This window comes from Ornithodoros turicata, unplaced genomic scaffold, assembly GCF_037126465.1.
Source record: "Ornithodoros turicata isolate Travis unplaced genomic scaffold, ASM3712646v1 ctg00000917.1, whole genome shotgun sequence".
Taxonomy (NCBI): Eukaryota; Metazoa; Arthropoda; class Arachnida; order Ixodida; family Argasidae; genus Ornithodoros; species Ornithodoros turicata.
The window spans coordinates 376,585-439,394 of record NW_026999419.1 but is presented as its reverse complement, the minus strand read 5'-3'; the positions used below and the strand labels follow the sequence as shown (position 1 = coordinate 439,394).

At 44.5% G+C, this 62,810-nt stretch overlaps 1 protein-coding gene across 1 annotated transcript; it reads right to left on the bottom strand.

The window, feature by feature from the left end:
- Positions 1–2,527: 2,527 nt before the first annotated feature.
- Positions 2,528–37,457, bottom strand: LOC135375712 (galactosylceramide sulfotransferase-like). The gene is made up of 4 exons (XM_064608366.1): positions 37,323–37,457; positions 35,351–35,573; positions 28,263–28,469; positions 2,528–3,242 (listed from the first exon to the last, which is right to left on the bottom strand). Exons 1-4 carry the CDS (start codon positions 37,430–37,432, stop codon positions 2,640–2,642), a joined length of 1,143 nt encoding a protein of 380 aa, XP_064464436.1. The 5' UTR covers positions 37,433–37,457; the 3' UTR covers positions 2,528–2,639.
- Positions 37,458–62,810: the final 25,353 nt, after the last annotated feature.

The following is a 62,810-nucleotide window of genomic DNA, read 5'->3' as shown; positions in this document are numbered from 1 at the left end:
CAAACACGCTCCAGTGCATAAGCTGTAAGAGAACATAGGCTATTATCTTGCCTATCAAACATCACATGAGTTCATAACTTCATCAGTATAAAAAGGGCATCAGGTGGGGACATGCCAATGTCTTCAACAAAGTCTTCTCTTCAGAGGCATCCCTATCATTGACTCCGCAGGCATGCGAAGAAAAATTTTAGACCTCTTCTGTGCACATCCATCTTTGTAATGCTTTCTCTATTTCTCGTTATAAATTTCGTTATGTTTCCCTCATACCCAGTCCAATTGCAGTCATTGGTGCGGGCTCAGTGCTTTTGCAGACCGTTACCATTTCACTGTAGCTCACATCTTTCCAAGTTCAATCAGGAGATGATCTACATCCTCTGCCAACAAAAGATAATATGGTCATGGCTAAGTGTCTTCTCTCTCTTTATATCAAAACATGATCCCTCATGGCTGTCATGGATGTTGATAGCGTGCCGGGTCAAACCAAGACAAATTATCTCGAAGTTAGTATACACTGTTTCCTGAATGACAGATTTAGATTGTGGCGAACAGCTAGTGTGAAAATGGAATGGCACACCCAGCTGATCATCACAACAGCGGAAAGACGAACATGAAAGGGAATCCCATCCAGCACATCCAAAGGACGCAGAAATCGCGAGGAAGTCGCATTTCTTCGGATATCCCGCAGGTCAACGGTAAGACAAGTTTGCGTACTTCTTGTTACCGAAGGAAGTAATGCAGGTTTATCGTGTGAATTGTATTACATACAACATTTACGAGTCACTCTTTACGTTAGAGGCGTTTCATAGTGCAGTGCGTTGCCGTAACCTGTGCGTTTTGGATATGCCGCAAATTAAATTATATGTGTCGTTATGCTATAGTTGCCCCTCATGCATGTCGCAGCCGCTCACTGTGATCTACGAACGTTTGTGGCAAGTGTGTTTTGGTGTTCAAGTACGAAATCAACATCGGTTGTCCATTCATAACAGTGATTTTCGTTCAGAGTTACGCATCATCAATACATTTTTTTATTTTTCAGTGCTCCTGCAGCCCTCGGCAACAACGTCACGCCTGGCCCAGCTGTTTTCGAAAACTGTACACCTTTACATTGGGTGTACTACACTGGCTTAATTTTGAACTGCTCTTCGGTGTCAAAGCACCTAAAGCTTCAGTGAAGCCTGTTACAAGACGTGAAAAGGAATATACTGTAACTTTTTCTGAACAGTTCGAGAGGACAAATAAACTTGCTTTATCAACCGTCATCGCTTTTTGTTTCTCTGCTTTGGAACAACACTTGCGTTACTCTACAGCAAGCGCGCAAGAAAAACAGACGAAGCTGGGATTGGGGGGAGGGGGTACGAGAAGAGAGAGACGAAAAATCCGAGGAGAGAACTGGAAGGAGGTTGAGAAAGGAGGTCACTGTGCGAATGCGCAATTGACCATACCTTATTTCCCGTGCTGCTGTGAGTGGCTCCTGGAGATCACGTGGTTTGGGCGCCCGCCATTTTCCCTGAATCATTGCGGATATGGGAGCTTCCGGCGGATGTAGTAGCCGCGCCACGTATTCTTAGTTTCGCTTCTGTCTTGCATGCACTCATATCCTGCAGTTAGGAAACCTCTTATTGACGTGCGTTTGAAGGGTGAACCTGCTTACGAGTTTCCCGTTGCAGCCATGCAATAGTAAAACGAGAGAGATAAGATCTCTCCCACCGGAAGTATTAGGGATATGACTAAATATAACGCGCAGGTCCGATCACTACCACTTTCATTTTTTAGACCAGTGCAGTGTTTCAGTGCTGCGTTGCCGTAACTTGTCGCAGGTGTCACATGACTTGACTAACGCGATAACGCAAAAGATTGCGAGAACGCTCGTAAGAGACCAACAATGAGTTGGTGTTGCGGAGCGAACAAACATAAATATTGGACGTGCTCAGCCTATGTGATTCTAGCACCATGTGAAAGCAGTGGGCAAATTACACTGTATATACTTTCTCACCAGTAAGCTAGCCTAGCCATTTGCTTTAACAGTTTCGCTTATATTTGGCGCAGTAACTGCACTATATCAGGGCAAAAAGTGACTAGTAAGAAATTCTTCGCAGTAATCTATATTCAATTGTGTATTATACTATTCTGATATATTCGAATTTTCAGCACCGCTTTGTCGATGTTTGCGAATATTGTTAAAAATCCTTGTCTGAATTTTAGCATTACACGTAAGCTACTTCAACGGATTGCAGCACATGGCAATCGTTATGACGTCACTCTTTCGAAGGTTTATTAAAATAAAGTGTATATGACTGCGCATGATGTATCTGCTCCAGAGGACCATTTTGTTGTTCCAAAACGTTTTTTTTTCTTTTTTTTCTGTTTTTCCTGCTCCAGAAGGCTATCCAAATGGTTTGGGCTAATCACATGCATCACTGTATACAGCCCACATGTGTGCACTAGCTGTGTGTTGCTTGCACTACACTTTTGTTTTGAATTATTTAGTTTAGTTCTGATATGTCCGTGCACACAACGAGCAAGTTAATCTAGTATCAAATATATCTATTCGTTTACACGAAATCCAATACATTATATTTGAGCAGACATATTACACAATAGCTGCGTACGGCTTCCCTTACACTATTATGAACGCAACGTTAAGAATAGAACAGTCCTGTCGCCATTCTGGCTCGACGCGCCTGAATATCTCGAACCTCCCGCACGAACTTGAACTCGTCGTACGTCAACCATCGGCACAATTCCTCGTCGCGTCGTTCAGGCTTCACCACCTGCACAATCACATGCACGTCAAGGTCGTGGTCCACACAACGCGAGTACCAGTACTTCGTTGCATTCTGCAGATGTTCCACGTACCACTGCATACGTTTTCTACCGAACTTATTCACTTCCCTGTCGAGCTTGTCGCTGAAAAAAGTGTACAACTGCATGTCGATGTGGTTGAGCTTTTCGAGACCCCATCGAGTTGCATTAGACAGTTGTGCACGCTTCGATAGAGCGTTCTTGCGGAAGGCTATGATGCTTGTAAATGGGAGGCACAGTTTGTTACGAAGAAGGATGAGGGACTCCTCGAGGCGTTCTGTAATCATGACCAGTTCGAACGTCTTGTTGACATGATGGATGAGTTCATCGACGGCGGCGCTGTTGTCGAATTTCTCTAGGCCGAGGTCGAAGGCGATTTGGTTGAAGCCCAGCAAAGCAGAGTATCGGTTATGGCGAAGATCTTCCGTCAGCGTAGGCGTCTGGAACAGAGACAACCGTTAAGTATAGACCTGCGTTCCCATTCAGTTTTCATGTTAGTTAACTTTGGTACCTTTAAAGGGCATTCAAGTCCAAACATTTATGTTCGCAGAATGAAAAACGGTGTTACCTTGAATCAAAGGACGCGACGCATGAATCACGTTCCTTTTGTGTCGGTGTCAAGGTAAGGACTTCTTTCATTCCGCGGTGAGTAATGTCTGCACTATGCCGTGTATTCACGCGAGTGACATCCTCAGGGAAGATTATAGTGGAAGAAAAAGTGAGAACATTGCTCACAGAGCCGTAACCTAGCCTCTGTTCGAAGTGTCAGCGGCTCTCGTCCAAATCATCACAAGGCATTTAACATACTGTCACCACATCGGTGAATCTTCGCTGTGTCGACTTTCACGTATGCCTTCTGTATGTATGACTTCAGCAGCAGTACACATACGAGTTGCATATACTAATCCCCTGTTGTGTTACAGACAACAAACCTGTGTCCTGTATCTCTGAGCTATCGGAACTACCTCTTTGATAACCAGCAGGATGCCATGATCTGATTTGACACCGGAACATGGTCCTTTCCGCCCTCTATCTGAGGAAACTTCCGTATAAAAGGCGCAGCTGCTCTCGGCATCATCTTCATTTCAGAGGCAGTGCACATACGAGTTGCATACAGGGTGTTCCAGAAAACGTGTCATTGAATTATAATTAAAAAAAAACTACACCACCTAAATCATGTGGTCAAAGGCATTTGTTCTTACTAGGTTTTTGCCACCTCCTGATGTGAATGTCGTGTAACGTAAGTTTAATTATGTAAAATTTTGCGAACTGAAGTCGGAAATTTGCCAAGTAAAGGTCACTTTTTTACCGCACCAATGTGAAGAGCGTGTCTAATTTACTCAAATTAATGGTAATTGACAGGTATATTCAGGGGCTATCTCATCAGAAAAAATAGCCGAACATCATGCTCTGCGGAGCTAGCGCGCGACAAATTTTTCATCGGAATCCTTGTCAGTCCGACGAAAGGAGATTGGAAACCCCGCCCACACCTACAACGCAGAAAGGGATAACACAGGTATGGCTTATCGCGTCCGACTTTCGCTGGGATCGCACTTTCCCTCTCCCAATTTCAAGAACTGTTACTTTTTCTACTATCACTCTGTGGGTGGGCTTGGAACCTCCTTTCGTCGGACTGGGATAGATTGCGCTCCAAAAGTCGTGGCGCGTTATGGTACGGTGCTACGAAAAGCATGATGTTCGGCTATTTTTTCCGATGGCATAGCTCGTGAATATCACTGTCAATTATCATGAACTTGGGTGAATTCGGCACGCTCTTCATATTGGTGGGGTAAAAAAGTGACCTTTACTTGGCAAATTTTCGAGTTCAGTTCACAAATATTTACATAATTAAACTTACGATACATGACATTCACATCAGGAGTTGACAAAAACCTAGTAAGAACAAATGCCGTTGGCCGCATGATTCTAGGTGGCGTAGTTTTTCTTATTGTAATTCAAGGACACGTTTTCTGGGACACCCTGTATACTAATCGCCTGAGAGAACTGATGTTCTGAGGCTGGAACACTAATCGCCTGTTGTGTTAGTGAGCGAGTTTGTTTATTCAACATAGTCCTGTATTCATACAGGACTGCCGCTGTTGTGCCTATATTTTGTTGCTTCATATAGCAATAATCCGCTGAACATGTCGAAAGAGTTCAAAGAACTTGTCAAGGTTATCGATGATTTGAAGCGCGAATTACGAGCAGATAAATCGATCACTGAAGGATGCCACCCAGAACTGTCAAGATGCTATAAATGAATGTAAAAATGATATCAAGGAATTGAAAGTTCTACGTAGCGATGTAAACCATCTAAAACAGGAATGCATCGAATTGGAATTATGTGTTGCGAACCTACAGCAAGAAGTTAACGCCCTGGCACAATATCAGAGACTCAATAATTTGGAAATCAGGGGCGTCCCAAAGGAGGCTTCCGATCCTGTTAACATTGTCAAGAAAATAGCAGACAAAGTGGGCGTAGAACTTCAACTGACTGATATTGATATATGCCACCGAGTCCCTACACGGGGACGACATCAAGAAAACATAATTGTCCGCATGCTTTCTCGTACAGAAAGAAATGAGCTGCTCCAAAAGGCCAGGAAACATAGACTAACTTGTTCATCAGCAGCAGTTGCGCGCAAGAAAAGAACTGGAAGTATCTTTGGACAAACAAAGGCAAAATATATGCCAGAAAATCTGACGACGCCCCAGTTCTTCAAGTTAAAACAAAAGAAGATATTCTTCTCATGTCATAGGGCGAGATTTATTGTCAGAGAAGATTACAGCCCGTATAGTGCTTCTGCTAGACCTGAGTCGTCTACATTCTGCCTTTTCGTTTTTTCACATAAACCTACGCAGCATAAATAAACATTATGATCGAGTTGTTGACTTTAATTGCTTCTTTAGGAAAGAGAGTAACATTTTTTGGCCTTTCTGATACTTTGTTAAATAACGAGACTGAAGGATATTACCAGTGATGGCCAGTAGTTAAACTACTAGGGCCTGGTTTCACCAACGCCGATTAACACTTGAACCGAGATCAACGGTCCTTTAACTTGAATTTAACGCTTAACTGTGCTTCACAAAAGGGAGTTATTGTTACTGAAACATTCATCACGTCACCAACTAACGTTTGCAAAAAAGAATTGAGCGTTAACTTCAAGTTTTAGCAACGCTTGATCTCGGTTCAAAGTTAACCAGCGTTGGTGAAACCGAGCCTAGTTAAACTACCTGATTGTAGTTAAAAAGTAGTTATCAACATCTTGCAGAAACGTAGTGGCAACTACTAGTTAAACAACTATTTCGAGTAGTTAACTACAGTAGTTAGGTTACTGGGAGGGGGGGAAGGCGCCAACTACTTCCGATTTTGCCGCAAGCTTTACGGCACGATTGTGCTGCCGACATTTACCTTGAGCTACTTGTTTGATGAGAACGGAGGTACAGAGCAATTGTGCCGTGCACGTGTACGAAATCTTCCCTTTTAATGCTTGTCTAGCGAAGCCTCATTTGTTGCGAAATAATTCTGTAACTTAGTTTATCACGTAGGCGCAGAAAGAATCCCGCCGCAAGCTTTGCATTTGACAATCGTAGCGGCCTGCGTGATACCGTGGTTACCGTCCTGGTGTGCACATAACCGCGTAGGATGGCTACGTGATCGATCATCGTGGCTAAGCGAAAATATTTTACGGTCCACAGTGGCGCAATTGACAGCCACCACAATATTTGTGCGTGGCGCATTGATCTGTGACGAAGGAGCCTGAGTGTAAATCTTGTACATGGTCTGTCGTATGTTGTACGTACCTTTATAGCGGAAGCTTTCACTTCATAGAAAATATTTCCGCAACAAGCTATTTTGTCAGCGCATAATATTCAAGAGACAGGCAGTGGATTTTACGACAGTATGTGAATTAAGCGACGTAGACATAACAGTATATTTTAAATATCATTATCAATGCTTGTGATTCATATTTAGGTGTCTAACGACACTACTAAGATTGGTGTTGATGGACAACGTTGAGTAGTTATAGATGTAGTTAAAATACATTGCAGTAGTTAAAGAAGTAGTTTTAACTACTACCCTGAAAAGTAGTTGAACTACTACCCTGAAAAGTAGTTGAACTACTAGTTAAACTACTCTTTTGCAAAGTAGTTAGTAGTTATAGTTAAACTACTGTAGAAGTAGTTACTGGCCATCACTGGATATTACTCATCTTGTGGATATGACCATGAATTTTCCAATCGTACACTAGGTATTCATGGCGGAGTAGGTCTTCTAATTGACTCCTCTGTACCGTATCAGTTGAGGAACGATCTTTCTTTAAGTGGCGACCTTTGTGAATCTGTTTGTTGAGATTTCACATACTCATTTCAAGAGATACTTCCTCCTTCACAAAGGTAAAAATGTCATTGTGGGTGTTATATATAGGTCACCTACGAATGACATTAGGGAATTCATAGAAAAGTTTGATACTTTTTTGAGTGACAGTTTGCGAAAACATTATGTCATAATCATGGGTGATATAAATATTAATATATATGAATATATACTGAACGTTAATTCATCAAGTGACTATCTACATACTTTGCTCGCGAATGGCTTTGATCAATGGATCCAGTTGCCCACTCGTGGTGGCCACACTGGTACTCTAATAGACGACTGTGTAAGAAATCTCAATGGTGATGAATTTCTTGCTGGTGTTATCCCATGTGACATTACAGATCACGATATTATCTTTGTGAATGAAAATAAGCCGAATCACGTGAAAACAACATCAGAGCGACAGGTTAGGATTTCTGACTATCAGATAGCAGAGAAATTCTTAAGTGAAATAAATTGGGATTTTGTAGATGCCAACATGTCAGCCACCGAAAAGTTTACAAGATTTTATCAGATACTTGTCAACAGTTTAGATAAAGCATGTAGGATCGTTTCTCGATCTAAGTGGCAGTCCATACGTGAACCCTGGATTACTGCACACTCTTAAAAATGAACTTCACCGCATAGCACGCTCTTAGCCAACCATTATCTCGAATGATATCGTTATCTGCCCTGATTTGTTGAAAACGGGGGGCGTACGCCATTTCTGTGACACTTATGCTGTTCATAATTGTCACAGAAAAGGCGTACGCCCCGTGATTTCAACAAATCAGGGCAGATAACGATATCATTCGAGATAATGGTTGGCTAGGAGCGTGCTATGAGGTGAAGTTCATTTTTAAGAGTGTAGGGAAAACAAAGCCCACCAGTGAAATATCAACGTTAAGAGACGATACGGTTGCAAAGTGATAAGTAATGTATTGAACAAATATTTCTTATGTTCCGCTTCTACACAATCAATTGGAGAGGAGAAAGTCAGCATGAAATATTACCACCTCGGAACTCGCATACGTGTTTTCTCTCACCCTTTTGGCCTCAGGAGGTTGACGTTGAATCAGTTCTACAGGGACTGAATAACACAAGTGCAGTTGGATACGATAATATAAGTATAGAATTCCTAAAAAGGACTGTAACAGTCATATCTTATCCTCTGTCATCAATTATCAACGCGCTGTTTAGTGAAGGGACGTTCCCAGACGAGCTGAAGATTTCCAAAATTGTTCCTGTTTACAAAAGAGGTAATCGACTACTCCCGGAAACGATTATTATTAACCAGACTAGAGGATTTTTTTGAGAAACACATTCTTTTATCTGATTATCAGTTCGGATTCCTGAAAAATAAGTCGACAAAACTAGCAGTACTCTCAATTTGTGAACTTCTGAAAAGTAATATTGAAACAAAACTATTAACTATGGGGATATTTGTGGATTTGCGGAAGGCGTTTGATGTTTTAAGCCACTCAATATTATGTAAGAAACTTGAACGCTACGGTATGAGAGGTGAAGCCCTCAACCTGCTCACTAATTATTTACAGAATCGAAAAGAGTTTGTGCAAGTTGCTGGCAGCTCCTCTTCTCTAGGTAATGTTTCCACAGGCGTTCCGCAAGGATCAATTCTGGGGCCTTTCTTATTTATAGTTTATATAAACGACTTGGTAGAATTTCCTGATGTGCCGACAGTTTTATATGCTGATGACCCTTCATTATTTCTTCAAAGTTGTAATATTGTGGATTTGTTTGAGAAGGGGAACAATATATTAACGCAACTGAGTGCTTGGCTTAACTATAATAAGTTGTAAGTGAGCTCATCTAAGTCATCGTACATTATATTTAGGCCACCGCAGGTCCCCACAATTACATATACTCAGGATGTGGTTCTTGGTTCTGACATCATTCACAGACGCTCATCGGTTAAAATATTAGGGGTTCTACTCGATGAGCACTTGCAGTGGCATGAACATATTTCTAACATCTGTAAAAAAATATATTCTGGCACTTATGCAATAGCCAAGTTAAAATGTCTTTTCACCTTGCATACTCTTAGAGCAATCTACATGTCATTCATCCAAAGCTATATTTCTTACGGCATAGAAAGTTTCGCCTTAACATACGAATCTACAATAAAATCGTTGCATGTTGCGCGGTGGAAAGCACTACGTACTATGTTATCACTGCGGAACCACGACAGCGTTACATTTCCATTTACACTTATGAATATCCCTACAGTCTCAGAACTATTTGGTTCCAGGTTATGTGCAATTGTATATAAGTTGACACATAAACTATGTAACGTGCCGTTCATAACCTTGACTAAACGTGAAGTTACAGCCTCAATACGAAGTTATGGGCCATATACACTTTGTCTACCAAAAATACGTACAAACTCTGGATATTTTTCTTTTCACTACTTTGTAGTTAAACTAAGAAATTTATTCCAAGAGCCTATTCAGGGTTCTAAGTCACTATTTATATTTACAAAAGAACTAAGAAATTATTTCAAATCTCAAAGTTGGTGAGTTGTAAAACCACACGAAATTAGTGTTCTTATTATTACAGCATATCTAGCTCTTGTAGTAAAGCTTGAGATATGTGCGAAGTAGTATATGGTCTGGTCATATAGTCGGGGGGTTTAGTTACGAACATAGCCACCAGGGCCAACTTCGCGTCTGCGCTGACTTCACTCGCAGAATTTTTCCCGCGCGCGGCGCGTGGGCGGAGGGTTGTCCGCGTGCTTACCGGCGGGCGGAGGGCTGCGTGGGCGCTTATCGTTGCGCATTCTTCAGTCTGGGCCGACTTCTTTCGCCATTTTTCCGCCTGGGCCGTCTGCACTAAATTTTTTTCCGCTACGACAGGTGCGTGGTGGGCGGTTTACATGCAAGTATAGACATGCAAAGGATAGCCATACACAAAAGTACAAATGAAAATATATTTATTAATGCCAACAGTGCAGGGAATTATGTTGTGACTTTGTGTGAAGGAGAAAAACCCAGCCAAAAAACCTGATTAAGAAGAAACACAATATGATACACGTAACAAATATTATAATTATTACAGCTACGATGCAATAGCATCGAAGAGGTATCACTCATCAAACACAGTATTTTTTATTAATGGTAATCATACACACAAGTTTTTAATCAATCAGAATTAAAATAGAGTAGCACATTTAATCAAACAAGATATTCTTAATCAATACGACTACAATCAAATTACAAGTTTTGCTATAAAATGCATGAGACACCATCATTGCAATAGTAGAGGTTTAATTACAAGTTCTGACAGATGTAAGTAATTTTGGGCACAATAGAGAAGCAAAGTTGATTATTTCAACATGACACAAATTTAATTAACCAGTTTATTATGAAGTGAATAGCGCAGACATAAGGAAATAATTCGAATCAACACAACACAATCAATAGCTAGCACTGATAGAGAACCAAACCGACGTATCCTTCAACATGTATGGAATGGAATAGCACATTTAATCAAAGAAGATATTCTTAATCAATATGATTACAATCAAAATTACAAGTTGTATTATAAAAAGTCTAATAATCCTATACGTAAGAACCATCATTGCAACAGTGGAGTTTTAATTATGAGTTCTGATAGATGTAAGTAATTTCGAGCACAATAGGGAAGCTAAGTTGAATATTCTAACATGACACAAATGTAATTAATCAGTTTCTTATGAAGTGAACAGCGCAGACATAAGGAAATGATTCGGATCAACACAACACAATCAATAACTAGCACTAATAGAGAACCAAACCGGCGTATCCTCTCAACATGCATGGAAGATAATAGCGAAACATTACTCTATCAAAACGAGAAACGGACGTGACTTTTAATCAAAAAGACGTTCTTAATCAATATGATGACAATCAAAATTTCAACTTTTATTATAACAAGTCTGAGTCACGATCACTATTATTGCAACCCTAATAATTTCCTCATTAGCATGTTTCCTATTAAGTGTTTTAAGCCATTTCAAGCACAACAGGTAATCTAAGTTGCATATATCTTGTTCCAACATGGCACAGCTTTAAATTATTCAATTTCCTATCACGTGAATAGCGCACACGTAAGGAAATCATGAGAAACAACACGATCAACAGATAGCATTAATAGAGAGCCAAACCTGCGCATCATCCAACGCGTAAACAACATATACAGGCAGGAAAATAATAGCGAAACAATCTATCAAAACGAGAAATATTACAAATACTGTGACTAGCACAGGCCTAGTGCCGAAGAACAGAGGAACACTCTAAGCGGCACGTTCTCCAACACGTCAATAGAGGAGAATAATCCATCATTTTAACTATCATAAAATCATCCTCGTGACTTAATCTAATTGAACACTATACAATTTTCATTCTAACAGACACTACAAGCCTTACTTTGTTTTATGAATCCAACACACAAAATAGATATGTTAAAAATGAACTTCACCGCATAGCACGCTCCTAGCCAACAACCATCTCGAATGATATCATTGTCTACCCTGATTTGTTGAAGACGGGAGGCGTACGCCTGTTTTGTGACAGTTATGAACATTTCGAGCGCAATACCAAATCTAAGTTTCATATATTTTGTTCCAATATTACACAACTTTTAATTAATCAATTTCTTATTAAGTGAATAGCATAGACGTAAGGAAATGATGAGAAGCAACACAATCAACACCTAGCATTAATAGAGAGCCAAACCTGCACATCATCCAACACGTAAACAACAGATACTTGCAAGAATATAATAGCGAAACAATCTATCAAAACGAGAAATATTGCAAATTTAATACTGTGACTAGCACAGACTTAACGCTGAAGAACAGAGGAACGCTCTAACCGGCGCCACGTAAACAACAACAAAGGAAAATCATCTATCATTGAACCATTATAAAATCATCTTAGTGACTTAATCTAATGGAACACTATACAATTTTCATTCTAACAAACGCTACAAGCCTCACATTGATGGAGGCATCCAACACACAGGCACGGTACAATGTGAGAGGCTTTCGGTTTTCCTTCAAAGCCTGGAGACATTGTCTCTCTATCTAGACGACCAAAGCGAAGCAACTGCGCATGCTTTATCACTCCAAGGGTTGTGGGTAAAGCACTATTTCTTCTTTCAGCAAACAGGACGCTCTCAAGGTCAGATAAGATAGTACGAAGGCGATATATTTTATTGTACAATTATGGCAAATAGACGTTGGTATTATTCGCCGGGAACACTATCTTTTCACATTCTTTCATTGAAATGGAAGTTTTTCTTCAAGGTGGATGACAAGTCGACTAAGTTTGTACAGAGGCGATATTTTTTATTGAACACGTAGAGAAAGTCCAAATTATTCAATGATAGAAACAATACTCAATCAAAAACGAGAACCAAATTTAATTACATAAACTTTTTGCAATATCTTGCAACAGAAAGTTCTGGATAGACTAACCACATAGAAACAACATATGTGAAATGGAACTCAAAAATATGAGGCATTCCCAACTTAGAGATTATTTTTAATAATGTCAATCGAGTGAACAATTGGAGCAAATACAAGACAATAATTATTTCAGGCAGTCACTTTCTAAGCAAGCGAGAAACATTTAAAAGTTTTCCTATAGAGGAAGTCAACAGACACAATTAATACATCATGTATACATAATTCCAAACTTACAGAATATCAATCGGGTGAATACCTGAAACAAAGTCAATTCAGACAGATCATTTCTAAGCAAGCAGTGTGAATACCCCACCGAATCAGTACAGAAACTTGCCTTTTTCAATGAATAAGCAGGATCAACTAGCGGATTCAAGCGATAAAGTGAGTGATGCAAGCCGACGACCCCAACACCAGCATCAAGTTAGGGAAGGGAGCTTTCTAGTGCGGTCTTGTACATGGAATCATTGAAAGCACACGTTTTTTTTTACTCACCACATCTTTGTCTTAATCAATTTCCAGAATTTTCACGGCAACACGAGCGGGATATTAATAACATTCTAATTCAGATAGCATAACAAATTTGTAAAGAACAAAATGAGCATAGATATGCTTTTAATTAAGTGTAGAGGCACACTTGAAAACAGAACAGACAATTGCTCTACATTGAAGAGATGGACGGATTTTGTACTCGCTACCATAAGTCATGGGAGGACATGGTTAAAAGCTGATTCGAAAAAGATGAGCCGCGAAATGATTCTATTATCAGAGCATTTCAATACGTCCTAGACATGGTCGTATTCGGAGATATGGTACAAATTACAGAATTGAAGGTGCAAGAATTTGTATGCAGAGTCTACAATATTTATAAAAATATTTGCACGTCAACATCGGAAGGGCGGTCTATATCGTACGATTCATTACGGATTTGTTGAAATGACACCTAACTATTGACATGGAAAGTACATAAAAAATCTTATCACATGATAAGTTCCACTACCACGGCTACGCAATTATTTTCTTCTACCAGTTATTGCAACGATGTCGAATGAGCAGAAGTTCAATATTGCTGTACAATGTCTGATGTATCATCACTTATTGAAACTCAATGACTACATCAACTGCGGTGGACCACCGGACGATTTTCATCTAATGCACTCTTGTACGCCATTCAAGAATCTTCATACAAAGAAAGGAAACATCAATAAGAGATTGCCCAAGTTTGTGGAAACTAAGTGCAAGTTACTGAAGCGATACAAATGCGGCGACAACGTATCGATTGTATTAATCAACGCTGGATTCAAGCGACCGATAATAAGACATCGTTATGTAATACATTCCGAATTCTTCAATCAAGACAACAAACGAAAACTTCAGAGTTTGGAATAGAACAGTTGTACTTTATCGAAAGTGTATAACTGAAATAATAAATGTAACTTCTTTGTCATCTTTATAATGAATTCTATGCATCGCAACGAAAACAGATTGTTACAATGATTGCTAAGGAAACGAATATTCCACACTGAGTGCAAGAATTCTCATATGGAATCAGAGCTGACCATCAAATAGGTTTTACCCGACTACACTCTGTACAATTTCCACATCCGAAGTATACAATTGACGGAGAAGGATCAGTCATTGAAATTAAGAGGCGTGATACGAGTGCGTGCATATTTCTCAAACAGTTGGACTAGCTCTCTTATTCATGAGCAAACGACAAATGTATAATTGAAAGTATGTCTATAACATCTTTCGACAATATATGTTGAAAGGAATCTATTATCAAATGCCGCGATGCAAATGGAGGATTTCACAAGCATGACGTGCGGGCAGAGTCTACATTTCTAATCACTTAATCCTCGTAACACACGGCACACAAATGCATATGAGATAAATTCTAAGTGGCAATCAGATTTTGCGAGAAGCGAATCACACAACAGTCATCTGAAATGTTTAACCAATATACAATGGAAGGCATGCAATCTTCATTATAATAAACAGATATTCCTTTTGTAAACTTAATCATTATAAGCAGCACAGGTCACACATAAACGTAGATCCAATTCACAAAATGTACCCTAGGTTTCTCGTAACCATACTGAGAAACTATCACCCTATTCTTAGTGTCATAGGATACGGGCACTACGAATGGAAAGGGCATACATTAATTTGATAAGTTTTTAGCTCATAATGAGGTAAAACGGAAACACCACACTAAATATCATTTTCTTGTTTAAATTTTCAAAGTCAAAACTCTACACTCTTTCTTACATTTTTTAAAGATATAGATTTAAAAGTTGTGTTTATAGTCGCACATACTATACAAAATATTTGATTGTGGCTTAAATGCTAACATTTATTAAATTAAATTCACTTCGAGGAGAGTGTTGCAATTTACTATCAGAGTTGTAGAATGTGTAATTTCACAATACGCAAGCTTTAGCTCGCTCACTTCGACAAGCACTCTTTCGCGATGACAAATAATTTCAATCGAATGTTTGATATTTTCTATATACACTACAACGTAATGTGGATTCTCTATGCCATGGAGGTTAATAATTACGAATATTTTTCGAATGAAACTTACTTAAAACTCGAAGAAAGGATCATCCCCGTCGATGAACCCGTTTCCGGAAAAAGCAACACGCTCGCGTGAGGTACCACGTTAACGCGTTGTTAATCTATATCTTTAAAATATGTAAGGAAGAGTGTACAGTTTTGACTTCCCCTGAAAATTTAAACAAGAAAATGATGTTTAGCGTGGTGTTCGCGTTTTACTTCATTATGAGCTAAAAACTTATCAAACTAAAGTATGCCCTTTCCATTCGTAGTGCCCGTATGCTATGGCACTAAGAATAGGGTGATAGTTTCTCAGTATGGTTACGGGAAACCTAGGATACATTTTGTGTGACCTGTGCTGCTTATAATGATTAAGTTTACAAAAGGAATATCTGCTTATTATAATGAAGATTGCATGCCTTCAATTGTATATTGGTTAAAAATTTCAGATGACTGTTGTGTGATTCGCTTCTCGCGAAATCTGATTGCCACTTAGAATTTATCGCATATGCATTTGTGTGCCGTGTGTTACGAGGATTACGTGATTAGAAATGTAGACTCTGCCCGCACGTCATGCTTGTGAAATCCTCCATTTGCATCGCGGCATTTGATAATAGATTCCTTTCAACATATATTGTCGAAAGATGTTATAGACATACTTTCACTTATACATTTGTCGTTTGCTCATGAATAAGAGAGCTAGTCCAACTGTTTGAGAAATATGCACGCACTCGTATAACGCCTCTTAATTTCAATGACTGATCCTTCTCCGTCAATTCTATACTTCGGATGTCGAAATTGTACAGAGTGTAGGCGGGTAAAACCAATTTGATGGTCAGCTCTGATTCCATATGAGAATTCTTGCACTCAATGTGGAATATTCGTTTCCTTAGCAATCATTGTAACAACCTGTTTTCGTTGCGATGAGTAGAATTCATTATAGAGATGACAAAGAAGTTATATTTATTATTTCAGTTATACACTTTCGATAAAGTACAATTGTTATATTCCAAACTCTGAAGTTTTCGTTTGTTGTCTTGATTGATGAATTCGGAATGTATTACATAACGATGTCTTATTATCGGTCGCTTGAATCCAGCGTTGATTAATACAATCGATACGTTGTCGCCGCATTTGTATCGCTTCAGTAACTTGCACTTAGTTTCCACAAACTTTGGCAATCTCTTATTGATGTTTCCTTTCTTTGTATGAAGATTCTTGAATGGCGTACAAGAGTGTATTAGATGAAAATCGTCCGGTGGTCCACCGCAGTTGATGTAGTCATTGAGTTTCAATAAGTGATGATACATCAGACGTTGTACAACAATATTGAACTTTTGCTCATTCGACATCGTTGCAAGAACTGGTAGAAGAAAATAATTGCGTAGCCGTGGTAGTGGAACTTATCATGTGATAAGATTTTTTATGTACTTTCCATGTCAATAGTTAGGTGTCATTTCAACAAATCCGTAATGAATCGTGCGATATAGACCGCTTGTATATGATAATTTGATCTCACTGCTTTCTTGATGAATGCAATGCCCATTGCAATGATTACAATTACATCTGGTCTAGTGTATTTCAATTCTTCGTTAGCAAACCTCAAAAACGTCAGTCCCAGTGGCCCTTCCGATGTTGACGTGCAAATATTTTTATAAATATTGTAGATTCTGCATACAAATTCTTGCACCTTCAATTCTGTAATTTGTACCATATCTCCGAATACGACCATGTCTAGGACGTACTGAAATGCTGTGATAATAGAATCATTTCGCGGCTCGGCTCATCTTTTTCGAATCAGTTTTTTACCATGTCCTCCCATGATTTATGGTAGCGAGTACAAAATCCGTCCATCTCTTCAATGTAGAGCAATTGTCTGTTCTGTTTTCAAGTGTGCCTCTACACTTAATTAAAAGCATATCTATGCTCATTTTGTTCTTTAAAAATTTGTTATGGTATCTGAATTAGACTGTTATTAATATCCCGCTCGTGTTGCCGTGAAAATTCTGGAAATTGATTTAGAAAAAGATGTGATGAGTAAAAAAAAACGTGTGCTTTCAATGATTCCATGTACAAGACCGCACTAGAAAGCTCCCTTCCCTAATTTGATGCTGGTGTTGGGGTCGTAGGCTTGCATCACTCACTTTATCGCTTGAATCCGCTAGTTGATCCTGCTTATTCATTGAAAAAGGCAAGTTTCTGTACTGATTCCGTGGTGTATTCACACTGCTTGCTTAGAAATGATTTGTCTGAATTGACTTTGTTTCAGGTATTCACCCGATTGATATTCTGTGAGTTTGGAATTATGTATACATGATGTATTAATTGTGTCTGTTGACTTCCTCTATAGGAAAACTTTAAAATATTTCTCGCTTGCTTAGAAAGTGACTGCCTGAAATAATTATTGTCTTGTATTTGTTTCAATTGGTCACTCGATTGACATTATTAAAAATAATCTCTAAGTTGGGAATGCCTCATATTATACTCTTGCAAGTATCTGTTGTTTACGTGTTGGATGATGTGCAGGTTTGGCTCTCTATTAATGCTAGGTGTTGATTGTGTTGTTTCTCATTATTTCCTTACGTCTATGCTATTCACTTAATAAGAAATTGATTAATTAAAAGTTGTGTAATATTGGAACAAAACATATGAAACTTAGATTTGGTATTGCGCTCGAAATGTTCATAACTGCCACAAAACAGGCGTACGCCTCCCGTCTTCAACAAATCAGAGCAGACAATATCATTCGAGATGGTTGTTGGCTAGGAGCGTGCTATGCGGTGAAGTTCATTGTTAACATATCTTTTTTCTGTGTTGGATTCATAAAACAAAGTAAGGTTTGTAGTGTCTGTTAGAATCAAAATTGTATAGTGTTCAATTAGATTAAGTCACGAGGATGATTTTATGATAGTTAAAATGATAGATTATTCTATTGTTTACGTGTTGGAGAACGTGCCGCTTAGAGTGTTACTCTGTTCTTCAGCGCTAAGCCTGTGCTAGTCACAGTATTAAATTTGTAATGTTTCTCGTTTTGATAGATTGTTTCGCTATTATTTTCCTGCCTGTATCTGTTGTTTACGTGTTGGATGATGCGCAGGTTTTGCTCTCTATTAATGCTATCTGTTGATCGTTTTGTTTCTCATTATACTTCTGCATATGTCGCCACTTACTATCAGGGTTTACAAATGCTTTTTCCTCCTTTCCGCTAGTCAGATCTCAATTTCAAAGCCAAGTTCCAAAACTAAATCCCAGGTGTCGCTGCTGTACCTGACTTCCGTATATAACCCGCTCTCCTATACCCCATTCGTCTTTCCTCTTTGGCTAGTCAGTCTTGATATCAGCCTCTTGCGCGCGATTTACTTTCGAAAGTTCTTTGTCCTTTGTTAGCTTAACAAAGTACGTTTGGTTCTGTGTCTCCGGTTCTTCCAACCCAACCTACAGTTTGGGTCGTAGCCGTTGTCGTACGTTCTTGAACTCCCCGTGGTAGGTTCCCCCTTTTCTTCCAGTTTTTTTGTTTTGTTTTTGTTTGTTTTGTGGGTTGCTTCCTCCGCCTGATCATAACTCACACTGACCTGTCTTAGAGCTGGAAGGACCCTCTCGGGGTCGGAATATCACTTTTCAGGGTCGGAAGGCCCGACGCTGGGTCGGAAGACCAATTTGCGGGGCCGGAGGGCCCGACTCATGGTTGGAAGACCAATTGCGGGACCGGAAGGCCAATCTCGGGTTGGAAGACCAATTTACGGGTCGAAATGTGACGTGCTCGCAGCTGGTTCGGGCATGATAGCCTTCCCAACAGCGGGAGCATTGTCTGAATGGGCGATTTATCCTTGTTCCACCTTCCTTAGGGCAGTACACAGCATCAACCAGCAGCTCTTGCGCCTAATCCTTCAGGGCCACTTATCCCGCTCCTGTTTCTTCGCAGGTGCGATGTCTTCCCCTTCCCCGCTAAGCTCCCGCCGCGATCCTAACCTATGTGCCGTGGTCGAGTCGCTTGCAGCAACGGTCGCGTCCTTGGAAGTTCGACTTCCACCTGTGCCAGCTCAAGTATTTGTCGTGCCGGCCGTTCCAGTAGCAGTCCCTCCCCACATGTCCCGGAAGCGACGCCAGCCCAGTCTAGCATTCCTCTCCTGCCGCTTGGAAACGAACAGGATAAGGAGTACATGCAGAAGTGGGAATCTCATCCAGCCGACTGGTTAGCAGGCCTGGCTAGCTCCGGCCCACAGGGCCTGTCTCCTGCAATCTCTCAGTTCGTGCAGGCCCTTTGGGGGCCTGAGGGAAGGGTTGAGCGTTGCCCCAAGGCTCTACATGACTTCCCTCGCCTCAGGCTCCCCTGGCTCGGGCTCGTGGTGCCAGACATGAACCCTGAACTGAAGGCCCTAGCCCGTGAGCTTACCAGGGACCACGGGTCCATTACGAACCGGTACCAATGCCTGCGGGACGCGCAAACAGCCTTGGTGTCGGCGTTGGGCCCATTAGTGGCTCTTCTGGAGGTTTGCTCGGCCGTTGGACCGGACCAGAATGGGGTGCCAGGGGAAGCTTGCCTGGAGCAACAGCAGGGCCCATACAGGAGGACGGTCGACAACCACTTGGTAGCTACCATATCTCACCTTGGTAGGCTGTCGCCTGTCTGGGTGTAGAACGCAGGGAGGGCATCCTCAGCCGCATTGTCCCCGAGCTCCGCCCGCTGGTGTCCTCGGATCTGCACTTAGAGGGCTTCACCCTGCTATTTGAACAAGGTCTGCTGGAGCAGATAAGGACTCGCAATGAGGCAGTCAGGGTCCTCCGCGAAGCACGGCAGTCCACCTCAGCAGCATCCTTGGGCGAACCAGCCGTGAAACGCAGTCGGCCGGCCCAGTCTGCACCTGGCACGTCCCGCCGCCCCTACCAGCCCTTTTCATGGAGGCCCTTCTCTGGTGGACCACAGGGAGGGGCTCCACGAGGCCCCAGAGGTAAGTCATCCACTATCACCCTTGCCAGCCGGCAGGCTAGGTTCCTGCAGGAGGACTTGGCTAAATCTCACACGGGATGCTTGGGTTCTCAAAGCTGTAGCAGGGTACCAACTCGAATTCGCGTGCACCCCCCGCGGCATGTTCAGGCCTCGCGCTCTCACGCTCATTTACCCACACCAGCCGGGAGGCTCGTTGTAGAGGAGTTGCTACACAAAGGAGCGATTTCAGTCACGCATGCTCACAAAGCGCTCTTCCTGTCCCCTTTCTTCCTGATCCCATAAAAGGACTCCCAACTGCGACGAATCCTAAATTTAATGCAGCTAAATATCTACATTTCCCACGAGCACTTCAAGATGGAGGGTTGCGATACAGTAAAGGAGTGGTTCCTGCAGAACGACTTCTTGGCGCGCATCTGAAGGATGCCTACATCTCTGTTCCAATAGCAGCGCAGGATCGTCCTTGGCTTTGCTTCCTCTATCAGGGAACTTGTTACCATTGGAATGTCCTCCCGTTCGGGCTGAGGTCAGTACCGAGGGTCTTCACCAAGATAATGAGACCGGTCGTGGCCTTTCTGAGATCGCAAGGGATACGTCTTGTGATTTTCCTGGACGACATTCTAATCATGGACCAGTCCTCCTCCAATCTCGAGTCCACGCACACAGTCGGTTGTTCACCTGCTCCACTCCCTGGGGTTCATTGTGAACCTTTCAAAGTCCCACCACATCCCATCCCAGCAGCTAGTATCTTTCTAGGCTTCGAGGTTCGCACGTCCTCGTTGTCTGTCTGCCTTCCCAAAGAGAAGGGGCTAGCCATCAAGCAGTTTCTGGACTCCCTGGGCCAACAGAGGGTTCGTGCTCAAGTTCTCACAAAGGCGATTGGTCATTTGAACGCGACATCCCTCGCAATTCTAGAAGCTCCTCTTCATCTGAGGTCCCTCCAGTTGCTCCTTATCCAGGCTCTGAGAGTGGGTTCCTACTAGACCATAGTTACGCTTTCGGCAGAGGTCATGCGGGACTTGGTGTGGTGGCACAATATCCTCCCTCTGTGCCCCAGACGGAGCTTGCGCAGGAATCCAGTAGTCCAAGTTATTCAGACCGACAGCTCTCTCTAAGGCTGCTGAGCCTGCTCACAGACCCATGTGACCGGGCATCAGTGGTCTTGCGAACAGTCCTTGCTCCACATAAATGAGTTGGAGTCAGTAGCAGCCTTCCTGGGCCTCAGAGCTCTGGGGAGGGTTACAGCTTCGGGCTGCATTCTCCTCCCGTTAGACAACAAAGCAGCTGTAGCAGCCATCACTCGGATGGGGAGTGCCCGTTCCCCTCGTCTCAACAAGGTAGCACTTCAGCCTTCAGGTAGCGACCTTGGTGCCTACATCGGGGGATGACTGTGAGAGCTCAGCACGTACCCGGCAATCAAAACCTGGTGGCAGACCAGGCATCTTGTTTTCGCTTCACCAGCAGCAGCTGGAAGCTTTATTCCTCAGTTTTTCGGAAGATAAACCGCCTGTGAGGCCCGATCTCGACGGACCTTTTTGCAGATCTATCGAACTACCAGGTGCCTTATTACTTCAGCTGGAAGCCCGACCCGAGGGCTGCGGGAATAGATGCGTTCAGCCTGGACTGGTCAGGGACCAGCCTTTATGCCTTCCCTCCTTTCAGTCTGGTGAATCGATGCCTCCTGAGGATGTGCACGTTTCGGAGCTCTCTTATCCTGGTAGCGCCAATTTGGCCGGCTCAAGAGTGGTACCCCACTCTCCTTCGACTGGCTTGAAAGGAACCTCAGGCTATCCAAACTCTCCCAGACCTGTTGGTGAACGCCAGGGGTCTCAAACACCCCCAATGAATCACGGTTTGCACCTAGCAGTGTGAAATCTGTCGAGCAATGCAGAGTTAGTCCTACCCTTTAAGAAGACGCTGCCAACCTCTTGGCAGCATCAAGACGAAAGGGTACTAGGCTGGCATATGACTCCTGCTGGGGGAAGTGGAGTAGGTGGTGTGGTGAACGGTCGGTTGATCCGTTTTCTCCCCCTTTAACTCAAGTCCTAAACTTTCTGGCTTATCTGCACTTTGCTGAACACCTGGCATTCAGGACAATCTGCAGCTCTCGTTCAGCACTGTCCCAGACGGTTGGTGTCTGTGACGGGTTCCCTCTGGGTGAGCACCCTTCAGTTTCCAGATTGCTTAAAGGGGTTTTCCACCTCAATCCTCCTTCTTCCAGATACTCGTCCACCTGGTCAGTCGAGAATGTCCCTTCCTTCCTTTCATCTTTGGGCGATAATGACTCACTGCCCGTTCATCTCCTGACCTACAAACTGGCCATGTTGTTTGCTCTGGCTACAGCCTGCCAGTCAGCAGATCTTGTGTTATTTTCTTTAAAAGGCATTCAGCGCCGGGATTCTGGCAGGGAACTGCCTCTGGCTGGCCTTAGGAAAACTTCTCACATGTCTTCGCCCTGGCCATCAGTCTTCGCCTCTGCTCTTTCTCAGGTCCCTCTTCTCTGCCCGGTTCGGTCACTTGAGTCTTACATTGCTCGCACCCTTCCTTACCGGGCTGGCCACTCGCAAATCCTTCTAACTACCCAGAAACCCTTCCAACCAGCTTCCTGGGATACCGTACCTAATTGGCGGAAGCGTACTCTGGATCTTGCTGGGGTTGACACTCCTGTTTTCAAGGCCGACTCCGCAAGAGGAGCAGCCACCTCAAAGGCCCAGGGAAAGGGGGTCCCAATTGCAGAAATATTGGAAGTGGCAGACTGGTCTTCCGACACCACTTTCAACCATTTTTACAGGCGTGACTCGCGCGCAAGAACACACTTTGGGGTGCAAGTACTCAGCTAGTCGTGCCGCCCTCACAGCTTTGAAGAAGCATTTGTAAACCCTGATAGTAAGTGGCGACATATGCAGAAGTATAATTACCAGTTCTAACGAACGGTACTTACCTGAAGTTAGAGCTGGAATTATACGATGTATAGGGAGACACTTACTATCAGGTTGTCTACACCCGCCCGTTTCTTACCCCCACCCGTGCTCCTCCCCCATTCAATCTGTTTTTTATGTCTCTTTCCCTGCAGGACGGGGCAGATACGAGGGCAGCCTGGCTATTTCATGCCAACAGCGATGCACAGTTTGGATAAATATTCTTCTTAGCACTCGAATCCCTCTCGTTCCTGTCTCCTCTCTACTGACCTAGCTTATCAGAAAGAAGAGTGGGGTAAAGGAGAGCGGGTTATATACGGAAGTCAGGGACAGCAGCGACACCTGGGGTTTAGTTTTGGAACTTGGCTTTGAAATTGAGATCTGATTAGTGGAAAGGAAGAAAAAGCATCTGTAAACCCTGATAGTAAGTGTCTCCCTATACATCGTATAATTCCAGCTCTAACTTCAGGTAAGTACCGTTCGTTAGAACGGGTAATTATTTCCTTACGTCTGCGCTATTCACTTAACACGAAATTCATTAATTAAAAGCTGTGCCATTTTGGAACAAAATATATGCAACTTAGAATCCCCATTGTGCTTGAAATTGCTTAAAACACTTAATAAGAAACATGATAATGAAGAAATTATTAATGTTGCAATAATAGTGATCACCACTCAGACTTGTTATAATAAAACTTGTAATTTTGATTGTAATCGTATCGATTAAGAATATCTTCTTTGATTAAATGTAGTGCACTTTGTTATAGATTTTATTTCCTCTTGTGTTCGTGTCGTTCTTGTCGTCGTGTCGTTCGTGTCCCATGGTCTTCCAGGCTCTCTGCTGTTCACAATTAATTACATACATCTATTGGCACTTGTAACTGAAATTAAAATCCCGCTATTGCAATGACGGTGGTCACATCTCAGACTTTTTATAATGAAACTTGAAATTTTGATTTTTATCACATTGATTAAGAATGTCTTTTTGATTAAAAGCAGACTTGTGCGTAATGAGTTACTAGTAATTGTGTTACTTGTAATCAATTACATTTTTGAGTAATTTTTCGAGTAATCAGTTACTTTACTGTCAATGTAATTTTTCGAGCAATCAATTACTTTTCTGAGTAATTGATTACTTTTCCAGCAGAGATTAACTTATCTTTCAGATGTTCTGCCCCAAGTCAAGCCCCTCATGCCATCAGCCCTTGTTGGTACTTCTACTATAGCTCTACTACAGATCTACTTGTTCTAGGCGTTTTTGTTTTTGTGTTATTTGAGCTATACTGCTGTTGGACCTTTTTATTTTTTATTTTTATTTTCTGAGGCACACAAAGACGGGTTTAATCTGCGTAAATGCAGAGTAACGACCGGGGTAACGCGTTACTTTTTCTACTCGTTACTCAATTACATTCGGAGTCGAGTAATTGGTAACGATAATCCATTTCCGAGTGACGGGCACGAGTCTGATTAAAAGTCACGTTCGTTTCTTGTTTTGATAGAGCAATGTTTCGCTATTATTTTCCATACATGTTGGAGTATACGTCGGTTTGGTTCTCTATTAGTGCTAGCTATTGATTGTGTTGTGTTGATTAGAATTATTTCCTTATGTCTGCGCTGTTCACTTCATAAGAAACTAATTAATTAAATTGTGTCATGTTGGAATATTCAACTTAGTTTCCCTATTGTGCTTGAGATTACTTACATCTATCAGAACTTGCAATTAAAACTCCCCTGTTGCAATGACAGTTCTCACATATAGGAATATTAGACGTTTTATATTACAACTTGTAATTTTGATTGTAGTCATGTTGATTAAGAATATCTTCTTTGATTAAATTTGCTATTCCATTCCATACATGTTGGAGGGTACGTCGGATTGGTTCTCTATCAATGCTAGCTATGGATTGCGTTGTGTTGATTCGAATTGTTTCCTTATGTCTGTGCTATTCACCTCATAAGAAACTGATTAATTAAATTTGTGTCATGTTAGAATAATCAACTTAGCTTCCCTATTGTACTGAAAATTACTTACATATATCAGAACTTGTAATTAAACCTGTACTATTGCATTGATGGTGCTCACGTCTCAGACATTTTATAGCAAAACTTATAATTTTATTGTAGTCGAATTATTTAAGAATATCTTCTTTGATTATATGTGCTACTGTATTTTAATTCTGATTCATTGTTAACTTGTGTGTATGATCACAATTAATAAAAGATATTGTGTTTGATGTGTAATACCTCTTCGATGCTATTGCGTCATACCTGTAATAAGTATAATATTTGTTACGTGTATCGTATTGTGTTTCTTCTGGTTCAGGTTTTTGGCTGGATTTTTCTCCTTCACATAGAGTCACAACATAATTCCCTGCACTATTGGCATTAATAAATATATTTTCACTTGTACTTCTGTGTATGGCTATCCTTGGCATGTCTATACTTGCATGTAAACCGCACATCGCGCACCTGTTGTAGCAAAAAAAAAAAAAAAAATTGCGAGTGCAGACGGCCAACGCGGAAAAATGGCAAAAGTAGTCGGCCCAGGCTGAAAAATGCGCAACGATAAGCGCACGCGCAGCCCTCCCCCGCCGGTAAGCGCGCGGATAATCCTCCGCCCACGCGCCGCACGCCGCGCGCGGGAAAAAATACGCGAGTGTTGTCGGCGCAGACGCGAAGTCGGCCTAGGTGGCTATGTGGCTGACTGGACCCCCCGACCGTACGACCAGACGATATACTACTGTGCAATGTGTCTAAATATGTTCAGTGATAGTACTATGTTTGTGTACCCGCCCTATATGTACTACTTCTTGTTATCATGTTGTTATGACGGGGATCAGTGACACGCCGCTGGCGTTTGATCCCTTTCATGTGTTGTCACTGTTCTCTGATTTTATTACTCAACCTGCGAAGTTGGCATGTACTGTAAAATAATGTAAAAAATAAACAGTTTCCTTCCTTGTCCTCTTTGTTTTCGATCATTCTGCCTTGCATGCTGCACATTTTTATAAAAAAACAACAACAACCTTACACAATGTTCTTAACACTGTCCCGCTTACTGACACGACACAAAGCTTCCTTGTTCATCCAGTCGTCGTACAGCCGCCCTTAGGTAGGTTTTACAATACCGTATTTCACGGAGCCAAGACGGACCCATTGGAACCTACTGGATTCGATTGCTCTTTAGTTCTATTTTTGAAGCAAATGGACGACGAAAACGGACGTGTGAAAGAACCCTTACACGAACATCCGTGACTGCGCCCGTACATCAAATGCGTGTAAACGGACGTCGAAACCGCCACATTCGTTTACACTCCAATTGCATCCGCCCATCAGCATGTCTTTTCGTCATATACCTGTCACGCACTGAGTTTCTCGGGACGCACGCGTTTGCATAAAAGTTGAGTTCGAGTCTCAGACTCAAACTCAACTTCGGCAGCGCTTTCCGCTCGTGCATGCGAGCGCATGCTCAAAGCACTGCCAAGGCTATTGAGATTGCGTGTGAGGCTCGTCCACAACTTTTATGCAAACGGGCCCGGTCCGTAGAAGAAAAAAAAAAAAAAAATAGACGAATGCGTGAATATCCTCGTAAATTTCAGAGGACCACCGACGTGACCCCCCACCCTTCTTTTTAATTTTGTCTGCGACGTGTTCTGCAACGAATAAAATCAGCTCTTGCAAAAGAACGACGGGTGCACGCAACCGGAATTGGCGGCAGTGGGCCGACACCACGAACCATGACCATCTCGAGTGGATGGGAATCGCCGAGCGAAAACTTCAGAAGTTCATCGTGCATCGCCCGATGAACGAGAGGAGCATTGCAACGTGGCTTATGTCCACACTCCCCAAAGCGATCGCACAGACGTATGGCGACCGTAGCTATAGCAACGGAGTGAAGAAGTGACTCGAACCTGTCCCCCAACTTGCCGCACACCATACTCATCCACCCCGAGCACTAAGTTCCTCCTCCATAGGTCAACAGCACCGACTTGAAGCCTCCGGGTTTCTGGCTCAGCGACCTCTATCTGTGGTTAGTCCTTAGCTGAATTCACGGAACGTCACATCACAAGCCAACAGACGCCACGTACTACCCTGTCCTTACGTCTGTCATCTCAGGTCATGGCCGAAGTCCGTGATATCAGCCTCAAACCCTTATGACTCCCTCAATCCCTTCACTTTTAGCAGGGAGATACCTGTGGCGGCCATGGCTATAGCAACGGATTGAAGAAGAGGCCACTTCTTCCACCTGCACGGGTCTCGCATTAAAGGGGTTGGGACACTTTCACAGACCTGGTTCATTACATCATGAGCGCATTGTACTGCACGCCAGAATACAGAGGAAAAACGAATTGCTCTTCTACATGTCGTACTTAGAGATATATAAACCATTGAACACACCCCGAGAAAAGCGTAGACGTCAGAGAGCTCAGAGCCGCGTCCATTCCCATTGGCAGCGGTAAGCACGTGACTTCTCGTGCGCTGTCTCACTGGCGGCGGTGAGCGCTGTGATGTCAGGGCCGCGTCAGTTTCGGTATTCGAGGTGCCCACTTTCTCCGCTTCTGTTGCCCTCTTCGCTTTGAAACTTGCAATGCAGGTTCACATCGGTGCAAAGAACCATCTTTTACGTTTATACGGAATAACCTGAGATGACCTGTCGAAACCCCTTTAAGAACATTTTATCGCTGTTCGTCAAACGTTGCGGTCGCTCGTTATTTAAACCAAACACTTGCGTAGGCATAGCTGATAAATATATGTTTTTTTTTTCTAAACTAACGCCACACACAATATTACTACATTGGCGAAATAAGCTGACGCAAGATTGTTCGTGGGAGCAGCTGCAGAGTTGGTACGTGTGAACAGGAGACGGCATCGAAATCGGTCGTAGGACGTTGGTTCGCGTTGGCCGGAGTTGGTGAAGAAGATTGGTCCGAGTTAGTGCTCCTCCTAAACAGCGCGTGAGCTAAGAAATAAATCAACACAGACGGGTATGGGGACTCGCGTCACGCGAGGGGATCTTGGAGGCTGCCCGCGCCTCCTTTTTGTAAATTCGATTGCGCAGTGGCTATATATACGTATACACCGCAGTGCGAAAATATTTTGCATGATGGCTTCCGATGGAAAGCTTGACGAACGAAACAGTGTTTTGAGCCATATCAAATATGTCCTCATTGCCCCTCTGAAAGAGAACGACGACAGACCTCTGCTTTTGCTTACCTCCACGAACTTCTCCAACGTAGCGTTGAAATGCTTGTCGAGTTGGTAGTAATGATACATGGAAGCAAACATGTCGGCTGGTTTTCGCATGATAGTGATAAACTTTTGCTGTGCTTCTGGCATAAGATCTCTGAAGGCCGAGTGCTCGTAGCGGAGATGCATTGTCACCAGGTTGGTTGTCATGTTCGCCGCCGAAAACTTCTCCAACTGCAAGTGACATAAAAAGCAATATGAAAAACGCGCATGTCCTGCATTCCAAACACACAGGTGGGCAATATCGCCTGGATTTGTTGACCGTTTGTTCGTTTGTTGATATACTATATACCGCATTTTCCGGTGTATAACGCGCGCGTTTTACAGTAGAAAAGTACTCTGAAGAGGTCCTGCGCGTTATCTAACGGTGCGCGCTATACACGGAAATATTTCCCTTTCATAGTTCCTTTTCAGGTCGGTGACGTAACAATTCTAGCGTCTTCCAGGGTTTGCTGTGGCTTTGTCCCAAATTTCGCAGGGTCAGTTGACAAAACCGGCGAAAAGGGCGCATTGGACTTCATAGAAGATTGAAAGCGTCTGAGATTTTGTGGAACTGGACATACCTACAAAGAAGAATATAAAATGTTGGAAAGGAGAGCGAAGTATACTATATATGCATGCTATATGACACCGACTCTGTTGCATCGGAGTTTAACGGCTTTGACTGAATGTATTTCAAATAAAGCATACGCATAAATGATACACCGCCTTGGTTTATTGTGTATCCTGTTGGCAGTGCAGCTGCGCTTTATGCACCGGTGCGCGTTATACGTCGAACTTTTTACAAATTCGGTCCGTTTTTATGGGTGCGCGTCATACACCGGAAAATACGGTAGCTAAGGCTGACAACGCATATGTCTTCCTGTCGCCGCCCTGGTTATCCCCCAAAAGATGGTCGCCATTAAAACAACATATAGTGCGTGTGGAATATCCTCCTGGCTGGCTCTGATCCATGTCAACGACACCTAGACTGCACAGGGCCTGACTGCTAGTCGATGTCATGAGGAGACCCGCCAACAACACAGCCTTGCCTTTTGTGGCTGGGGCTTCGGAGACGATATACATCTACTCGTAGCCGCAATGCTTTGTTTTCGAAATTGTCTGCTGCGATTGGTTGAAGCGGACGACACCGCAACTGGCTATCTACCATTGAGTTTCGGCGTCCCATTCATCGGTGGAGCAGCCTTTGCATAACACTAGACCGTTCAGGAAAGTTTCGCGGAAGGGCCAACACGAGTTCACAAGAATGATACACTTCATCCGACGTCAGTGCAACGTTCCGTGCACCGTGGAGCGGAGCGCACAAAAAAGGTAGTCGCGGAGAATGGTGCTCGCCCACGATAATTTGTCATTGATCTGGTGCGTATTGATCACGTAAGCCAGTTCTTGCCTCTCCAGCAGATGAGACAATAGCTTCTCCAAACCTGCAGCACGGAGCAGACGTCCGTGACAGCTACATAGCCGAATCAGCTTTTACTTTAGCTGTATTTACACTTTTTTATTCGACAGAGTATTTTGCACGAGGGCATGCGCCTGTTGTGCATTCAGTTTGCACCACGACCATCTCTATAATACACGACCATAACACTCGCCCGTTCGCCTATGGGACTTCCGTCCGCGCCTCGAGGAGCGGAAGTGCCGTATTTACGCCCAGAGCGCTCGCCAGGGGCGCCACTTGCGGTACCCAGAAGAGCGCCTGTTGTAGCTCAGCTGTGTGCAATATGAGTAGTCCTTGTGGTTAATTCTTCGCGCGTACACGTTTGTGTATTGTCGCAGGTTCCCTGTTCATGTAGAGCTAAGAGTTCTGAAACTAAATACTCAGAAATAGGCTGTGCTCTGAAGCGTAGGTGGCATGTAAAACTGTGAAACTCGCGCACTATGTGCCGTACATCGTACACATAAACTTGGCAGCAGCACCTTGTGTGTTGGGCCAGTTATCATGCGTTTATGATTGTGAGACGCAAGCGCGTTCAGACTTTACTTTTCACGTGAGAGGCCAACATACAGGGCAGTTGCAGAGAATGGGTGAATGCGACCGTAAGAAGAAACTGTTCCTGGCAAAGAGATGACTGACACCAGTTACGACGTCCAACAGAATTTGTTGTATAAGCAAGCACTTCAGTTTTAAATCAGCAGTTGCTTGTTTTGTTTTCCTACTTATTGGCCCCTTTTTATTGTACTTTCACACTTTTTTTTCCTTTCTTTTGCGGTTTGCCGTTACAGTGCTCTGCTAACCTTTATTATGCTGTCGGATAAAAGCCACTCTGAGAATTTTTTTTGATCGTGGCTTTTCTGCGACGCTACCTTGTGGTGCCTTTTTTGTGTTCGTTTTGCACTCCTGGGAGATGCAAGGCTGTGTAGACTTCGTGATCACAAAACCTAGGTACCGCGCCACGGTGCCACGTCTGAGAATTTTGCGCTTTGCGCCGATGCTAAAGACTTCCGCCTTGAAATGCCGAGAACACGCAGAGTTCGAGCTAGCATGCAGGCGAAAAACGATTTTAGATGGAGAGTTTTTCATTGTTGTTGCAGACAATGGTCGCGGCTGATAACTTTGTTGTACGAAGCATCTTCATCAAATTTAATGCAAGCCATTGCTCATCGGCACCAGTGAAGGTGCTGTTCTCCTTTGCGAATCTGATTGTACGACCGAACACAAGAATCCTAAGTGATACAGTCAAAAACTTCTCATATTAAAATTACCGTGATAATCTAACAAATAAATGCTATTTTTCCTTGCTGACTTGTTATGATCATCGTTATTTCTGTAATTCCAGACGACATCTTCATCACAGTATTTATGGTACAAGTTACGGCATTTAAATACTGTATATTTTATATTTAAATACTCCTATCGAAAAGTAGTTATGAAGAGTATTTAAACACCCCTTTCAACAAAGTATTTTGTATTTATATTTAAATACTCAAAAAATGCATTTATGTCCACCTCTGGTCGGAGGCCACGGTTCATTATTCGTTTTTTTCAGAGAGAGATGCGTAAAAGGTACTCAGCTATATTAGATAAAACTATTTATGGTACACACTGCCATCCATAAAGTGCACCCTATATTAAATGAAACAATCGCAATTCGCAATGAAGTTACTTGTGTCAAGACGCCACGATATATTTTGAGCCACTTCTCCCGTGTATTATAGAGATGGTCGTGGTTTGCACCCGTCTTTCTTCTTCCCTTTGCACCTTGTCGCGAATAGAAGGCAGCTTATATGTCCACATCACGAAAGAGGGAAAAGGCATGGAGCAGACTTTCTTTTGTCTATTCGCGATTCCAATGAAGTGCAGGTGGCGCCTCAAACTTTCATGATGGCGGACATATGGAGGTCTCCGAGCAAAGAGCGTAGGGAATACGGTGTCGACACAATTATGTTCATCTGTTTTTGTTATTAATACACACGAATTGACATGTTTCATGAAAAATTAATTTTGTCTGCTGGTCATCTCATACTGTGCAGTTCCAGTCAGAGAAGTAGGCAAAAAGTTTCCGTCGTCGGAGTTTGTTAACATACGTCGGGAGTCGAGCGAACAAAGGAACAATTTTAGAATCTAAGAAGGCAAAGCAGGGAGTAGTTGCTAGGAAAAGTGACACAGCATGTGTTTTGGAATGTGGATTAGTAGTCTGCGAGCAGTAACGTTTGAGTTTCTCTTCCGATAGTCCTGTACTATTACATGTGAGTGTTCCAAACAACAACTCCGTTGGAAGTGTCGTGTATCTAGGGATTATATATACTTTTTTCGGAACTTTGAGACACAAGTGGTCATAAGAAATTGTAGTGCCCAAGTTGACCTTCACATGGGTATTTGCAGGACACTTCTTTGTTTGGTGTGGTGATGACAAAGACCTGCTCATACATGACGTTAGCTCTAACCTGACGTTTGCAGAACTCTGAATGTATGTCAAAGGTATACGTGAGCAATACCTATTTTGAAAACCCTGGGCACATACGCGTACACCTGACACCTTGTCTTAACACCATACATGTGCACTATTTAACATGCCATATGCTGTGCGGCGAACATCTGAGCGCTGCAAGAGATGCTCTGGCAAAGTTAAGTGTTCGTTTTCTGCACAGCCCTTTGCATTCACGTACAACTTGGTATGATATTTTTATCTTGGCGAGTCATTCGTTGATACGTGTGCGGAGCTTTCCTTCCCAGAGACCATCCATTGTCAATGCTTGGCTACGCCGCATTCGTACGGTGATATTGTTTGCTTTGCCTAAGGTCTGAAAATGCATACATCTTCACACGACAAAGAAATGCCGGTTCCTCGTTGTAATATTAATATTCAAATAAAATCGTAGTGATCAGGAAACTCGTGGAATGGGCCGACACACAGGACTTCAGTTCCATTCTTGATAGGGAAACTATTAAAAGAAAGCATAAGGTATTTCCAACGGACTGAGAAGAAATTAGAGCCGCAGCGTTCCTCTTTTCGATCTCGGTACATTCTTTGTCGCCGGCATTCTGCACATGAGCAAGAGAAACGTGTACCGCCGTACCGCTGCCTGGTCCGGACGTGCTCTCGAACTTCCACTCGCAGCTTTTCGATATCGCCACCAGGTGTCCACGGCTTGGACGGAATCGTGAATTGGAACGCTTTCTCTAGATCCGTGGTTTATTCCTGGTTCATCAAGGTATACGCGGAACTGTAGGGTGCTCGTGCAGTGGAGTTTCTTTCTCAATATACCATACTGAGTTAACTACCAGGGGTGTTCAAGTCAAACCGGGACCAGAGCCGTATATTAAAAGGGAGTCTGGCCGTTCGGAGGAGTCACAAAAAGAGGCTCGACCTGTCAATCACAGTTTCGCTCCTCTGATTGGGTTGCTTTTTACCAAGGGGGTCGCCATAACACCTTATTGCACCCAAAATGGCGACGAAAACAAACAGTGGTGAAGCGGAGATTTCGCGACAAAAAATTTTCACGGACTACTCTGATTTTACGCTGCAAATGTACATTTTTATATACGTTTCTTGGAAACCAGTTTCAACGTACGCTCATCCATCGGTATCTAACCGAAAATAATACGTTTTGTCGCGGATGTTTGGCCTAGTGAACAGGGCGATCACAGCGAAATCGTAACCAAAACGGCACTGTGCTGTATAATCTTATATTTGATGGATTTCATGGATATAAACAGTCCTGCCTCTTATATTCCAACTATTCATGTAGATTTGTTTGAAAATCATACCGACAACTGAATGTGTCCGAGCAGGTGGTTCTGCCGGCAGCGGTACAACGACAGAAGCAGACGACAATTCCCGACGTGCCTTACGCTCCCTAGGTGGCGCTCATCAAATTTGCGCTAACAATCCACTACTTTTGCAGATTGCGAGAGGTATCCATTTCAATCCCATCCAATCCACTTGCCACCCAAAATGGCGCTGCCCGTGTTGGATAAGGGGGCAAATAGTGAGGATAGGCTGATTGATAGCGCCCCATATTTCAAGACTTCATTGGTCGGAAAGCTGAAAAAGTGGGTGGAGCTTCAGGTATAGGCATGACCCATTAATGGCCAGACTCCCTTTTAATATACGGCTCTGACCGGGACTTTGTCTCGCTGAATGTACAAATGGCTCGCGCTACTTCTTTTTCGTCACCTTCACACGCGACAGGCCTCCGCGTTCACCACATGGTGGTCCAAAGTTTGTGCAAAACAGAAAACAGTGCTGGACACGATGGCCGACAACGAGGTGAGCGCGCACATCGAACAGCGAATTGTCATGAAGTTTCTCGTGAATGAAGGCGTAAAGTCATCTGAAATTCACAGAAGACTTCAGGCTCACTATGGCCACGATACACTTAGCCGCAGCAAAGCGTTTGAGTGGTGCAAACGGTTCAGAGACGGCTGTACATCAGTGGAGAACGATCCCGGCCGCCGGGGCGGCCCAGAGCCCAGTGTCAGAGTTCCTGAGAACATCCAACTTTTGGAACGCCTGATCCTCGAGGACCGACGGATAACATGTCTCGAACTGGCTCGAAAGACAGACTTTTCTGTGGGAACGTTGAACACTATCATTCATGAACACCTCCAGTTTCGGAAAGTTAGTGCCCGTTGGGTCCCGTGTTTAACGGCAGAGAAGACTGGAAATCTCCCAAGAGCTAAGGTACCGTTTCGACACTAAAGGACAGCGGTTCCTTGGTCGGATCATCACGTACGATGAAACATGGGTGCACTATTTCACTCCTGAGTGTAAACGCGCATCAAAACAGTGGAAGCATCCGGGCTCGCCAGCTCCCAAGAAGTTCCGAAGCACCCCGTCTGCGGGTAAGGTCATTGCCACGGTTTTGTGGGACAAGGCTGGCGTTGTTCATGTTGATTTTCTGCCCAGTGGTACCACCATCAATAGTGCATATTCCTGCCAGATTCTCGGGGATGTGCATAAGGCGCTGAACCAAAAGCGGCCGGGCCTAATCACCAAAGGAGTCCTCCTCCTACAGGGCAATGCAACGCCCGCATACCGCGCATCTTACGACACGCACCTTACAGGAACTTGGCTGGGAGCTGCTGCCACATCCCCCTTACAGTCCAGACTTCGCCCCCAGCGATTTCCATCTCTTCGGGTCACTGAAGGCAGCCACTTGGGGGCAGCCACTTCAGCTGCGACAACGAGGTCAAGAATGCGGTCCGACAATGGCTGCTACGCGCCGGTAAGGATCTGCTGGCATCCAAGCCCTAGTGAAATGCTGGGACAAGTGCATTAGTGCAGCTGGAGATTACGTTGAAAAATAGAATTAAATTCTCGCCAGTAAGCTTTTTTACTAATTTTTAAGCCAATTTTACTTTAGCGAAAAATGAAGAGTCCCGGTTTGAATTGAACACCCCTCGTATTCCAAGCTATTGCACAAAATCATGAGGTGCGACAGAGTCATCGTCCAGACCCGTAGAAAGCGCAAGTGTCGGCTTGGCACTAAACGGGACTTTAGCTTTCGGCAACGAAGGGACTCCTACTCACACACTCTCGTACTCACACACACACATATACGTACACACGCACACATCTTATGCAAAGGCCCTAGTGGCATGTGACAATTACCACTTTGGGGGTAAAGTGCCCAGGAAGACCCAGATGGAAGTCCTTGGCATGGCGTGGCATGGCGACGTTGAGCAGGTTCTGGGAAGCGTACCGCATCAAGATGTTGAAGATTGTCGAGCTACCTGCCTTGTGCACCTTGATGAAAATGATGTGTTCTGCTGGTCGGCACCTGGCAGAAGTGTTCAACTGCCAACCCGCGTTTCGATTACGCCCCAATCTCAGCCTATTTATGGAGAAAAAAGAATTTCAACGGTAGCTTCACCTCTTCAAGAGGTAGGGTGCGTAACATATACGCCAAGAGTTTCTATACCTTATTGCTGATGCCCAATAAATGACAAGAATTCGCTGCAGATATCGAATGATGTGGAAATACTATACGCCATTAAATTCCCAGGCGATGTAGTGGGCAGGTAGTGACAACGCCTTGGTGTCCGGAAATGGATTTGCCGGTACGATGTGCAGGATAGCTCAAGATATCCCGAGACCCAACATTTGCATTGCAAATGCGTATCAATATTTTCTTTCTAGAGCGCTTTGCGCTGCGCGCGAGCTTGACTACAGCCGTATCGTCGTCGAGAATTATTTGCAGTTCGTGCGGTAAATGGCACGACATTCGGGTTGTTTTCGTTTCTTGTCTCACCAGTGCGGCGCAGGCGTTAGCAGTATCAAAGTTACACATAGTTGCCCCAGAGCAACATCACCACTGTCCTGAGCGCTGAAGACTACCGGACTGCGGTTTCCGCGCGATGAGACGATGTGTCCCGCTGTCTCACTGCTTTGGGAAAGTCGCAGACGTACCAAACATGCAACAACGCTGTTTGTTAACTTCTGTGTTTCATCGACCTAACGAATGTTGTTCAGCGATGCCTTGTGGAGGTAGCTCTGTTGACACTTTATTACATCTAATAAGTCGTTATGTCAAACAGCGAATCGGATGTAGTTCGTTACCGGGTCCACTGCGTTTCTGTAACCAAAGAAAATAACTAGGTAAACGATATGTTTTGACCTGGAGCAGGAGCAAATTAGGAACGAAATTAAACAGGAATTACCCTCGAATATTGCGTGAAACGTATACGCTGTACAAGTGCGTCTGTATGCATGAGAGGAGGCAGTGAGAGGGAAGAGGGAGGGCGCCGCCGTAGCCAATGGGGCTTTCCGAGTGGAGTAACAGGGAGAGGAGATATGCGCAGAACGCTCGGTTACTTCCAGAGAGTATAAAAATTAAATTTTATCGCCAGTTTCTTGAAGGCGATCCGCAATCTTTACTGAGGACCTTCTGATTTAACCTGAGGCACAGTCTCGACGCCCGCACCGCCTAGTGCGTGCCTAGGGGGGGGGGGGGGGGGCAGATCCCCCAATCTGTCTAAACCAATCTGGACTAACCTCACTAAAGTGAGGTTATTTAGCCCAATTCAACGACCCTACCTTTTGCAAGATGGCAAGTTACGAATCCGTTAGGCTTAGCATTCCCGTGTTTCTCCTGCGCTAGACGTGACTCAGGTGGGGTTGTTGAAGTGCATATAAAAAACATTCTAGACCGCACAACTTTATAATTCTTATATTTTTAGATTCAGTATATGACTATCTTTCACTTGTACGCGATATTTACCTTTCAAACGCTTTCAGTAATTTTTAAAAGGCAGTGGTCCCGGTAACGAACTACTGCTAAGTTTCAGATCAAATCACAACCTAGAAGCTGCATAGCCGGTGCATGGAATATTGGTGGGGTGTGCAAGACCCAGATTACTCCATCTGTTGCTGATCGTTTTCAATTTCTTGAGCGCCAAACAAGCAGACCGTAACTCTCCATCGCCGCGCTACACGGTAACTAACCCCGTGTAAAAGCGAGCGCACAGTGTGAAATCCCGCTTTACGCAAACAGTCTTTCAGGACACTGCTTCCAGTAGCTTTTAAATTACCAAGTGTTCAACTATCCTGTAAGCACGGCAGTAGGCATAATAGGATGGCTCACCAGGACCTGGCAACTCTGTCGTAACAGACGTGACACAGCACGATTAAGGCCAGCATAAGTGTAGCAGTTATGCACTGGAGTAGTCGGAACTTTATCCTACGCGAAACCATTTCGAATAACGAAAGCGCACTTGCATTGATTTCTCCTTCTTCTTCGTCCCGCGGAGAATGGCCATTAGCCCCATGTTCTTCATCTTCTTCTTCTTCTACCAATGAGATAATGACCGTGAGCCACTAAGGGAGATTGGCCAGGACAAAAGGGGCGTGAGATGTTTGTTCACACTGATCTCTATGTATAAAGGCTGGATAGCGGATGGGTGAGGGTATCGCGGGAAAGGGTACGACAATCGGCCGTCATATTGCGGTGCTCAAAAGTGCCATTACAGCCCATTGGAATGCATGTAAGCTGTGACAAGTTTTGCTGTTTGTGAGCGCTTCCCTTGCTTCTTCACTAAAATTTTGCCACGGATCGCTGCAGAAATCCCTCGTGATTGGATTCCTTACGTTTTTTGTGTGAAATCCCGTCACATACATGTTATTTCCTGTCTATTTTGTACTCGTGTGAGGTCGTGTCGTCCCAATTTTGTACTTTGAACTTCGATTATGTGATTTGCTGGTTTTGTGTGGTGTTGTATTTGTTGTGTTACGTTTCCTTTGTCGTCTGTCAGTGTGTGCAGCGTGTTGCTTCCCGTGTTTCTCCCATTTCCTTTCTGCTCGGGAGTGTGGAATGCCAGGGAATATTTGTTTATGTAACCGCCTTAATGCTGGGGTATAAACATTATGCTTTGCACAGGAAGTTTAGATATGACTAGTTATGACACGAAATGCCGAACGGCACTAAAGCACTTCCAAAGGACTAGAATGATATGTGATATAAAGGCTATATGACGGTAAACCCACGGTGAGGTCACCCCGCTCGTGGACTAATAAATCGCATTTATTTGTAAAACCAAGTCACTTACTTGTGAAATGTCGTCCCCAGTGCCTTGCCAGTACGGTCAGCACACCCATAACCACAGCAGGCGGGCATGACACCATAAAAATGCTACGCAAAGGCGCATGCTCACAATGCAGCTGAGTGGCGGACGGCAATGTTTTGAGCTTCCAAGATGGCGGCCGGTGACCGTACGGTTGCACACTCAATCCGCTATCCAGCCTATTCACTGATCTCTATGTATAAAGGCTGGATCGCGCATGGGAGAGGGGCTCGTGGGGGAGAGGCGTGCCTTCGGGCCGCCATGTTGGGGTGCCCTAAAGTGCTGTGTGTGCCCATAGAAAACAATGGGAGGCAACAGAGATTGTGAGTATTTATTGCGCTGCTAGTATTGATCGTTGTTTGTCATCACACAATTTTGTAAGGTACCAGTATACTGATGTATCCTAACAGTGTTTCACAGGTGTCCTGCCGTTCGATTCGTAATTACGTTATGTTTTGCATTCCGAAACTAGACCGTCACTGCAGTGCAGCGCTGGGGATTGTACTACAGCACGTTTCCCAGCCAATATTTCAATAAGAGACGACTTGAGGTTAACAACAACCTTGTATATAATATCCCGTACTGCGTTCTGGACAAAAATTTTTCCATAAAGAACGGTCCGGGAAAAGATATAATTAAAAAGATTAAAAACTATTCTAAAAAGAATATGGGGAACTCTTCTAAAAAGAATTATAATCTCTAATTATTATATTGCTGGGTGAACGAGCCTAAAGTGTAAGGTGTGTTTCTGATGTGAACATGTAAGAAAATATGCAAAACTGAGAGAGGCTAACCACAGTGCGTGCACTGAGGTTGTTCCTTCCTGTAAAGTAGAAACCAGTGGATGAGGAACGTGATACTTACCTGTACACCCAGCCGTATCACACTACACAGATTATTCACTGGGTAGCCCTCATGACGAAACCTGTATTGAGAGACCACTTTTGCCTTAAAAACTGCTTCAAATAGCACGACACGCTACAAATTATTACTATCGTAACACGCTGACGATACAGCTCAGACAAAGGCGTTATCCAAGTCGCGCCACACCACCGTTACGTAGGATTCTTTGTCAAAAATCAAACCAAGGCACAAAACAATACCAATACATGAAAAAATGTGACAATCGTGGTCTTATTATGACGTAATACCGAACTTGTGCGCGAAGGTGCAAAGAAATGAATGTGGCACTTGCTTCCGCAGAGAACACCGTGTACCATGCTAGCAATGCATGCAAAAAAGCGCTCGAGTGCTCGCACATATATTGATGACAACACTACCTGTGTAGTGTAAGATGGTCTTTCAAGCATATTATGCACTCAAACTGTATTTGCCGCCGGGTAAAATGCAAGTGCGCTCGATTGAACGTCAGAAGAGCGATCAAGCAACCTGCATCCAGTGGTCGTTTTGGGCAAAAAAACACTTCATAATGGACAAATAAATGTACAGAATGGACGCCTGTTTATTCCTTGATGAAGAGTGACTCACCTGTATAAGTTTAGGCTGTGTAACCTTGCCAGTACGGTTGGTACGACCGTAATTGCAAGAAGTTGCCATGATCGCTGCGGCGGCTGTTGTGGGCACCGTAAGATGGCGGCCGGTTTCTTCACGCTCGCGCTCCCTATCCGCGATCCAGCCTTTTACAATCGAGATCAGTGAGCCTATTACTATAGAGATCAGTGTTTGTTCATGGCCTTCATGCTCTTCTTCTTCTTCTTCTTCTTCCAACACTGGGTATCCGCACGAGCGACTTTTTCGGGCGAGATCTCGGCGGTGGCGCGAGCACGACAGGAGCGGCGTCATAGTTTCTTGGGCGCACGTGAGCAACGTAACGTCGGATGCGTTTTTTTATTCAACTCTGGCAACTCCGAGTTACTCTCAGCCGGCGAAAAATAGCCAGTATGGTGAGCCTTCTAGCTCACCATATAGCCAGAGTAGCCAGGAGTGACAACTTTACTCTGGTCTGAAGAAGGGTAGCCGTCGTTCTGAAGTCACACACAAGCTAGCAGACCACGATGCGTCGTCTGCTACCAACCGTCCTGTTGACAGACAATATGGGTGGTGTTCATTTTCGAGATGTAGGACCGGTTAAAAACTGTCGAGCATTTTCAAAATCTGCTGGAGTGCACGCATCTGCGTTAAGTTGTTAAACAGAGTGTCTGCCAACACTTCCGGCCGTCAGGCCAGTCCGCCATTTTGAGCGCGGAGTAACTCTAGCCGTTCGAAAATTACGGTCAAATGTGGCTACTCTGGAGTCACGTGATGATAAAGGCTCTGATGTCGTTACCCTACTCCTGGCTACTCGGGTTCAATAAGAAAACGCACCCGTCTTCTCGTGCACTCGTCTGCCGCCCAGAGATGCTGTGCACGCTCCACAGAATTTCTCCGAAGAGAAACTAGTCACACCAAGAATATCGGCCGTATGGACCGTAAGACCAGCTCCTCAAGTTCCGCTTTCCGCTCCTTCTAACCCTTCTTTTTCTCCAGCGCTACCAACGTGCTTTTTACACTTGCTCGATATGGCCGCCATGGAACCGGCAGACCTACGGTTGTGGTGGTGGTGGTGAAAGGGCTTGCCGTTGTCGGCCTCACGTATGTGGGCAACGTCACGACTGACGCCCTGGCAGACCTACTGCTCTCCTTTGGCATACACGGCACTGGCCAATACTTAGCCTCCAATCGCCTCTGGTATATTATAATAATAATAATAATAATAATAATAATAATAATAATAATAACAATAACAATAACAATAATAATAATAATAACAATAACAATAACAATAATAACAATAATAACAATAACAATAACAATAATAATAATAAGTGCAGGGTGCACTTAATATTAATGCATAATGCATTACATAATGCATAATGCATAATGCAATGCAGGGTGCATAATAATAATGGGTGCAGGGTGGCCGCACATGTTGCAGGTGCCGCAGCGTAGGACTGAGGATAATTTGGACCACCTGGGGTTCTTTTGACGTGCGCCGGAAATGTGCTCCGGCACACGGTGCTGGAAGCAATGTTTACCTCCCCCGCCTGGTAGGATTTCACGGAACTACGCATCACGTGAGGTACCCTGTGCTAGTAACCGCGTTGTACACGTTTTCTTCTTCTCGTACACTTCTGATACACCAAGAGCGTGACTCACAGCATCAAACGAACTACCTGTGGAGAAATATATGTTTGCCAAGGCCAGCGCGTGGACCTCATGCGCAGTGCGCTGGGTTACCTCGATGAATATATGTGAAAGATCGGGCTTCGGCTCTGGGGTTATTGCCTTGTGTACTGCACTGCGGTAAACATGGTGTGGCACAGCCATATGTGTCAAAAAGAAAGCCGTATTAACACCCCACTTTGTTTTTCATGCATGATAGCATTGTTTTTACATTTCAATGAATGGCTGTGAGCGGTCATGTAACTTTACAAATTTTGATATTGATATCTAATGTTCAATGTTACCAATCCAGGATATTGCTACATAGATCGTTTTAGACTTTCATTTCTATTCGAATGTATGCTGAGCTGGGTGGATGAAATCCCAGTCTTACAGAGCACTGAATGAAGAAAGAAGCAAGTCACTGAAAAGGTTTGCCAGCTGCAGGATTCGAACCCACATCTTCTGGATTGCTAACCTTGGCTAACCTTTTCAGTGATTTCCTTCTTTCTTCATTCATTGTTCTTAGGCACCTTTATGTATTTGTCCGTTTTTCTGTGTTGCAGACTCAGAACATCAATTTCCATCGTGTTCTACACAACACGTCAAGCAATATAAAATAGATACATATATATGTATTTTTTTTAAAGCGGAGACGTTGTCCTGATTAAAGCAAACGAATGCTGAGGCTGTTGGGGTGGAATAACTTGTGAATTAGAGCTTCATTTCTATAATTTCGATAAAGAGTAGGTCTGCAGCTTTCTTTGCTTAGTGTAACAAAACATAGTCGATGTAAAAATGATGACTAACTGATACAGTGCTAAAACATGTTCGACGTTGTTGACGACATTATCGTAAAGTGTCTGCTAGTAACTGCGGACAGTTGTCCACGAAACGGGTAGCCGCTCTGTAGTCGTAGAAATTGAAGCACAGAAACAAAACAATATGAATTGTGTTTTTCTCCTGTTCATATGTATCCGATGGATATGTATACAACGACGAACGAATGACAAATCATGATCGGGAGTTTCATCACCAGGGCCGATACTCTACATCATACAATGACGAAGAATACGAGAGCCACATGCGTTTCACGAAATGCTGCTTTGTGGTTACATTTAGAATGTACGTTGGCCTGAAGCGTTAGAAGCGACGCTGAATAAGAATATTACGCCAACTACAGGGTTATTCTAGCAAACGTTACACATTTCGGTCACACTGTAAAAAATAGAAGACTAGGTTTGCCCATCCCAAACTTCGCAGACTGATAGCCATATCTGAAGTTTCATTCGAATTTTTTGTAAGCGCTATGGTCATGTAGAAAGAAAATTAAAAATAAAGCAAAATCTCGCCCCATGCATTTTCAATGGCCTATCCCACACAAACACCGCCATTTTTTCTTGTGTCTGCTTGACATTCACATCACTTCACACAGGTAGCGTTGCTTACAACGATGTCAAATGCAAATTATACTTCTGTATCTGTCGCCACTTACTATCAGGGTTTACAACTGCTTTTTCCTTCTTTTCGCGCGTCAGAGTCAAGTTCAAAGTCAATAAAAAACTTGCATGCGGAAGCGGTAGATGGCGGTACCCTCCCTATATAACCCCGCAACCCCATTCCCTGCCCGTCTTTCTTTCTTGACGTTCGTCAGAGTCAGGCTTCATATTTTTTCTCAGTTCCTTATTCCTGGTTTCACTTCCCGATCAGTTTCTCCTTCGGCCAGGTAAGTTTCTCCCGCCTTCGTGTGCGTCGTAACTTCGCCGATAGTACGTTTTCACGAGTCACCCCTTTCAGCATAGTCTAGCGAGCCTAGCCCTAGCTACTCTCGGTTTTCGGATCGGGTTCTCCCAACTAGGCCGGACGGCCGCTTTGTTGGCGACAGCGCAGTTATATGCGGGGTTGCGACCACTCTCGAGCTGAAAGGGTCATCATTCGCTTTGACACGGCAGGACGGCCTTCTTGCGCGAGATCGCAGTGGCAACACCAGGGCTTGACGGCCGCTTTCTGGGTGCATTGCTACGTCCTATCGCTACTGCAACGCCAGGGCTGGACGGCCACTATCTGGGTTGCATGACCCCGTATAGTTCTGTTGTCTTGGCCGGGCCAGACGACCTCCTCGGGGCGAGACCGCGGTAGCAACACCAGGGCTGGACGGCCATATTCTGGTTTGCTTTACCGCTTAATACCTCGGTCACAACACCAGGGCTGGACAGCCACTTCCTGTGTTACCCGATCACTTAATACCTCTGCCGCCCGGGGCCGGACGGCCCCCTCAAGGCGCGACCGCAATAGCAACACCAAGGCTGGACGGCCGCATTCTGGGTGGATTTGCTACTTAAAGGTCAGATATGCCGATTTTGAAGTGCCGCAGAACTGAGCGATACTCGCGCTGTGTGTTCATTACCGAACACTGAATATGTGTGCGAAATATCTTGCTCCAACTGTTCGTAGTTTTTTAGAAAACAATTTTTTTAGTTCCCACGCCCGGCCGTCAGACCGTCGGCAAACCCTGCGCACGGGCGCACCGACGTCACTGCTCTCGGTTTGTCTGTCTTTGGCTTGGCATGGACTCTTGGCTTGGCCGCTTGGCTTCTTTCGTTTCATCCACTGTGCATCGTACATAAGCGAACAGCTGTTATGTTGTTGCTAAGCCGGAAACAAAGCATGTGAATATTTTTTTTTTTTTTTTGGCACGGCGTCGTTTGGAAAGTGCACTTCCTTGTTCTGACCTTGCCTTTTATGGGCTGGAGTGATATGATACGTAATATGCCACGGCGAAGTTGGCGAAGATACGACGGTGCTACGCTGTTAGAACAATTCATCGGAGCATTCAAGTGTTACCTATTATAAGCTGCCAAAAGTGCGAAGCTCTTGGCTGACAGTGGTGCCTGCTAATTTCCACTGCAAGGATTTCGTCCACGAACGTTATCATAGGTTACGCGCGGCTCCAGAGGCACTTTGGAATCTCGGCACGAAATCGTCTGATGAAAATCTCAGGTGCCCGAAGCACAACGTTTTGAACGTGTCACGGAGGATCAAGGCAAAAAAACGAGAGCAAAAAAGGTAAGTCGAGGTTCAGATATAAAAAATAGCAAGCTTAATGAATCGATTGTGCAGCTGTCCTACTGCGCTTACTCTGATATAACCACGATTAGCAACACAATAGTATTGATAATCTAACTTCTGAATTACCACAGGTGCACGCTGAAGGCGGAAATGAAGCATGATCTGGCTTGTATCTGGTGCATGAAGAAATGGCTGACACGTTAGTTGCAGTCTACCTCCACCAATAGGTATGACAATGTGATGTTATAATTTGAGTATTCACCTATGTTCAACTTTTCATGTGTGCTCGCATGCAGACATCTTGACACCACTTTTAAATCTGCCCTCAAAGTTACAACCTGTGCTTTCAGGGTGGAAAACAAAGGTCGCCATCCCGATTAGCTGCTACCTCCCAGTTCAAGTACTTTTGCTGTTTGGACACTGGTTCCTGTGGACGGGGTGTTACAAGCTTCACTGTCTGATATAGAAGGTACGTTACATTAGTTCAGTTAATTTGTCTTTTGCACATTTTTGTTACTGTTAGCTGGATTACTGTTGGACATACAATCCTTTGGCACACCGAAGCTGATGTCGCCTCTGATAACGTTTTAGAATTTTCAGTGTCATCAACGTCCATTGAGGAAGGTGCCTTTACTATCTGTGAATCTTTAATTGAAGAATAGCCCAGAATTCATGGTAACATTGTCTACTCTTATTAATTCACTGTCTGTGTTCTGAGAGCTAAGAAAAATGGAAATTATTTATTTGTCACAACTTCACACCGGATGTGGTACTGGCTTGACATGTAAGCTAAAATACCTGGATTCTACAATAATTGTGTTCAACTTGGTGCATTACCGTGGGCAATGCCACATTCACTACATTTTTAGTGGGTCCGGTGCACAAATACTGTGTGCATACTGCATACATACATACTGTTCGATAGGCAAAAATACCTGAGCAGTGCTGTGTAGTCTTTTACTCAAAGTCCATACTCTTACTGCAAAGTCACAGTACGTAGAACAGCAATGTGCAGGTATGCTGCGCTAGAGATTCACAACAGAAAGAAGACTGTTGAGAGCATCTAAATTTTAATGAGACGAGACGTTCGTGCACAAGGCTGCTCTTGTTAATGTCTAACATGAAGTTACAAAATCCCGGAATATATAAAACATGTTGTAATGTAGAGAGCGAGGGTTGGTACAGGCATAAAAATAATTATACAATCATATATAATAATATAAAAAGGGGGTACAACTCCCCCCTCAACTCGACTCGACAACTCAATAACTCTACTTATTCTCTAACTTACAACATGTCATATATTCTGGAATTTTGTAACTTGATGTTAGACATCAAGAAGTACAGCCTTCTGTGCAAAAGTATTCTTTCTGTTGTGCACAATCATTATACAGTAAATACGAATATCCATTTCTTGTCATTAAATGCTTTTCCTTTTTTTTTTCTTTTTTCTGCAGTGATGAGCATCCATAAGGACACATGCCAGAAAGGGAGTCTCTTCGGGATGACAAACCCTCATCGCCTCATGAGGATACAATGGTTGACGAATGGTTCTCAAGCACATCGAAACTTCAACAAATAATTCATGAAAAAGCCAGTCAGTGCTAGCACCAGGAATTGAACGTGAACCGTCCTGCTACCAGTCAGAGATGTTACGTTTCAGGCGCTCATTGACTTTTGGTGAATTACTTGCTGACTTTGTCCCAAGGTGGAGCCCGCCACAGCTCATTTGCTTATCTGTTAATGTTGTGGCGTGTGTTGCGTTTTTCTCTTTATGTGTTCCAGACTCAGAACGGTTAATTTGGATCAGGTCAGGTACGTTTCATTTAGACATGAAAAACATAAAGTGGTGTTTCTCAACACAACTTAGCAGTGGCCTTCATGCATTACTGCTACGGCCATTAAGCGCGAATGGAAAGCTGCACATTATGCATGATGTAAAACCCCCAAGACTAGGGAACACGAAGGGACAGACACAGACACGTCCCTTTGTGTTCCCTAGTCTCGGGGTTTTACATGTGCATCATCTTCACCAGCTCGCTTGCTTCCTAGCCATTTTTTCTGCACATTATGTTCACTCTACTTTTATCGTGTGCTATATAATATTGTTCAAGTTCTGTGAAACGACGTGTAATGCTATAAAAAAATTCAGTACACTGCTTGTGTGGGTTGAATGGTAGCGCATGAATGCAGGAAGGAAACTGTCATGTTATGGCAAGTGTTTTCGTATTGTACATTTAACTACTACTTTTATTGGTTAGCTTTTGCCGGCGTATCATGTCAAGCCATGTTATATTAATTTGGAACATGCTCTTCTTAGTAGCCAGAGCAGCTGATACACAGTGAGAACACAGCCCATGTGTGTTTGTCTTTTCCACCGCAGCCCTTGGGTTTCCTCCCTGATGGCTACACGTCAGGGATAAGTTTCAGAACCAGTAGTTCCCGCCAAGTGTGAATTGCTTTTCAGGGGATCATCACGCTGGCAGATGAACCATATGGTTTAAATTATTTGCAGGACAGGAATTGCGTAGCTTCACACAAATAGTACTACTACAACGTAAGAGTGGTTTCAAATCTAGCTTTTTTGTGTTCCTGACATTATCGCACAAGATGTAGTATCCACTATGATCCTTTATATGGGGGGTATGTACAGTGCAATCAACAGATGCTATTTACAAATCTGTGTTTTCTACTGTGTTGAAATGGGGTAGTTTGTATCTGAGAGCCATAGTGAAACACAAGCAGCCAAGGACAGACTTTTGATGCCCTCGAGAAACATGGCAACACATTGCAGGGACTCTGGATGCTGCCTAAATTTCCAGAACACACAGCTCAAGGCAGCGGTTAAATAACAAATAAAATTTTCTGAGAAATCCAAGACAGTTGCATGTGTAAGTAGTCCACTGTTGGATTAGCTTCTCTCCGAGATACGTTATCTCAAAGGGAACGCACGGGCACACCCAGAATGATACTTGGGCTGCCTGTGAAATAGAATGAGGAGAGGGGCAGAAATATAACCCTTTTTTCTTGTCTGTTATTCTATTGGTTAAATTGTCCTTTGCATAACAGCATATATGTGTATATTCCAGAGTCTGCTAATAAATACATCAGTTTAGAGCTAGCAGTCGCACTGTAGATGTCTGATCCTGCCCTTGGATGCTTGTGTTTCACTATGGCCATGCTTGCTATTGCAAAAACAGAAAACGAAAAAGACAATAGAAAAACACGAAATGAACGACCTAAAATGCTGCCTGTTCTAGTACTCACATGGAGGAAATGCAATGAGGTAACATGTTCCATTCATGAACTGTGCATAGTAGTAATATCACAACGGCAACCGATTATTCAGATTTTTCTTGAAGTACTTTGTTTTTTGGAGCTTTGTTTGCACAGTCTATTATTGGAGCTTTATGTGATTCCCCTCTTGAGATACTTTAAGATTGCTGATGCTGTGCAGTTTGTTAATTTTGAAACTGTGCTGTGCCGAGGTACAAAAACATAATTGTCATATCTACATTTGAGCACATAGGAACAATTTGTAAGTACTTTCCTTGTTGACATTAATATTTGCACCAGGTCACAACATTGTTGATTGATGGAAAATGTAAATAAATATATTTATTTGCTTGCCAAACAATGCACAAATGTCTTCTTTTCTAGTGAGATATTCCCTGTTTACCAGACATAAATGCGGAAAAGTTAAAGGTGCACAATGATGGTAGAGTCTAGCGTTGCTTTTTGCCACTTCACATATATTCACTGTTATTCGTGTGCACATGTAGGAATAGGAAGGTAGAGCATGTGCTTAAAAAATTTTGTATGCAGCCACACATATGGTTCAGAAGATTAATTAGATGATGTCCAAGCATATATAATTGTACTTTATGTGCAATGGGTATGCTAACGGATTGCTTCCATGAAGCCTTTTCATTTATTTTTATAAGTTTTATTTTTTATTTCATATAAATTTTATATTACTTATTGTATACTTATTTTTTTATAAATCTTATAAATTAAAAAATCAAGTTACGCGGACCCTGTAGGAGTACCCTTTGCAAATGGTTTGGTAACGTGTCTCTAACTGTAAAGGTAAGAGGCAATCGAGAATGCTGCAGATAAGGTTGCAACTTACATATTGCTTATCATGTCCTACATACAAAGCGATTTGTACAATAATTCCTGAGCACGGAATTAATTCCAAGGCTGGCCAGTGATGTCACCCAGGACGACAAGTCACATAATTGCCTCTAACACTTTTACACCCCATGGGCTGCATTGTGAATTGAAAGAGCACTGTACAGGAGGATAAGGTGCACCTGATTTCTAGGATTTATGCTATGTCCTAACTCTTCAGACACCACATTTCTAAAAACACCATTTCTAAGAGGCAATATGTGCTCTGGTACTTCTTTTGAGTCTGCATAGTGTGCAACCACATGGCTACTGGAGCTTTCGTGTGCATGTTTTTGTGCGACGGTGCTCATTACAAACAATATCCAGATGTTAGACATAAAATGCAGTAGTTTGTAGCGTGCCACACAAAGCAGCGTGACATGGGAGTGTGTGATTCAATTAAAGCTTCTGGAAAATGCACAGAATCTCACAAAAAGTTTAAAATGTGATTTGTATTTCGTTTTACGTCTCTCAACGTTACATACCATCGTCGACGCTGTTGCACATTGATAAATCGTACGTAAAACTTGTGCCATAGCAGTATGCGGTTTCTCAAATACATAGCACAATTTTTTCCTGCAGGAATAAAACGCTGTCGGCATTTTCTTGCTAACACGGCTGTCGAAACGTCAGTCTCTACAATGGGCAAGTGCTGTAAAGGGGCTAACGCAGACGCGACTTGATACAAATTGTACGTGCTCACAAAACACAAACGACGAATTCCAGTCACAACATCGCACAGAGGTTGGTTCGCGAATGAGTTCGCTGCTGCTGCACTGTTTACTTATCGCGGAACGGTGGAACCCGGCTGTCCGCCATCTTCAAGCACAGATACGTGAAGCCGTGAGAAGCCGTAGCTGAAATCCACTGACAAGTACGAAGGCGCGTACACGTCACAATGCCCATTCGGGTGCATCTACGTCATAAAAATGGCTGCGCCCATGTGTGTTTCGGAATGAATTATCTATTTTTTTGACATGGTACTGTACTGAACTGAGTGAATGAAGGTGCATTTTGGGGAGAGCTGGATGTGGGCTTTCAGAATATCACAACCGTTTCGACTATTTGGGATATCGGCATAGCTGACCTTTAATACCTCCGCTGCAGCGCCAGGGCTGGACGGCCACTATCTGGTTTGCATGACTCCCTAACATCTCCGTTGTCATGACCGAGTCTGACGACCTCTGCGGGGCGAGACTGCGGTAGCAACACCAGGGCTGGATGGCCACTTTCTGTGCGGTTCGGTCACCTAATACTGTTGTCACCTGGGCCGGACGGCCACTTTCTTTGTTGCGTGACTCTCTAATACTTTCTGTTAGTCCGCATGAACCGGGGGTTCACCTCAGGGCGAGATCGCTGTTGCAATATCAGGGCTGGACGGCCTTTTTTGCTTGGAGCATAGCCTCTTTTATTTTTTCTGGATAGTCGTACATTCCTCACTCCCGTACATTACTCACAGGTAATGGCATCTACCCCAAGTCGCGGGGACTCGGACCTGCGTGAGATGGTGGAATCTCTGGCGGCCACTGTGGCGACACTGGCCAACAGGCTACCCCCCCCCCCTTCCAGCCCAGGAAGTGATTATCGACCCCCCGTCAGACTTGGAGGACGAGGACAGGGACGGCGATGCTACACCACCCCCTCCATACATACAGTCTCACTCCAATCATCTTTCGGACAGCGAAGACCAGGTAGCTCCTGCACAAGATGACTGGCTGGCTGGCCTGGCAGGCGTGGGCCCCCGCGAGGTCTCTCCAGTGATTGTGGAGTTCGTCCGGACACATTGGGGAGCTGACGGAAGGGCAGAGCGTTGCCGGAAGGCCCTGGCTGACTTCCCGCGGCAGAGACTTCCATTTCTGGTGGTCCCAGATCTGAACACTGAAATGAGGTCTCTGGTGCGGGAAGCGACTAGGGACAGAAGGCGATTTGGTGCCCAACCGCCCGATGGCGACTCCGACAACGTGGGCCACAGGGACCAGGTCCTCCGGGATGCTCAGGCTTCAGTCATCTCCGCGGTCAGCCCGTTGGTGAGCCTCCTGGAGCGCTGTGCTGACCTTGAGTCCTCTCCACCTGAGGTCTCATCCGGAGGCCGGGTCGAACGACGGGTCGTGGCAGACCATCTTGCCGCGGCCCTGTCCCACCTCGGCCGTGTTTTCTCCTCCCTCGGCAATGAGAGAAGGGAGAATGTCTTGGCAAGGATTGCCCCAGAGCTGCGGTCTCTGGTGACCAAAGATCACCAGCCGGAGGAGGAGGGAGCTGCCCGTCTGTTCGGGCAGCACTTTTTGGACCAGATCAGGACTCGTAACGAGACCTTCAAGGTCCTGAAGGAGGCCAGGCAGCCCTCCAGGCAGGCTTTCGACGAGCCCACAGCGAAACGGAGCAGACCAACGTCCAGCAGCTCCACCCCATTCCGCCGCCCAGCTGCGCCCTTTCCAGGGAGGCCCTTCCCGGGGGGACTTCAGGGAAGGGCGTCACGAGCCCCTAGAGGTAAGCCCCACAGTTTTGTCACCATTGCCTGCGGGCAGGATCGGTCTCTGTGTCCAGTCTTGGTCTCGTATCACTCGGGACCCCTGGGTTCTCCAGACGGTAGTGGGATACAGACTAGAGTTCTCCGAAGTGCCCCCACTTTGCCTATCTCCCAGGGACAACCTGCCCTCGGGCAAACCGCTTGCCCTACAGGGAGTAATCCAGGAGCTGCTACAGAAGGGGGCCATTTCCCCCATTCCAATGCAGAAAGCCCGTTTCCTGTCCCCATTTTTTCTCGTTCCCAAGAAGGACTTGCAGCTGCGACCAATCCTGAATCTTGCAGAGTTGAATCGTTTCATTGTCCACGAACACTTCAAAATGGAGGGATGGCACACGGTGCGGGGCCTGCTCATCCCAGGGGATTTCCTAATCCGAATCGACCTCAAGGACGCGTACTTGTCTGTTCCAGTAGCAGGGTCCGATCGCCCCTGGCTCTGTTTCCTTCATCAGGGAGCTTGCTACCAGTGGAACGTCCTTCCCTTCGGTCTGCGTTCAGCACCAAGGGTGTTCACAAAGTTGATGAAGCCAGTTGTCGCCTTCCTGAGATCGCTCGGAATTCGACTGGTAATCTATCTAGACGACATATTACTCATGGACCAGTCCCCTCTCCTCCTGCTCTCCTCGACGAGATTAGTGGTCAACCTGTTGCAGGCGTTGGGCTTCATCGTGAACCATACCAAGTCCCACCTTACTCCAACCCAGAAGCTTTGTTTTTTGGGGTTCGAGATCTTGACAACCTCCCCTGTGGTTTGCCTGCCCATGGAGAAGGGCAGGGCCATCAATCAGGTGATCCAGCCTTTATTAGAGGGGCAGACTGCTCGGGCGAGACAATTGGCCAGGGTTATCGGACGCTTGGGTGCAACGTCTCTTGCCATTCTGGAAGCCCCCCTCCATCTCAGGTCACTCCAGTTTCTTCTCCATCAGGCTTTAAAACGGGGCTCATACGAGAGCACAGTTATGCTCTCTTCCGAAGCCAGGAGAGACATGGAGTGGTGGAGCAAGATGCTTATAGCATACCCCACTCGGAGTTTGTACGAGAGCCCCGTGGTGCAGATAATTCAGACAGACAGTTCCATGCAAGGTTGGGGAGCCAGCTCAGAGGGGCGGGTTGTGGGCTACCAATGGACCAGCGAGAAAACTCGCCTTCATATAAACGAGTTAGAGTTGGTCGCTGCGTTCCAAGATCTCAAGGCTCTGGCCAAGGAGTCGTCTCAGGGCCGGATTCTTCTCCAACTCGACAACAGGGCGGCGGTTGCAGCCATCAATCGGATGGGAAGCACACGCTCCGCTCGCCTAAACCAGGTAGCACTCGAGCTTTGGTCGTAGTGCCTCAAACGGGGCCTGACGGTGCAGGCTCAGCACATCCCCGGGAATTCGAACTTGGTGGCAGACCAGGCGTCACGTTTCAGGTTCGACAGCAGCAGCTGGAAACTGGCAACCCACATTTTTCACAGGATCAACAGGCTTTGGGGGCCAATCCTAGTGGACCTGTTTGCGAACCTGTCCAACTACCAGGTGCCACACTATTTCAGTTGGAAGCCGGATCCGGGGGCGGCAGCAGTGGATGCCTTCAGCCAAAGCTGGTCGAGACCAGGTCTCTATGCCTTTCCGCCTTTCAACCTAGTGAGTCGCTGTCTACAGAAAATGGACGACTCACAATCTGCCCTCCTCTTAGTGGTTCCAATATGGCCCTCCCAGCCATGGTACCCTTCTCTCCTGCGCTTTGCTTGCCAGGAACCTCGTCTAATCCCCTCTCACCCAAACCTGTTGCAGAACCCCCAGGGCGTAGTTCACCCCCTCCTAAGCCAGGGCTTGCGTCTAGCAGTCTGGAGGGTAACAAGCGATCAATCTCTGATCCTAGCCTTTCGGAGGACGCTGCCAAGCTTATCTCAGCATCATGGCGCAGAGGCACAAGGCTTACTTACAACGCCTGCTGGCGAAGGTGGGATAGCTGGTGTGGTACAAGGGCGGTTGATCCCTTTTCTCCCCCTCTGACAGCAGTTTTGAATTTCCTAGCCCACCTTCACTTCAATGAGCATCTAGCTTACAGAACAGTCAACTGCTATCGCTCTGCCCTGTCCCAGACAATCGGTCGTTGTGATGGCTACCCCTTGGGCGAGCACCCTGCAGTATCCAGGCTGCTCAAAGGAGTTTTTAATCTGAACCCTCCTCGCCCAAGGTACTCTACCACTTGGTCCGTGGAAGCAGTAACCTCTTACCTTTCTTCCCTAGGCACGAACGACACACTTTCCTTACGGCTTCTAACCTACAAGTTGACCATGCTTTTAGCCCTCTCTACTGCCGGCCGTTCGGCAGACCTTCTTTTGTCATCCACCGAGGGCATTATACGTCGGGACACTGGCTGGGAGTTAATGCTTGACGGGCTACGGAAGACTTCTCGGGCTTCAAGCGTCTGGCCCTCACTTTTTATCCCTTCCCTCCCACAGGAGCCACTCCTCTGCCCAGTGCTTTGTCTAAGCTCCTATATTGCACATACCCTGCCCCATCGGAATGGCTGCCCTCAGCTCCTTTTGACAACACAGAAACCATATAAGCCAGCCTCTCGTGATTCTATAGCTAATTGGTTGAAACGGGTCCTAGACTTAGCTGGCATTGACACCTCTATCTTCAAAGCTCACTCCACTAGGAGTGCAGCAACCTCGGAGGCACGGGACAAGGGTGTCCCCATAACAGAAATCCTCAAGGTCGCAGACTGGTCTTCGGACTCTACTTTCAATCGCTTGTACAGGCGGCAGGTCCGCTCAGGGACAGGCTTTGGGGCTCAGGTGCTGTCTCGGGCGTGCTCAAGGCTTTGAAGCAGCAGTTGTAAACCCTGATAGTAAGTGGCGACAGATACAGAAGTATAATTACCAGTTCTAACAAATGGTACTTACCTGAAATTAGAACAGGAATTATACGATGTATAGGGAGACACTTACTATCAGGAGGTCTGCCCAACCCCTCTTCACACTGTGTTCACAAAACCCGCCCTTGGAGTCCTTTGCTTACTGTATGCCTTGTTTGTTTTGCAGGCCGTGGCCGAGAATGGACCCCAACCATAGCAAAGTTTTGACAATAAATTTGATGTCATTTTGCACACCCTTGTTGGTTGCCAGTGTTTTCTGACTCCTCCCTTGCCTCAATCAGAAAGAAAGACGGGCAGGGAATGGGGTTGCGGGGTTATATAGGGAGGGTACCGCCATCTACCGCTTCCGCATGCAAGTTTTTTATTGACTTTGAACTTGACTCTGACGCGCGAAAAGAAGGAAAAAGCAGTTGTAAACCCTGATAGTAAGTGTCTCCCTATACATCGTATAATTCCTGTTCTAATTTCAGGTAAGTACCATTCGTTAGAACTGGTAATTCTGACGTTATGCACCAATCCTCTTGTTCCAGTCTTGTTCTGTACGCTGGTGCCACCTGTGTGTGGTGAAATGAAACTGAAGCGCACAGAGCAGAAAATGACGGCTTTTGAGTGAGATAGGCCATAGAGAATGCATAGAGTGAAAGTTTGCTTGATTTTTAATTTTTCTTCTACATGATGATGTAGCCTCAGATTATTATCGCGATGTCTCTTCCTTTCCCTTTCTTCTCCTTTTTTTTTTTTTTTTTTTGCAGTGTTCTGCCTATCATCTGGGCAGGGGCATGTTTGTTTGTGAACAATATACAGAGCCCGAATGGTAGGCAAGACACTGCATCAAAGAGGAATCTGGAAGCAGGGTGCATAGCATTTGTCCGCTCTGAGTAGTGGGTTGCAATGATCATGCTGTCTCACGTAAGGGGTTTCAGGCTCCGCTGAGGAAGTCATCTGTAAACATGAAAGCAGATGAGTGAAGGGAAAAGAACGGATACATATGTTCAACATAATACATAAATATTCTGTTGAAGTATGGTTTCTAAAATCATGCTAAACGAGGTGTACTTTTATCAACAGTGCACCAAGTGAGTTTAGGGCCTAGATTTGGTAACTTCTATTTTGTAACGATAAGAAATGAAAGTCACTGAAAAGGTTAGCCAGCTGTAGGACTCGAACCCACATCTTCTGGATGTTCTATTTTGTCTTTTTTTTTTTTTTTTGCTCTCTCGTGTATGCCGTAAGCGGCCGCAAGGTTCCGAGTCACGCAGATGAGAATTACCCCATTTACGCAATCCTGAAATCTGTGATAGCATTTGGACCACACGGACTGAGAGGCCTTTGCTAGCCCCAATAACGAAAGGTACTCACCTTTTTGCGCCGTTGAGGTGGATGTTCTTTCCCCGGTGAGGACACGTATTGTGATGGTGCTACACCTTGATTCAAAGGACACTGAGCTCGTTATCGAGTACGTTGAAGAGATTCAGCGTCCCCCTTCGTAATCGCAATCATGCAAATGTTCGCTACAGACACGAGCAGTCGATGGCACCGCACCGTCTTTCCATTCCAGCCGTCCGATTGCTTCGTGGCATCAAAAGCTGTCCGTCTCGTCACTGGGAAGCATATGACATTGGATGCCAGGCGAATATTGACGTGAATTAGGGCAACCAACCATCCAACATCGTCTGGGCATGTCGGCGAAAACCACAGGATGCGACTGCGATATACTGCCTAGTGATGGGCAAAATGACTCTTTTTAGTGAATCGATTCATTTGATTCAGTTCGTTTTAGTGATTCGTTCAAAAGATTCGTTCAGTGAATCAGTGATGTCATGACACCACGTGACGCGATGGCGCCATCAAGTCATGTGACCGGTAACCTCACATTTATTATAAAGAAAGAGTCAAGAGAAGAGAGGCACGCTTCCGGCAGTCATTGGGTTGCTGTGGTTATCTCCGCTTGTTGTAACATACTCGCAATCAGCACGGCACTCAAAAGAAATGAAGAAACACGAAATGAAAAAAACGGACCTGCAGAGAACCGTTTAGTCTTGCGTTCCCACGTGCACATTGAGCTTTCATCGACTCAGCTACACTTGCTTTCACGCCCTTGTCATATATACCAGTATTGTATCACACAGTAACCAGGAATCTGGACGAGCCACATATGATGCCTAGTAATTCCCAAAATCTACGTACGCCTACTAGCGTTCACAGCGTGCACGGCCACACTGCCTTCCAAACATATGCACGAAAATTCAGTCTGCCCACCGGCACAAACGCGTCCTTGAGAGCCCGGCAGCTCACAGAAGATAGCACACGTCGATGAACATACCCCAACCTCGAACTTCAACCTGGGACTAGCCAGCACGAAGCCCCTCACAACGAGCACGGCAACGGTTGCGTCACTTCTGAGCGGACGCGCCAGGGACCCTACCTAATTAAGACCGCTCAATGAGATAGTTAACTCGTTAGGTGTCGAACGGATCCTCCCCAGTGAAAGATCAGCCAAGGAACACCAAACATCACCAAACCAATTCAAGCCCCGTCCCCACTCGCACGATCAGGAACGGCCAGACCACTCTGTGGATCACGCCAGAAAGCGCGAGCGAACGGTGCCAGAATAGCCCGAAGAGAATGAATTCCGCCATGAATCAGCAACTCAGACAGAGAATTATCCCCCAGCGATCGGCGCGAAGCGAACGGATCGCAAAACTATTCAGTGAGCCCCACGAGCACAGCGCACAACCGAATCACCAAACCGACTTCCATCGCAAATGACTCACTGAATCGGTGAGCTGCACAAGCACAACCATGCAATGATCCCCTCTCGAACTCTAACTGTTCGAAGCGAACGAACTGCTACATGAATCAGTGATCTAAGACGCACAGCAAACGAGTCACTTCGACTCGAGGAGAGCAGCGCAGCAGCCAGCCGTGATCCATACGACTCAGACCACTCAAATTGAATCAAAAGGCGCAGACCGATTCAATTGATTCGTTCGTTTGATTCAATCTCGCTTGCGCGCTGCCGTGCCGTGCGCCGTGCCCTCACCACAGAGTACCATACAACATACCTGGGTAGTAATGTCATTACTGTAATGAAAATTACTGTTTCTGGTAATTTGCAACGTAATGCGTTACTTTTGACATTATGTAATTTATAATGTAATTTAATTACATTTGGGCAGTAATTTTAATCACATTACTCACTACTTTTTACAAAAGAATCGAATGTTCAGATTAACGGTTTGTGGCATTGGAGAATCATTGTTTGCAGGCCCCATCCTCCGGACAATGGTCCTGTTGCCGTGGTACATTGTGTCATCTTCGTCTCTACATTGTGTAACGATACGTCATACGTGGCACCCTGACTTGTAGAAGAGACAAATAGAAGAGTGTAAGCTAATAAGCTCTCACTAATGACTTAGTAATGTCATTACTTTTTCGTAGTAATTGTAATGTAATTTCATTACATTTGAATTGCAGTAATGAGTAATGTAATTTAATTAAATTCTAACTGGAGTAATGAGTAATGTAATTTAATTAAATTCTAACTGGAGTAATGAGTAATGTAATTTAATTAAATTCTAACTGGAGTAATGAGTAATATAATTTGATTACATTTTAGAAGTAATTTAGTCAGGTATGCCGTACAACAATACAACCACGACGACCACACCGTGTGCGCGCATGCGCACGTCACTAGGGATGAGAGCTGTAATTGCAGTTCGCATTCAGAGATGGCGCCGCGCCTACCTCTGTCAACTGTTTTGAAATCTGAATGTTTCCTCTTTTTCTTTGTAGTGTTTCACGACCCTCATTGAAGGTGTATCAATAAACGAATCTTTTTAGGGCAGGTGAATCGATTCACTCAGTTCAAGCTACTGATTCGTTCACCAAGAACGAATCATCGACTCTCGGCCCATCACTAGCTGAGGTGCAGTAGTGGCGCGCACTGTTCAATTTAGCGCGCCCAATATCAGAAATAGCAAGGCACGTGATTAATATTGTGAGTGTTTACCAGCTCAGTTGATGTTGACCCAAGCGGACCAAAGCGGTTCACGCAGCAACAGCGCTGAAAATCACACAATACCATTTATGCACCACATGCAGTTGCTTGACAGTTTTTGTTTGTTTTTGCTCTAGCCATCACATCATATCCAAAGCTAACCGCTTGAAGTATGCATAAATGAGAATAACCGCAGACGCATGTATATGCACGTATAATGCTTGTCGAAACAACAATGCTTCTTCAGGAGCTCACCTGGCAGGATCCTGAAGAAAACGGTAAAAATGTGGTGCCGCTTGTGTGGTGCCGTCAGCGACAGTCTACTCTGCTATTCAGAAAGCACGCCTATCTGTGTATCTGGACATGGCTCACGCCTTTACGAGGGCCTGCAATAGGGAGTATTCTGATTATGTTCAGCTTCTCTACTACACGTTCAGCTTACGTTCAAGTCCCCAAATGTGTAACTCGAGTGTTCTTGTACGATATAGCAATAAATACAAGCAAAAAATGCGAAGCAGTCCATACGGCACAAACGGAGACACTTGAGGAACTGCGCATGCGAAGCCCCCGGAGAGCAGCAGGCAGTGTTGCCACGTAAATTAAAATTATCTGTAGATCCGAGTCCGAAAAATCTGTAGATCGTGCTAAAAATCTGTAGTCACTCAAAACTCAGTTTCTTGAACGTTTTGCCTTCCGATCTGGAATGTCTGCCTGCGTCTCTAAATTAGTGGAAGAGCAAGGGCTTCTTTCGTTCCACTGGTGAAGATCACAGCCGGAATCAGTGATTTCCCCAGAAATTCACTGCTGGGGGGTGCCGAGCTTTCAAGGGGGGGGGGGGTATACTTGGTGAAGGTTGCACTTAAGGAATTTTCTTAGACACGGAAAGAATCGTGGAACAATGGTGACATCTCTGCACAGCTTTCCCGTTTTATTTGTACATGTTACTACGTTGGAACGCAGTACATTAGAATACAGATTCATTATGAACGGCATTTCAACATTAAGATGCATAATCACACGACGGACAAAGAGTAGCACCTTGTCTCACGAAACTCAATGAATACCTAGCACACAGATTGTACAAATGCATGGTACGATCATCTGCATGACTGTGGTCCTACAGCCCAAGTTTGACAGTACAGGATGTAATTCGCTGCACCGGACTCTCTACCAGAACGCTCTCTTGGCCGAGCTAGGTGGGGTCATCGGAGAAATTTCGGGGGGGATGTTGGAAAAATGCAGAGGGGGTGTACACCCCCCTGGGGGGGGGGGGTGTAGGGAAATCCCTGGCCGGAATTCATTGCTGCGGCCCACTGCCATTACGCGCTGGAACTTTCGGTTTCGGTTTGCGATGTCGCGTACTTAAGTCCGCTACAACACAAAAAAAGTGTCACTGCACGTAGATTTTAATACTTTGACATGTGCATTCACATCAGCTGTGGCACTCCAACGCAAGAATAACGCACGGGTGCCGTATCGCGTGTAGTAGGAACATTTCTCTCTCTTGCTCCACCATCACAGTGGTGAGCGAGGATCGCGATGGACCACACAAAAAAAAAAAAAAAAAAAGCTCAATATATTATTTCCACATGCATAATGAAAACGTACATGCATGTCGTGAATTATAAACGTTGTGGATTCACTTCAAAGCTAGTCAATCCAAGTCTGTGAGGCAGACTGGTAACGCGCACACAAACACTTAAGAAAACTTCCTCGCTCGCCAATGGTTCCGTCGCTGGAGACGTCCTTCTCCACCGCCGAGCCCTGCCAGTTTCGTAATCGGCGGATCAAATCATTCATGATGTAAAAACCCGAGACTAGGGAATACGAAGGGACAGACACAAACACGAAGTGACTTCGTGTTTGTGTCTGTCCCGTGTTCCCTAGTCTCGGTGTTCTACATCATGCATCATCTTCACCAGCTCGCTTGCTTCCTAGCCATCTTTTCATTGTCAAATCATTGTCAACTGCGGCGGCGTAGCAGCTTGACCCAACAGCATGCGTTTTGTGTGCTAGGCCAGTTATGGTGGTCGTTGAGAGGCTGTTTCTTTACTTCGTTTTCATCAAATTAACTGCGGAAAATATTCAAAAAAATAGTCGGTAAATACTCACTCTCGCGCTCTGCTGACGTTTTTCATCGTTGTCGTTTTGTGCACTAATGCGAAACACTGGGTTGAGCGACTCATTCGTTGGAGCAGACCATCATGAGATTTTCAGAAATATCTGTAGATCTGTAGATTTTTCAAAAAGTAGGTAGATCTCATGTTAAATCTGTAGGTGTGGCAACACTGGCAGCAGGATGTTGAAACCACTGATCTCTATAGTATATGGGTGGATCGCGCATAGGGTGCTCCACAGCGTGGAACCGGACGCCATGTTGGTGGGCCCAACACGAACTGTCGTCTGCATTTCGTTAAGCGCGGCTGCCCGCAATTTTTTTGTTTCCTTTAAATTAGAGGGCATGCCATGCCAGCTTGTTGCAGTTTTCAGTGCACTTCACGCACGGACAGACGAAAGGGGTTAACTTTAAGCTATTTATTTTGAGGAAAAACAGTGTTTATTCGTATCACATGAATGTGACACTCGCGCTTGCTCGCACTGCTACTTCACTGGTGCCGTTAGGTACTAAGAAATTACGTTTGGCTGCTCTATTTATGTATTTTCTACACAATGTGCTTGTGCTATACAGGTTCCCTCACAGTCGCCCAGCCGTGCTGAAGAAGTGGGTGCAGAAGATGCATCGCAAAAATTGGGCCCCATCTAAATCTTCGGTGCTCTGCAGCAGACACTTTGAGGAGGCCTGTTTCGGTCGTACAGGGCAAACTGCGCGACTCAAGAGTGATGCTGTGCCTACAAAGTTTGACTTTCCACAGCAACTCCTGAAAGTAAACACAATAGTAACACATTAGAATTTGCTTGGGAACCTGTGTAATGTGCAGCAATTCTGAATGTGGTAGTTGATCCAACAAGCTCAGTACAAGTCTTCAGAAGTGAAACATCAGTCAACATACATGACACAACAAAACTTATGCAACAAAATTTATGGTACAAAATAATTTACATTCCCTGCTAGGCTTTCTGTCATCATCTTTAAGGCTCATGTCAATGCAAGAAATAGCTTGCAAACAAAATTCTGTTATATTGAGGTTCCACAACTTCTCCGTTTTAGCTGGTGGTGATCACAACAGCTCTGGATTTGTGCACTGTGCTCAGGGTGCAAAGTCATGGAGACTTGTAAGACACTGTTTTTTGCTAACTCACATTGCACTTGCTGGACTGAACTGACACTACTACTTTTTGCTTTTATGGTTCTTCGCAATGTAATTTTACATTCACTACCTAGAAATGCAGAGTCATGTCCCTGATTTGATTATTCAAGACAGTCCTAGTATAAGGTCAGGGTCCTGTGGCGTAATATTCGAGCTTGTAGGAACCAATACATATACTAGCTCGTTAGGTATTTCTCATGCAATGCAAAAATAAATAAATAAATAATAATGAAGGAAAAATAATAATTTCTAGGTTTTCACTGCAGTGCCCACTGACCTCCATCGTGACCTCAGTTCCTGGCATATGCAAGAAATGTGGAAATAAATGTTGAATTTAACAAATGTTGTCATTTATCCCACATGAACAACAGCTTCTAAAAATGATTAATTAATCTTTCCACCACAGAGGGTACAGCCAAGAAAACCACGTCCAACAAGACATAACATAGAGGTAGAGCAGGACGTCAACCATGAGATTTCACAGCCAGGACCATCGTGGGCTGCAGGTCCAGGGGTCTTGTCACCTCAGCCAGTCCGATCCTCACATAACATTGCTGCTGACCACACATACACAGTGCAAGAGTGTCCACGGACCTTAAAAAGGAAGATAGACATCACAGTTGAAGCACTGGACAACGTGAAGAAGAAGCTGAAACGCTCTGAAGAAAATGCCCGAAGACTGAAGAAAAAGGTACTCACTGCGGAGAGTGTTATAGAAGATCTCGAGAAGAAATCTCTCGTATCATGTCAAAGCACTGACATGCTGCGTGGCACCTTGTCTGATGTGCAGCTAGGTTTAGTACTGCGCACCCTTCAGAACAAAGCTGGAAAAGTAAGCAGAAAGCAGTATCCCCAGTCACTGCGTAGCTTTGCGCTCAGCCTCCAGTTTTATTCAGCAAAGGCATACGAGTACATCAGGAAGACATTTAACCTTTCGCTTCCACACCAGGCGACACCTCGGTCGTGGTACAGCTCTATACACGGCGAACCAGGTTTCACACAGGAAGCCTTTGATGCACTCAAGGTTCTAGTCGGGGAACAACAGAAGTTGTCGAAACGTGTTGTTTGTTCCCTGATGCTTGATGAAATGAGCATAAAGAAACACATCCAATATGCAGGAGAATCGTTTCAAGGTTTTGTTAACCTTGGTACCGGCCATGTTGATGATAGCCAGGAGCCAGCTACGCAGGCTCTTGTTTTCCTTGTGGTAGCCACGGAGAGCAGTTGGAAAGTGCCGTGTGCATACTTCCTTATCAACAGTTTGAGTGGACAAGAGAAGGCAAATCTCTTCACGCTCTGTCTACAGAAACTACATGAAACTGGCATTCTTGTAGCAGCTGTCGTGAGTGATGGTTTGGGCTCGAATCTCACAATGTTTCGAGAGCTTGGTGCAGACATTCGGGCCCCCTCCCTCAGACCGTGGTTTCCTCACCCGTCAGATTCTTCT

Excerpts from the sequence above, each read along its gene's own strand:
- LOC135375712 (XM_064608366.1), bottom strand. The coding sequence starts at position 37,432 with ATGGTTTCGCGTAGGATAAAGTTCCGACTACTCCAGTGCATAACTGCT. Across the intron at positions 35,574-37,322 it reads GACAGAGTTGCCAGGTCCTG|GCTGAGATTGGGGCGTAATC; the intron begins GTGAGCCATCCT and ends CTCCATAAATAG. Across the intron at positions 3,243-28,262 it reads CGTTGGAGAAGTTCGTGGAG|ACGCCTACGCTGACGGAAGA; the intron begins GTAAGCAAAAGC and ends TCTCTGTTCCAG.